The sequence below is a fragment of the Pleurodeles waltl genome, chromosome 1_1 (assembly GCF_031143425.1).
Source record: "Pleurodeles waltl isolate 20211129_DDA chromosome 1_1, aPleWal1.hap1.20221129, whole genome shotgun sequence".
Taxonomy (NCBI): domain Eukaryota; kingdom Metazoa; phylum Chordata; class Amphibia; order Caudata; family Salamandridae; genus Pleurodeles; species Pleurodeles waltl.
Window position 1 is genome coordinate 234013846 of NC_090436.1, and position 72089 is coordinate 234085934.

A 72089-nucleotide genomic window follows, 5' to 3' on the forward strand; every position below is an offset into this window, starting at 1 on the left:
GGGCCATAGCTCAGCCACCCCTAAGAAAGTCTGCACATTTTCGAAAACTAGACAATCAGGGAAGCTGAAGGGTGCATGACTTGTGTAGCTCTTACTAGGCCAAGCCCATACTGTGCGGCCGTGTGCAGCGTGTAGTTGGGTGTCTGTGTGGGGTTGGTTTTACTTATGGTAATAGAATAATATTTTATGTTAAAAAGGAATTGTAGATTATATCCTATTTTACATTAAAAGACCTTTGAAATTCACAGAAAAAACAAAGCATAAAGGGCCATTATAGTTAGGTGAAAATGTCAGATAACCCCTTTGATGCATGTCGCCAAATGGCTGACACTCGCACCCCCTCCTCACTGTGTCTTGCACTGAAGGATTCCTTTTAAAAAAAATAAAGGGCAGGGGAGACGCCCATGTATGATGTCAGAGTATTCATCGGGCATGGAGTAACAAGGAAGCAAGAGCTCTCTTCCATTCTGGGGACAAAATGCCTGAAACAGCCTCCCCGTCTTCCAAGGTAGCCTTGTTGGAAAGGGGAGAGTCTTTCCTTACCAAAGAGGCCTTCCTAAAACTGTTTACTGGTTGTGGAATCCACTAGGCCACCACGGACCAGTGATTAGGGTGGTCAGTTCTCATGGTAAACGGGCAAGCCTCTCGTTAGGGTATACAAAAAAAGTGTTCTTAGCCCTGGGGGTGAGATTGCACCCCTAGGGAGAAGTAAAAAAATATATATTTTTGCCAAAAAATAGAAAGTGAAATTGTCAATTCAGGTTGAACCCTACTTGGACCCAAATTTTGGGGGGGAATTGTGTGTTTTCCCGGTAGAAGAGGGGCAATCATGGCCCCCAGGGAAAACACGCATTTAAAAAAAAACATATTTAAAAAATGTAGGTCTGGGTTGGCCCTGAGGAAATGGGTAGACCGCCAACGGGGCTAATTTTTTTTCTTTAATGTGTGATTTCATCTGGTGGGGCGATTGTGTCCTGCGTGGAAAAGCACACATTGATAAAAAAAATAACAGCCACACTATACACACGTGGGAACATTTAATTGGCATGCAGTGAAAGGCCCTGCACAAAGCTGACTGGTCATATTTTAGTTGCTTATTTCTGTATTTGGTTGCTATACTGGTGATAGAATGAGGTGAACTCTTTGCCGAGGCCGTATTATCATGTTCTGAAATCACAAAATAATGAAGTAATACTATCAAAGTTCCACATTATGCTGCAAAATTTGTATTGTTTCTTGTTGCATAAAAAACAACCCCACCCTGTCAATCTGTCGCATAATTAGGTGATCTCCAGTGACCCTGATATTAGCACTATCTGTTTTCACAAGGCGCATGCCTGCACATAAAGTTGCAGGGGCTACTATGTGAATGTTTGCTTCTTGAGACCAAAGGTCTGAGTTTGGCGGAGGGGTTACTCCATCACAAATGTAATGGAGATTCCATCTGCCGTATTACAACTTCTATAGGCTATAATGGAATTGTAATACTTCGGATGGGATATCGTTCACATTTGTGATGGAGTAACCCCCTTCACAAAACTCTAAATCAGGCCCTAAGTGTGGTCTAAACAATATTTCTCCCTTCCAACATTGAAAGTGCAAAATATATTTTAGACCAAAAGTAGCCTGCATTCAGGGTTTTAAGGGTGAAAGATTCACTAGATATCCCCTGAAAACCCAGAACGCAGACTTCGGGCCTCATTATGAATTTGGCGGTCTTTTGGCAATACCGCTGAGGTGGCGGCCTCCAAAAGACCACCATGTTGGCGATGATTCGACTGATGTATTAAGAGTCACATAGCTCAGTCTACCAAAAAACAGCGACTTTTCTGAAAGTGGAGGACAGAATCGCCCACCGCCCATGTATTCAATGTCTAAATACCCCTCTCTGGCATGCCAAATGTCAACTAAACCCACCTGGGACCACAGTGTTTGTGTATGGCATGTGAAGTACAGGTACTGACAGCACTACAACCCCAGCAGGCACTGTTCCACATGTAAGAAAACTAGAACAGTGTACTACATTTCAACATTTTTTTCATGTGAAACTAACAATCAATGGAACCTCTCCTGAATACATCACAGTCTTACAGTCCATGGCAATGACAGCAATTCTTTGATCAACTGCCAGTACTATCACAAGCAAAACACAGCTACAACTGTGTCCCCTACCAAACCTTGAGAAAACCTTCCTAACAATGTCATATACTCACCTGGGGGGGAACACTATGGCCCTCATTCTGACCTTGGCGGTCTTTTCGCAAGACCGCCGAGTTACCGCCGCGGTGAAGACCGCCGACCGCGGCGGTATGCCGCTGTGCGCATTCTGACCGCTGGGAGCGTTCCGCCGGAAAACCGCCAGCAGCCACACTGGCGGTCGGCGGGAAAGTGGAGACTGGTCAACCTCCACCGCCACGCCAGCAGAACACCGCCCACAGAATTACGACCCACATTTCTGTGTGGCGGTCTTCTGTTGGCGGTCTTCTGTTGGCGGTCACCTCCCCATGGCTCCTGTCACCTCCCAGAGGACCAACGCACAAGGTAAGTTGATCGTCCGTGAGGGGAGGGGGTGGGGGGGTGTTGTGTGATGTGTGCGTGCATGGGGGTGTGCGTGTGAGTGTGTAGAGGGGGTGTGTGAGTGCGTGCATGCGGGCGGGGAGTGCTGCTGTGCCTATGGGCAATGTGTTTAGTTCGGCGGGTGCGCATGTCGGCATGTATGTGTGCGGGTATGTGTCCCCGTTGTGTATGTGTGTGTGTAGGGGGTGTGTATATGTGCATGTTGGGGGTGTGTGCATGTCGGGGTGCGTGTATGTGCATGTCGGGGTGGGGAGGGGGTTCGTACCACCTCTGGGGGGTGGCAGGGGGGTGGAGGGTGTGGGGGGAGGACTCGGGGGGGCAGTGGGGGGTGGGGGAGACCCCTATCAGTGCCAGGGAAGGAATTCCCTGGCCCCGATAGTGCCTACCGCCATGGTTCGCATGGCGGTTCCCGGACGCCAGAAACCGCGGCGGTAAGCAGGGTCATGATACCGTTGGCGGTCTTGGGTCGACCGCCGGACCGGAGTGCGCAGACTCCAGCCCGTCGGTCATGACCGCCGTGGCTGTCGGAGTGGGGAAGTGGCGGTCGGTCGCGGCGGTGACCGCCGCGGTCAGAATGCCATTTTTAATACCGCCGGTCTGTTCGCAGTCCGACCGCCGCCTCTCCGCCGACCGCCAAGGTCAGAATGAGGGCCTATATGTGTAACTGGATGTACTTGCACTACATCCCTACAGAGGCCCAGGTCAAAGGCTAATAATGTTTAATAGGGGTGGGCAGTGAACTCCGCTTCGCTCGCAGAGTTTGTAGAGTTTTTCCCACTCCGCGCAGAGAGCGGAGTTCTGAAAATCTCTGCATAGTGGAGCGGAATTTTTTCCTCGTTCGCGCTCATCAATAATGAGTTGACGAGTGCAAGCAAGGACAATATTCCTGAAGACCACCTACCAGTGAGATTTCTCAACGCAAGCGGTCGCAGTATGGTTGCGAGACCGCTAGCATTGAGAAAACTCCAGTTCGCATTGAGGTGCTCCCACTTGTGTAGAAAATCAACTCGAGCGTTACACTCATATGACTTGGACAATGGGAGGTACGCTATTGGGAATATGAATGGGATGCATCAACTTTGGCTCCAGCTGATGACAGAAATCCATGATTGTCTGCCTATCCAGGTGGTATATCTGGATGACATGTTGCTCCTCCATTGTGTGCAGGTCTGCTAGTGGACAGTACACTGGAAGTTGTCTTGCTCTTCTCACACCAGGGTAACTATGTGGGACAACACCAGAATGTATGTGTATAACTCAATCTACACATCATAAGTATGATCATACCAACGTCACAGATACAGCTACATTATGTCACATTAAACAGTGAAAAAGTTGCACTCAACACACGCCTAGGCAACATTTGCCTAAATACTATAATCAGATCCCCTAACCCCCAGTATGTTCTTTAAATGGAGAAACATGTCACTGACACTGACAGACATCAACTTAATTAACATGTGAAACATATTTGGAACACCTACACTATGTTCAGATCGTCATTACTTTGCTGACAATACAGTTTCATTTACATAACTCAGGATACATAATTCCCACATCCTCTACATATTGCATGCATATTGCTACATGTTTGCATAAAGCAAACACATTATCATAAATACGATTTTTAGTCAATGACGTACCTTTCATAACCTTAACGTACATATATGAGCCTTAAAATGGCAGCTGCCTGACCTCTTCTAGTGGACATCAGGAATTGACCTAACTCAGCAAGCGGATGTCATCATGGTGGTAGGCGGTCACAACCGCAGTGTACTTTGCCATCGGAACACATTGCTGCCTTGGGCGGACATGGGCCAATGGCGATGTCCTCTGGCAGTGATGGTCAAGTATGTGGCGGATATGACCGCCAACTCATACTTCATCCCTCACTAACTCCTGACACTGCTGCCAGCATGACCTCTACGACCTGAGCTGCTGTGTACTACCTCTGGGAGCAATCATGCCACGTCCTACAGGTGATAGGGCCTCTGCCTTCTTGCCTGAGGAGCTGGACAAGCTTGTGGAGGAGGTCCTACCCATGAATAGACAGCTCTATGGTGCACCAGAGGAGCAGGTAAGTGCTATGCAATACCAATGTTTGAAATGTAGAGTGTATGATGATGTTGATGAAATGCTGTGGAACTGATGATTGGGTAGATGGACACACGCACATGTGCTTAGATATTTTTGAACTCTGATACATACATAGTAGGGAGTGTGTGATGTATATACCCTGACCACCGAAAAACTGTATAAAATTATAATGGCAGGTGGTGTTAGAAATAGTGGTATACTTATACCATGTTTAAAGACATGCCTGTGGTCTGGTCATATGTTTCTAGCCAACACCTGGTACTGGATATGCATGTTGTATGCCTAACTCCACTTCACACATGGCCTGACTGCAGATGGTCATTTCGCATAGAAGGGGATGTTGGAGGAAGTGTATATATGGCAACTTGCACTAACATTTGTTTCACCCTTCTTGATTTGGCATGGTGCATGTGGACATGACTTTCTCCTCTTGTCTGTGTTATCCCTGCAGGTCAACACCCATCAGAAAAAGGGGAACTGGTGTGCAGTCGATGGAGAAAGTGCAGACCTTGTGGGTCCACAGCCGGCAGAGCACCCACTGTGGGAAGCGGTGTGAGGACCTGAGATGCTGGGCCTGGAAGACCACAGAGGCCCCAGCTGGTGATGTCCTCCCAAGGAGAAAGGGATGCCCATTGGATCTTGACCCCCCTAATGGCCAGCACATTGGCAGCGGCCTACCCTGAGTTGGATGGGCTTTTGAGGGCAGCACAGAAGCCATAAGGGGGTAAGTACTGGCTTAACACATTTTCCTCCCTATGCCAGGTCAGTGTATGAAGCGATAGAATCTAAGCTGTGACAATATGGTGAGTGCAATGGATCAAAGATCTCCAAGGAACACATAGATTTACAGTCCTCAACATTGGTACACAGGTGAGCACAATCCAATGTGTATAGGGACATATTATTCTCCTATGTTATCCCTCTTGTACAAAAGCATATGATGATGCACATATGACTGCTTTATATACACTCCTGGTTGTTCCTTGACACCTATTGATCCATACTCCCAATATCATGATGGTAAGTTGTTCAGGTCTTTGCCCTCTGTCCATTCCAATGCCCCTTGATCCATGTCTATGTGCAGTATAGAGTCTGACAAGTTTAGGTCATTTCTACTTTTCATGAGAGACAACTTCATCTGAGGCTGTGATGTCCATCTGACATTTCACGTGCCATACTTGAGAAACTTACTCAGAGCTGCTAGGAGGTGCACCCATTTGGTAAGTGAGGGTTGTACATTGGCCCTTGTAATGTCTCATCTGAGTGGACATCCAACATGTTGAAAACTATGAAGGTATTGCAAAATTACTATTGCAACACATACATCGATATCAAAGCTCTGAATGTTAGTACCATTTACATGTTCTTTGGATAGTAAGTGACTACACAGCTATTTCCTCAGCCATTGTGTTGTAGGCATTCTAAATAGGCCAATACATCTTATCAACAGTTATATTCTTCACTGGTTTTTGCCAACATCATGTGTACATTCTAAGGTTTTGTCATAAATAAACATTGTAATGTATCATGAACACACTTGCTTTTGCTATTTTGGATATGTTTTGAATGCTTTTAGTATGGAAACCTATTGTTTGCACTGACTACATGGTGGTGCAGGTGTGGTAGTTTAGATTCACATGTGGGTGGATTGGCATGTGTAGTCAGTCATGCGGCTTGCCTCAAGGTGTATGTCTCTATCATGGCATCTTCAGAAGTGGTTTGTGTCATTGACATTTTCCTATGGACTACTCATGTCTGAAGTGTGTGTAGTGATGTTGCAGCTCAAACATTTGGCTATTGCTGATGCTACTCAGCATGATACGTTGAACTGCATGTAGCCTTCAAGCACATGACATGTGTCCATTGTATTTAAGGAGTAGTTATGCTACCTGTGGTTGTCTGTGGGTAAATTATAGGGGCTACGTAGCCCCCTATGAGCATGCAATACTTTGTTTACAGGTGGGGGAATGACTAAGATGAGTAGATCAACAAAGTATGTATCATCCTTTCCTATGTCACTATTGGTACATATGTTGGTGACTCCAAATGTATTAGGTGTATATTTGCAAATTTCGATTATGAAGGTTGTGACATGAAATGGTTTAGGCTTGTATGCAACATGCTGTCTTGTGTTTAGCATATGATAAGGTTCTTTTCTTGGTTCATGTCATCAGGTAATATTATAAGTCTGTATAGATTTTGAGTATATGGTATGTGGAAATGTATGTTACCACTATTTCCCATAGTTTGAATATGTTGCTGTGGATAGGGACCCAGATTCATGTTGCCAAGTCAGCTTGTCATGGAATGGTTAGTGTGATAGCTCTACTGATATGATGGTATTGTAGATGTGAGATAGGTGGCTTAGCTGGTGTGTGACATTGTTGTTATATAGGGGTGTAGATTGCATCTTGCTGTGTGACATGATGTTGGCATTCACCTCATTCCAACTGGGAGTGTAGTACAACTAGATGTAATATAAATGATGTGCACAGTGTGATGTCAGTGTATTAAAAGAATGTGATGACCGTACCTCTCTTTCTGTTTTCCAGCATCAGCAAGTAAAAGAGACAAAGGAGACGGGCACAGCCGAGTGGGGAAGCTCCTGGCTATTGGACCTCAAGTCAAGATATCACCGACACTGAGGGACCCAGTGGCCCGAAAGGCGAGGGTAGTGCCACCTCATCATTTTCAGAATCCTCCTCCAGTGAACACTCCCTGGCAGTGGCAGACTCTCTGGGACCACCCCAGCACCATTGCTTTACACCCTCCCCTTTCTACCACTGCCCTGAAGCTCCCCACCCAGTTCACTGTGCCAGCTTACACAAGAGAGTAGGCATCTCCTTTGCCGCAGGCACTTTTGCCCCAGCCGCTGTTAATCGTGCCACCCTCAGTAAGGAGGCTATTGACCTCCTGAGGTCCATCTCTGTGGGTCAGTCGACCATCGTGAATGCCATCTAGGGACTGGCAAATCAAATCCACCTGAGTAATGCTTTCATAGAGGGCATTCACAGTGCACTGGCTGGCCTACAGAGATACTTTCAGGCTCTGGCCTCCACACTGACGGCAGCCAGTCACCCTTTTGTCTTCTGTCCTCACTTCACCTTCCTCTTCCCAATCCTAAACCCCTCTTCCCGACCCAGCCAAAGCACACAAACAGACAGGCATGCATTCACCTCAACATTGAAGGGTACTGCAGACAAACATGAGCACCACAGGACACACCACTGGCATACACACAAGCAACATTCAGATGCACACACAGCAAACCTGACACACCTGCAGACACCACACCAACATTCACAGATCCAGCCACTACACCTATCCTACCCACAGACAGCATCACAGCAGACCCTCAGACATCTACCTCAGTCACCACACCTGCAGACACCACAACCACTGACACTCCTACATGCACAACATCCACCATTTCTCCAGTCACCAGTCCCTAAGACAGCCATGCAGCCACCACTGCATCTCCCAGCACCTCTACCCCCCTCAGCCCAAAACACATAAATTCCCTCACTCAACCACCCAACAGACACCCACAAGCATACCTCCTACAAGCACGCACCCAAGACATCCACTCCATCACCTCATACAACCACTCCCTCTCCCACCACACCAAAACCCTTTTGCAATGACTGTCCCTTTGTGTGTAAAGAAATCTTTCCTTTCTGAGTTTGCCCTTTTCCCTACTCCTCTCTCGCCATGAGACCTCTAAATGTTCTGTATCCCTCTCCAAGCCCATCCCTTCCACCTCCAAGGCTTCCCCTGGCCCCGCAAGTACCCATGCCCCACCCCTGCCTAGACGTCTAACCCTCCCCAGAAGACCTAACCCTCCCCAAGCCTAAACCTAAACTTCCCCTCCCAAGCCAAATCCCAAAGCCACCCCTCCCAAGCCTAAACGCAAATCCCCCCTTCCGCCAACCACCCTCAGATAATCCCTGAGGTGCCTGCCAGCCCCCTTGATGCCCCTACCTGTGGAGGTTACATGGCAGTGAGGATTCAAGTGTGGGGCACCAATATGTGCCCTGGGTACAGATTCCTTGAACAAGGAACCGGCCTATGGCCTTTGACTTTAGTCTTATTTCTCCAGGAAATATATTCAGACCAACCAGCTACTGGTTTCCTGATTACATCTTTGTCCTGCATTTCGTTTACTAGGTTAGGGTTGCTCCTGTCTGACACTGGTTGTGCATCAGTGTTTGTGTGGGTGTGGTGCTTGTGCTTCCTGTATTCGATGACCAGTATATATGGGTGTGTACAGTGCTTTTGTTACCCAGGGATATGGTGTGTGGTTTTGCGATGGGCATGTGTATGTAGAAGAAATGTTGTTGTCATGGTTTTGTGGGGTGTTTGTGTTGACATGTTTGCTGCTGTTTTGTGCGGCTTTGTGTGCTTTGACTAAGTGAGTGTTTTGTGCATGGTATGATAGTTAAGATGTGCTGTGTGTGTCGATTGGTAAGTTGTATGATTGTGTAATTGTGTGTGTTCATTCCCTAATGGTTGTATGTTGTGCTGCATGTGTGATGTGTCCTTGGGTAGTGTCTATTGTGAGTGCTTGCCAATGTGTTGATGGTGTGGTTGTGGTGTTGTGGGGATGTGTTGTGGTGTTGTGTGGTATTGTGTGAGACTGGGCCTGTGCTGTGTTTCCGTGTGGAAGTGTGTGTATTTGATGTATCGTGGCTGTAGTGTGTGTACTGTGTATGTGCAGTTTTGTGTAGCTGTATGTGAGTGTGTGTGTCAATGTACAGTTATGTGTGAGTGTCACTCTCGCATCCCATTCCCAATTGTATGTTGTGTAAGTGTAGAAAAACTAACATCATATAACAGTAACAGGTAAGTGTGTATTTACAGTTGCTGTGGGCGGCTAAGATTTCAAAGTCTTTTGGTGAGCAGGAGCAGCAGGATGATGTCTAGTTCTGGCTACATGGCGGCTCCAGGCGAGTATGGCTTCCTGAAGGTGAGTGTCTCCTTTTATACAGTTTTTTCCGCCTGGGTTTCCGTGGTGGTGTGACCCCGGCTTAAATCTTGGCAGTGTGCAGCCTCGTAATATGTCCAGCGGAAAAACATGGGCCCATATTTATACTTTTTGACGCTAAACTGCGCTAACGCAGTTTAGCGTCAACAAATTTAGCGCCGTCTAACGCCATTCTGAAGCGCCATGCGGGCGCCGTATTTATGGAATGGCGTTAGCCGGCGCTAGCAGACCGGCGCTGCCTGGTGTGCGTGAAAAAAAACCACGTAGACCAGGCAGCGCCGGCGTAGGGGGAAAATGGCGTTAGGGCGTCTTAAAATGGGGCAAGTCAGGTTGAGGCAAAAAAATCGCCTCAACCCGATTTGCGCCATTTTTTTCGACGCCCAGACACCATTTAAATGACTCCTGTCTTAGTAAAGACAGGAGTCATGCCCCCTTGCCCAATGGCCATGCCCAGGGGACTTATGTCCCCTGGGCATGGTCATTGGGCATAGTGGCATGTAGGGGGGCACAAATAAGGCCCCCCTATGCCACCAAAAAAAATTAAAAAATATAAAAAATTATACTTACCTGAACTTACCTGAATGTCCCTGGGATGGGTCCCTCCATCCTTCGGTGTCCTCCTGGGGTGGGCAAGGGTGGCAGGGGGGGTCCCTGGGGGCACGGGAGGGCACCTGTGGGCTCATTTTGAGCCCACAGGCCCCTTAACGCCTACCCTGACCATTAGACGGGAACGCCTTCCTTGCATCTCATTAACGCAAGGAAGGCGTTCACGCAAAAAAATGACGCTATTTGCCCATACTTTGGCGCTAGACGTGTCTAACGCCAAAGTATAAATATGGCGTTAGTTTTGCGCCTAATTTGCGTCGAAAAAAACTACGCTAATTCGGCGCAAACGGAGTATAAATACGGGCCATGGTCTCCACTGGCCTGCAGGTGTCTTCAAACGTCCATGGCGGTCTGACAGCAGTGGCGGTGCGGGCGGTGCTTTGGCTGTATTCCTTAGGGAATACCGCCATGGTCATAATTTGGCAGTCTTCTCCGCAAGCCTGTTGGCGGTATGACCGCCACCGCCAACATGGTGGTCCTGGGAATGCTAAGCTCATAATGACCCCCTAAGTGTAAAATGTTTTAAAGAATTAAGGTGGTCATTACAACCCTGGCAGACGGTGTTAAAGCGGCGGTAAGACCGCCAACAGGCCGGCAGTAAAAAAAATTGAATTACGACTGTGGCGGAAACCGCCAACAAAGACAGCCACTTTAACACTCCGACCACCACGGCGGTACAAACAAACAGCGTGGCGGTCACCGCAAACAGACAGGCGGGAGACAATGTACCGCCCACAGTATCACAACCTACCAATCCGCCACCTTTTCCAGGGCAGATTCACAGCGGACAAAAACACGGCAGAAACAGGACTTCAAAGGGAAAACGCTCACCTCCACACACCCCATGAGGAATCCGGACGCCATGGAACCAGAGCTGCAGATCCTGCCAGACCTTATCTTCTTGCTCCTCTACCAGGAGCACGAACGCCGGGGTCGAAGACCACGGTGAGTACTGCACCTACGACACAGGGGAGGGGGTGGGAAAAAACAGGGACACACACATGCAACACCCCCACCCCCACCCCCACCCTCACCCACCACAACACACACAGTAATACAACATGATACATTACAGTTACACCCCCCAACCCCCCAGAAGAATGCAAAGACAAAAGGAAATGAGTGTAACCATTGTAATATATGAAAATCCAGCACGCAAAAATATACATATATACACTATAAACAAAATATACACCAAGAATAGTAGTCCAGGTAGTGCTCCATTGAAGTCCATGGAACACTGGACCCACACGGTATGGGCGAGGCCCACACAAGTTCCCCGACCATGACGGAGAGAACACTGCTGGGGCATCAGATAGCAATAAAACAGGCACCTCAGGGGGAGGGAAAGGGGAGCACCTCAGCCGGTTGAGTGCACAATGCCAAATCCACGAGGGGCCACATGCCCACTGTTCAGTCCTGGGGAGTGCAAAGCCACAGTCTCTCAAGTCTCACAAGTGGGTGGGTTGCCCACTGTTCCATCCTGGGGAGTGCAAAGCCACAGTCTCTCAAGTCTCACAAGTGGGTGGGTTGCCCACTGTTCCATCCTGGGGAGTGCAAAGCCACAGTCTCTCAAGTGGATAACAGTCTCCACTGGTTCTAGAGGGGGCTTTGTGCCCAGAGTGCTTCATCCTGCCAAGGACAGAGGCAGTGGATGTCTTTCTCCACTGGTTCTGGAGGGGGCTTTGTGCCCAGAGTGCATCATCCTGCCAAGGACTGAGGTAGTGTATGTAAAACTCCACTGGTTCTGTGAGGGGGCTTGGTGCCCAGAGTGCTTCATCCTGCCAAGGACAGAGGCAGTGGATGCCTTTCTCCACTGGTTCTGGAGGGGGCTTGGTGCCCAGAGTGCTTCATCCTGCCAAGGACTGAGGTAGTGGATGTAAAACTCCACTGGTTCTGGAGGGGGCTTGGTGCCCGAAGTGCTTCATCCTGCTCGTGGTGGCCTCAGTAGCGTCAGAGCTTTTGGCGCTCATGGGCCTGCGGTGCTTGTTGCGGCGGTGCCCTGTTCAGCGGTGCTTGTGGTGGAGGTGCCCTGTTCAGCGGTGCTTGTGGCGGCGGTGCCCTGTTCAGTGGTGCTTATGGTTGCGGTGCCCTGTTCAGCAGTGCTTGTAGCGGTGGGCTCCTTTGCAGTGATTCAGCTACTGGCGTTCCTTCATGGCCCAGCGGGGCTGGTGCTGGCGGTCCTCTCTGGCCCAGCGGGGCTGGTGCTGGCGGTCCTCTCAGGCCCAGCGGGGCCGGTGCTGGCGGTCCTCTCTGGCCCGGCGGGGCTGGTGCTGGTGGTCCTCTCTGGCCCGGCAGGGCTGGTGCTGGCAGTCCTCTCTGGCCCAGAGGGGCTGGTGCTGGCGGACGTGTCTGGCCCAGCGGGGCTGGTGCTGGCGGTCCTCTCTGGCCCAGCGGGGCTGGCAGTCCTCTCTGGCCCAACGGGGCTGGTGCTGGCAGTCCTCTCTGGCCCAGCGGGGCTGGTGCTGTTGGTCGTCTCTGGCCTAGCGGGGCTGGTGCTGGCGGTCCTCTCTGGCCCAGTGGGGATGATGGTGGTGGCCTCTTTGGCAGTAGGGCAGGTACTGGCGGTGGCCTCCTGGGCAGTGGGGATGATGGCGGCGGCCTCCTGGGCAGTAGGGCAGGTGCTGGCAGTGGCCTCCTCGACAGTAGGGCAGGTGCTGGTGGTGGCCTCCTGGGCAGCGGGGTGATGGCGGTCTTCTCCGCCGTGCTGCTCTTCCCAGATCTGCTGACTTTCTTGTGGCCCTTCCCCACCTTGGAAGGTGTCGCAGCTGACTCCACACTCCCACCTGGACCCCTGGTAGCAGCTTTGGTGGCTGGAGACTTCCCCCTCTCCCGCCGGGCACTGGCCAACTTTTGATGCTTCACAGGTGGGGGACTGTCCGTGCTGTGGTTCCGTGCCACACTGGCTGCTCTGGTGGCCGGTGCACTCCATATTCCACTGACTACAGGCACCACTGGTCCCGGAGATGTTGTGGCTGAGGTGCTAGGTTGGGACCTGGAGAGTCGGGCCCTAGGAGACAGACGGGGTGGGGGAGGTGTGGGAAAGAGGTCAAGGTTGGACAGGAAAAGTTTTTGGGAGACACTGGGACGGGTAGCTGGAGGGGGTTTGGGAGTGGAGGAAGAGGTTGTGGTTGTAGGAGGTGTTCGTTTGGTGACTTTGGGTGACGGTGCATGCGCTGGAGGCTGTCGTGAGGTGGATGGTTGTTGGGTGGGTGTGTGCCTACATTTGTGTATCTTGGGAGGTGGCGTCACAGACACACTGGGAGAGGACACAGGGGACATGTGAATGGTAGTGGGGGTGGTGAGTGCACGTGAGCGGGTGTGGTGGTGTGTGTGCTGGTGATGGCAGTAGTGGCTGTAGATGTAGTGCATGCAGGTGTGAGTGTAGATGACACTGGGAGGGAGGAGGGAGATGAGGAGGAGGGGGACACAGTGGAGGCAGTGGATGTTGGTGTGTCTGCAAGTGTCTGATGCTTGCGTGAGTGCCTGTGGGATGTGTGGTGCTTATGTTTGCCTGAGCTTCCCTTGTGTGTTGACGTGTGTGCATGCTGGTCTGAAGGTGTGCTTGGGATAGGCTGAGGTAGAGGGGATTGGGTCTGGGTGGAGGAAGTTGGAGGGGGGAGGCTAGACACAGGGACAATGGATGCCATCAGTGCTGAGGCCAGAGTCTGAAAAGCTCGCTGAAGGGCCGCCTGACCAGAATGAATGCCCTCCAGGAATGCATTTGTTTGTTGCAACTGCCTCTCATCCCTGGATGGCATTCAAAATGGTAGACTGCCCAACAGTGAGGGACCTGAGGAGGTCAATGGCCTCCTCACTGAGGGCAGCAGGGGTGACTGGGGCAGGGCCTGAGGTGCCTGGGGTGAAGCTGATACCCACCCTCCTGGGTGAGCGTGCACGGGGCAAAGGCTGAGGGGCTGCTGGGAGGGCGGTGCTGGTGGGGGGGTGGCGGCTGTACCTGTAGATGCGGGGGGCACAGATGTTGCTGCCGCCACAAGGGAGCTCCCATCAGAGGACAAGTCCGTTTCACTGGTGTCAGCTCCTGTCCCCGCCGTGGAGCTCCCCTCACACTCCGTCCCACTGGTGAAATCCGACTCTGTAGTGTCGCCCTCCAGGGCCATGTGGGATGCAGCTCCCTCCTGCTCTGGTGCCACTGCTCCTCCGCAGCTAATGCACACAAGAACAGGGAGACCACAAAAAGTGGGGGGACGACAGAAGAAAGGCATGTTGAGTGCAAGCATTACCGCTACCGTTGGCGGACACAACAGACACAGAAGCCCCCTGCACTACGCCGCGCTCTTGGGCTCCACTGTTCAATCCCTGGGTCATGGCCTACAAGGCTATCGACAACATCTGCACACACGGATGACACAGGAGCATGACTAGGTGTACTTGGCACTGTCCACAGGTGGGATGGGGTACCACATGGCCTGCCTTACGGAGGGACCTTGCCTACTAAACTCGCCCTGGCCTAGGGAAACCCACAGCCCACCTCCCCCACCCAGACACCTCCACTGCACACAAAATCAGCAGGATGAGAGTGTACTCACCCCCTTGTTGCTGCTGTGATGCTCTTAAGCGCCAATCCAACTCCGGGTACGCCACCGCCAGGATCCTGAACATCAGGGGGGCCTTGGTGTGATGGGCACCCCTCCCACGTTGGGAAGCCATCCCCAGCTGAGCCTCCGCCGTCTTCTTGCTCCAGCGGCGAATGTCCTCTAATCATTTCCGGCAGTGGGTGCTCCGTCTGTGGTAGACCCCCAGGGTCCGGACGTCCCTGGCGATCGCACGCCAAACATCTTTTTTCTGGTGGGCGCTGACCTACATGAATTGTACAGGGGGAAAAGAAATGTTATTACCAAATGCACCATCACAGTCATTGGGCCCCATCCCTACCCTTGCCATGTGGCACATGCACTCATTGTTGTTTCATGCACGCCTCAATCTCCCCCCCCCATCTTTCATCCGCTCCCTCACCCCACACAGGCATATCCCATGCAGCATGCTCCCAGTGTACTTACCTGTTTGTCTGGAGGACCGTAGAGTAGCATGTACTGGGGGAGGACCCCATCCACGAGTTTCTCCAACTCCTCCAATGTGAAGGCAGCGGCCCTTTCCCCAGACCCTCGAGCCATTGTCTCTTCCAGACTGAGGTCACAGCAGCACTTGCAGTGTAGATCCTCTCCTGTCGAAGATCAGGTATTGAGTGATTGAACAGATAGAAAATGGCGGTCACGTCCGCGGCGGTGCGTACCGTCACCGCCAGCGTACATCGTCATTGGCTCCTGGGACCCATAGGGTCCGATGTTAACCAATGCAGCATTGCACCGCGGTCTTCGACCGCCTACCGCAACGGTGTACAATGCCAGCGCAGTTACCTCACATCCCACTGTCCCACTTTACAGGTCAGGCAGCTGCCATTTCAGGGGCCCACATTGCTTAATTTTTAACTGCGTCACACATACCTAGGCCTAGCCTCAACACACATACAGGCAACTTTTGGGATTCTGATTCGTGTTCTGTGTAAGATGTGGGTATGTACCTCTGAGTTGGTTGACTCTGTGCTCGCTGTTGTCCTTCATAGGCACCGTCCGCTGGGACATGTGAGGAGATGGCGGCATCCTCTGGTGTACAGACCGCTGGTGGACCTGTCGACAATGGAGGAAAGACATGTGATCATCACCTACAGGCTTGACCGTGCCACAATCCAGGAACTGTGTACCCAGCTGGAGCCAGACCTGATGTCAGCTATCCGCCATCCCACAGGAATCCCCCCTCAAGTGCAGGTGCTGTCAGTACTCCATTTCCTTGCAAGTGGGTCATTTCAAACAACAGTGGCCATAGCATCAGGGATGTCCCAGCCTATGTTTTCAAACGTGTTGTCCAGAGTGTTGTCTGCCCTGCTGAAACACATGCACAGCTACATCGTTTTCCCTCAGGTGGAGGATTTGCCTACAGTGAAAGGTGATTTCTATGCCCTGGGACATATCCCCAACATCATAGGTGCCATTGATAGGACACATGTGGCTTTGGTACCTCCCCGCAGAAGCGAACAGGTGTACAGAAACCGGAAGAGTTATCATTCAATGAATGTGCAGATGGTGTGTTTGGCAGACCAGTACATCTCCCATGTTAATGCCAAGTTCCCTGGCTCAGTGCATGATGCCTACATCCTGCGGAATAGCAGCATCCCTTATGTGATGGGGCAACTCCAGAGGCACCGTGTGTGGCTAATAGGTGAGCACCTGGAAGCAAGACAGTGGGAATGGTTGTCTGGGTCTGGGGATATCCCTACAGGTTAGTATGTGTCTAACACTTGTCCCTCGCCATTTGCAGGTGACTCTGGTTACCCCAACCTGTCATGACTACTGACCCCAGTGAGGAATCCCAGGACAAGGACAGAGGAACGCTACAATGAGGCCCATGGGCGTACTCGGCGGATTATAGAGCGGACCTTCGGCCTCCTGAAGGCCAGGTTCAGGTGCCTCCATATGACAGGTGGATCCCTATTGTACTCACCAAAGAAGGTGTGCCAGATCATCGTGGCCTGCTGTATGCTTCACAACTTAGCTTTGCAACGACAGGTGCCTTTTCTGCAGGAGGATGGTCCAGATGGCGGTGTTTGTTGCAGCTGTGGAGCCTGTGGACTGTGAAGACGAGGAAGCAGAAGAAGAGGACATGGACAACAGGAACTCAGTGATCCTGCAATATTTCCAGTGAGACACAGGTAAGAATACAGACCTGCCTACTACATGTACTTTAACAATACTACCTCTCTACTGTCTGTCGTTTTCACCCAGTGTATGGTCAATGAGTTGTCACTTTCCCTTACGATTTCACAGATGTGGGTCTCACTGTGTGACATCTGCTTTGTTTCCTCATGGACTAGAGCTGTGTGACATAGGTATGTTGACATTACAATTGAAAGAGCATTTTGTCACTGTAATTGCTAATACACTAATTCGAAATCACAGACTGACTCCAGATTGTTTTGTGCTTCAAGGGTGTTTATTTAAGTGCTCAATATTGGAGGGGGTTGTAAAATGGTGAGGGGGGATGGTGGAGGAATGTCCATGGCAGAGTCCAGTCTATTAGTCTCAGAGGTGCATTGCCCACATGTGTATAGGAAGTGGACCTGGGGCAGTTTGAGGATGGACAGGGTGACAAAGTGGGACAAAAGGATGACATTAAGGTTGGTCTCATTTCTTGGTGTGGGTCTTGGCATCATTCTCTGTCTTTGTCCTGGATCTCAGGGACCGCTTGCGGGGTGGTTCTCCCTCTGCGGGGGTGGGGTGCTGGTGTGGTGGTCCTGTGGTGGGGCGTCTTGTCCACTAGCGCCGGCGGAGGTGGTGGGCAGTTCATCATCCATGCTAGTGTCAGGGGCACCTTGTTGTGCCACAGTGTCCCTCCTGGTGTTGAGTACTTCCTTCAGCACCCCTACGATGGTGGCCAGGGTGGAATTGATGGTTCTGAGTTCCTCCCTAAAGCCCAAATACTGTTCCTCCTGCAGGCGCTGGGTCTCCTGAAACTTGGCCAGTACCGTTGAAAATCATTTCCTGGGAGTGGTGGTAGGCTCCCATGATGGAGGAGAGGGCCTTGTGGAGAGTGGGTTCTCTTGGCCTGTCCTCCTCCTGTCGCACAGCAGCCCTCCCAGTTCCCCTCTTTCTCTGGGCCTATGTCCCCAGAACTGTGTGCCAACTACCACTGCCCCCAGGTCCCTGTTGTTGTTGGGGTGGTGGGTTAGCCTGGGTTCCCTGTAGTGGTGGACACACTGCTGCTTGACGTGTCCTAGGGACAGAGGTATGGGCCCGCTGGGGGGGTGCTGTGCTGGTGTTTCCAGAGGGGCGAAGCTCTGTAGTGGCCTTGTGACTGTGTTTGGGGAACCGACTGTCCCAATGTCCCCAGTGGGCCAGGCTGGTCATCTAGATCCAGTTGGACAGAGCTGCTGTCATCACTGTGGGCCTCTCCTGTTGGTGGTGTGGACATGTGTGGACCCTCCTGTCCGGTGACGTTGGGTAGGGGTCCTGCAGGGGTATAAAAGGATGTTTATTACATCTGTGTGTGCCATGGTGTGCAATAAGTGGGTGACCGTGTACCCCAGTGCTTGCATTCCTGTGTGGGACCTTGTGTGATGGTGGTTTAGGGGGGTGTTTGGGTATGTGCAGGGGCCATGCTTTAGTGATGGGTGTCCATGCTTTGTTGTTGCATGCAGGGCTTGGTGTTGGGATGGGTGGGTTGTGATCTTGGGACATTTGTGAGGAGTTGGAGTGATGGGGGTGAGGGTGAGTGTGGGGGTAGGTGATGGCATGCAGGTAGGGTGGGGGATGTAATAGTTAAGATTTGACTTACCAGAGTCCATTCCTCCATCTACTCCTATGAGGCCCTCAGGACGCAGAATCGCCAAGACTTGCTCCTCCCATGTTGTTAGTTGTGGGGGAGGAGGTGGGGGTCCGACGCCAGTCCGCTGAACTGCAAGGTGGTGTCTTGAGACCACGGAATGCACCTTCCCCCGTAGGTCGTTCCACCTCTTCTGATGTCATCCCGATTTCTTGGGTGCTGTCCCACTGCGTTGACCGTGTCCACTATTCTTCGCCATAGCTCCATCTTCCTAGCTATGGAGGTGTGCTGCACCTGTGCTCCGAATAGCTGTGGCTCTACCGGGACGATTTCCTCCACCATGACCCTGAGCTCCTCCTCAGAGAACCTGGGGTGTCTTTGTCGTGCCACGGGGTGGTGTGGGTGATGTGTGGGGTGGTGTGTGTAGTGATAAGTGGGGTGATATTTAATGGTGTGTTGTGTGAGGTGCGTGGATGTTCTGTGGGTGATGGTATTGTGTGCCTGTGGATGCTTGGTAGTAGTTTGTAGTGTCTCTCCCTGGCCTTCTCTTGGTAATTGTGATCGTAGGCATTTGTGGGTAATGTGGGTGGGTGTTTTATATTGTATTGGGTGTGTGGGAGTGGTATGTGTATGTGTATCAGGTGTGTGTATTTCAAATTGTCCAATGTGGCTGTGTTTTGTAAGAGTGTGTGTGTATTTTGAGCACGGCGGTGTGTACCGCCAATGAAATACCGCGGTTGAAAGACCACCGTGTGGATTTGTGTGTAGTGATAGTGTGGGCGTATTTCTGTTGGCGTGATGGTGGAGGATTTGTTTTTGCCAGTTTATCACGGACCTTTGGTATGGCGGACTTGTGTGGGTGTCTGAATTTTTGCGGATTCCGTGCTGTGGGTCATAATAGCTGTGGCGGATTTCCACAGCGGCGGCGGTGTGTTGGTGGTCTTCTGCACGGCGGTAAGCGGTTTTTACCGACATCGTTGTTATGACCGCCTAAGTATGTAAAAAATGTAAAAAGCACTGCACTTCCATACATTTCCCCTTACAAATTATGTAATTGTGTTTTTCTTTTTTTTACATATTACACTTTTTACAATTTTCTTTAAGTATCACCATACTTTCGAGATAGTACCACAGTACTCCGTTACATTTTCTTAAATATAAAGAAAAAATATAAATACTTTTCCCTATCAATTACCGCGGTAAAGTAGAAACTTTTCTATATCTAAGGTCCTAACCCAGAACACAGCCAAAGTGTATTGAAAATAACATGGCTGCCCTTTACGTTTGTAAAGCCAGCCATTAGCTCATATACAGCCTTGTCATAGGCATGTATCGCAATATATCACAAAATGATTGCTACTTTTCATTGCCTTATAACTTTAAAACTACTTTTGAAGACTTAGTAATAACACTCCCCTTTAATAAGTAATTCCTTAAAAACTGTTATTTTCTGTGATGTGTACATTTTAATCCATGAACTGTGTATTATGTTCAAAAACATTTGGCTTTAGGAGTGTATGTGCAATACTAATTCCAATACAAAAACAATCCTTTCTGTGTACCATGGGCCAGAACTAGAGTTTGGGGATTGGTTTATTCCTTCACAAGTGGGACGGATGTCCCATGCACTTGCAATAAGGTGGACAGATCTTGGGTACCATTTTATGAGGGAGTTACTCGTCCATCAAAATCTACATGAGGCCCACATTTTTATTCCTAGAAAGTGTTTCCTCTGTTGATGCTAAAAATCTAGGAGATTAGCTTGGGAAGCAGCAACAAAAACGTAATGCCAACAAGTTAAACCTTAAGGACCTATCGGGAAAATCATACTTGTAAAATTAATAGTGGATGTAAAGCTTTATTTAGACCATGGAGGACACCATCCATCATGGTGGTGGAGGACTTAAAGTCCTCTACTCAATAGGACAGTAGTCTTTCCTATTTGGCTGCCATCAGCGTGCAATGAAGGGAACCAACATCATGACTATTCCATTCAAGGTATAAAATGTTTAGTGAATGTCCACTATTAGCTCTTATGGCAGCATACCTAAATCATCCTCTTTTTCCAAATAGAAACTCCTAAATGGGAAGTTTACTATTAGAAAGATAAAAACTAATGCCCACCACAACCTAGAGGTTTTCTCCCCTGGTGTGGGGGTCATTTTTATCAGTCTATCACTACCAGGTTTTTCATGGAAGTGACAGGCACAAGAAATCTTTACCTGGCTTTTCTTCAATGACCCCCTACTCTGACAGGACATCCGAGATAGCTTTCCGATGAAGGATGCAACTGGGACTATGCCAAAAGAAGGCTAATAGGGTAACTGTCACTAAGGCAGGAATCTATTTATAGTGTAATCTAAAGGGTGATTCAGATTCAGTGCTGCAGGCCCACTAGTAACATTTAATTTACAGGCCTTGGGTATATGGTATACCACATTACAAGTGACCTAGAGTAAATTAAATATAGCAATTGTCGATAGACCAATGTTACCATGTTGAGGGGCGAAGTGCATGCACTTTAGCATTGGTCTGTGGTAATAGAGTGCTCAGAATCCTAAATCCAACAAAAAGATTCAACAAAAAGTGGAGGGTAAAAAGACTAAAGGTTTGGAGGTGACCCTGAAGAAAGGGACTGTGATCGGGCAGTCCCGATCACGTCCTCGGCGCTGGGGGTCACTGACGTGTCGGATGGTTCCGACACGTCATTTCCGCGTCCCCGCGTTGCCGAGGGAACGCGCTCTGACGACGGAGCACGTCACCCGGTCGCCGGGGAAACCCCGGAGGACTTCCGGGCCGCGGAGGTGAAAAAGGCGTGTGCCCTGACGATCGGGGAAAGAGAGGAAGAAGCCGTGAGGAGAGAGACGGGAGAAAACAGAGCAGAACCGGAGGAAGAGTGGAGAAACATCGCGACACCGACCAACGACGAGGCGCTGGAGAAGGAGGCTACCGCCAGGGAACCCCAGCTGACGGGACACCCAGGAGCCAGCCACGATCCAGGAGGGTCGTAGCTTTCTAAGGTACAGTCATTTTGGGACACCAAAAGAAATATAGAGATTAAGAGGGCACTGGGGAAGGGACCTGGGAAGGAGTGAAGGGAGGGCTGGGAGGGATCATAGAGAGCACGTATTACGGCACAATTAAGTCACTTTTAAAGCTGGTATTTCACCTTGTCCTACCTCACTACCAGCACAACCCCACCCTTTTCCCCCTTCCCCTTTAGTATAAAAACCCTACGTCCAGATTTAAACGCCGCACTTACCATAGCGTTTTCCTCCTTTTCCGGTCCATCCTCGCTGGAGCCCACCGAGAGACAGAGGGAACGCCAAACTGAGAAACAGAGAAGAAAGGAGAGGAAAAACCCAATAAGAAGAATAGAAGACGACCACCAGAGACTTTAAACACCCTGTAAACCTAAGGAAAATAATCAAACAACCCGCCCCTCTTAAAAATAAACCACTTACCTGATCACCACAATCTCTCTCCGTTGTATTTATACCGTTCAACCTGCCACAGGGACATTTCCAACACACCTGCATTGTTTTGTTGTTATTGGTTTCTCCTATGGCTTGTCATTGTTAAATAAATGGCACCTGCAGCACATGCCAGGCTCTTGGAGTTGCCAATCTCTCTATAGTCTCTCTATAGTCTCTATTCGTGCTGAGTCACAGTCCCAACTCAGGACTCAGGAGTCACATTGAGGTATAGCCATCCTTTGTACTAACCTTCAGTTCACCTACCAACATTGGTGTGACATTCTCAAAGATAACTTTGTCTCCAGATTTTTTGCCCTTCATCACTCATGTTGTCCCCATCAGCTCTCCATTGCTGGGGCTACTCGCCCCAGGTACTTTTACCTGTAAGGTGACTTCCTCTGCTATCCATCTTCCAGCCTTCATAGTGGACCCCTCAAAGACCTAGCAAGCTGGAGAATGCTGCAAGATGGAGCAGAATAGATCTGCATGCAAATAATTCAAAGGTGTGCCTGAGCAAAGCTCGTGCCTCGTCCTCAGAGAGCCTGTGATGTCACTTCTAACATGCTCATTCTAAATCAATAATTCAAACTATCAAACAAATTTGTCTTGCAACTTGAATCCATGCTCTAGAGCCCTCTGGCAAAGATGGAAATCATATCTCAAGATCAGCAATAAAACCTACCATTACCTCAGACAAGCTGTCTACTTGTGGTCATTGTTGTGGCACCCTCCACTACACAGAGGAATTCCTAGCATTCAGCAAGAAGTGCATGGTGCACAAAGATGCACTCTAATGTGAATGTCTATTGCAGTTTTTTTCATTACAAGCTGCCACTGCAACTTAGAAGGTCTAAGCCGTCATTCTTACACTTTCACCGCCAAAATGATGAGAGAAAGTATTGTATATGTGATTGCATTTATGAAACTCATTGAAGAACCAAACCAAATTGCCACGTAAAAATTTGCAGCCTTCCTGCCACAACCCTAATCAATATTGCAACCTCCATCAATGTGATATTGAAGGTACAATACATGCAGTTAAAATGACTACCAAATCTGCATCCAACCACAGTTCATGTTTTGCATATACAAATACGACACAATGTTCTTGGTGTCAAGGCACTCTTTTAGAGCCTCATGTTTTTCATGGACAAAACCAAGCAACTACACATTCATCAAGCTGTAGCATGCTGTCATCAATGTGTCAAAGCATATGCAGTACTGCCTGACCTCAAAACAGCTGACATCATTAAAAAGCTGAAGAGCCCACACCATGGATTGCCCCAATTTCAATGGCCGGAACATCTGATACAGGGCATTGTTGTGTGGATGGTGTCTACCTAGTAGTACGATAAAGAGTTCATTTGTGAATGCCACTTAAGAAATACAATTGATGAACTAATATGGAGGTCAACGAGGATTACTGGTTGTCCAAAATGGACCACAGACTTCTCCACCTTGATAGCCTATATTTGACTTCTTATCCTATATTTGACTTCAAAGGTACAGAGGACTGAATTTTGACGTTTCCAGTTAGCTTGCAATTCTTCAAAACTGCATCAGAGAGGTCCTATTAGGGCTATGTGGTGTCCTTGTGATAGCCTTGTTCATGCCATGATTATTGAGTAACATACTTTTTGCCTGAGAGCCACCTACAGCACATCCAGGACCTACATAAGGTAGATGAAAATAGCATTTGGTGACATTCTGAAACCACATTTGATCCTCACTGGGTCATGACTCCCAAAATCACAGTACTCCCCTCCCCTTATACCAGATGGTACACCGCAACATTTACCAATTTACCAATTTAAAGCAAGCAGGTATATTGGCTTTGTCAAGGGGTCATCATATTAAAATATCAATAACCACATGTTAAAAATCACTATCTTATCATTAGAATCAGTAATCATGTTTAAACACGATCATTACTGCCAATAAAGCATTGCAATGTTTATTAAAAATCATGGCCATTAATATGTTTTCAATAAAGCATGCCATTAACGTTTTCAATAAAGCATTTAAAATCAACAGAACATGTGCCTTAGTATTTCCTGTACCATGGTAAGCTACTTAAAATGCAGCCATAGGACGACCCAATTGAGATCTCTGTACTCCCAAGCTATAGAATAATTTGTCCATGTTTAGAAGGGAGAGCTCAAGCACTTTGCCATTAGTTAGTAGGAGTGGAGTGCGCTGAGTCCTAAAAGCTAACAACAACGGGTTCAATAAAGTAAGGCAAAAACTGAGGTGAACCTGCTAGATGGCCAGGAAAAAGAACAAGCCTTTCAAATCCATGTCAACTATGAGTAGATTGGCAAGCATTGATAGGCAATTTAGGCAACCAAAAAAAGTCTCCCAGGGAATACCATTCTTTTTCACTATGAACTTAACAAGTAATCCAAACTGTCAATGAAGGCTAGTTCCAGGAGACTACATTTTGTCCTCCTTCTGAGGCAAATGTGTTGAGAATTGTCCCTATTAGGCCACGGCAGCTGAAGTGCTCACATCTACAGTGAAAACATACTCATAAATTGAGAAGCCAGCAATCAACCTACACTGGGGATGCAGGCACTGTCACTTATTCCTACATACTATCAACGTTCAAGCACCGACTGACCTCAAACTATTGGTACCCATATTCCTGTGAATATCATGTAAATCTTCATCATGAAATGAAAAGTGTATTAATTTATCACCTACCGATCAAGATTCTAAAAGTAAGTAGATTGTCAGTCCCACCTCATTTAGCCTGTTACTCACACTGAGGCTAAAACTGTAGAACAAGCAGATGAGTGTCAGTTTGGTGGTGTTAGGGTCCTAACATTTGCCAAAATCACTGTCTGGCATCCAGTCATCTACTGAAGCAGTTATCATGAAACACTTTCATCCACAAACACCATAAAAGCTTGTCAGGTTTACCAAGACCAGCATCACTTTGGAATGAATTGGCAATTGTTCAATAAGGACTACTTGTAAGAGATAATAGGCTCATCGTCCTGTTGAAGCTGTCTAATCAGGTCTTCTCTAACTCATACAAGTCACTTTGGAGTGGTAATAACCACAGTGAGACTGAGAAGCAAGATCTGGTTTTCAAAGCTGGATGACATAGACAAGGATTTAATCAGAGAGTGTGTGACTTACAAACGTCTGCGCAACCTGATCCACTAGCCCTTGTCATTACAGAAGATATTATTTTCCGTCCATGGATCTGAGCCAATGCAGGTTTTGTCTGTCTGTCCAATATAGGAGACTTTTACTTGTTATGGTTTACTAAATATATTTTAGCATTTTTGTACCTTAGAAAATTATACATATTATACAAAACTATTAAGCTTTCACATGATTAACTGAAATATGAATCATACAATCTTTCTACATTATTTAAGTATATTTTTAGTTAATTATTCATTATCATGCAATCACACCCTTTTCAGAAATACACTTCATGTACAGTCTTTCCATGATGTCTTTGCCCGGCAGACATTGAGGGGTTCACCTGCATGCTCTCATTTTGACAGATCAGGTAAGAAAAAATGAATTTTATATGTATTTGAACTACATACGTTGTCTAGGTTTTGTTTTACACAGTTACAGTGTGATTCTGTTTTTGAAGATATATAACTTAGCCTTTATTAGTAGTAGGTTAGTGAATGTTTGGTATATTCATGTAGGACATACATACAGTGAGTATTTACTAATTAACGTGTGTTTTGGTTAGGTTTTCTTGAAGTGAAACCTATGTTTGTAGTGATAGTATTTGTAAGATTTCAAGTTGAATTTGTATTGCATTGGTCGATTGTTGTCCTGTTTTTATGTTGTAAGTTTTCCTTTGTGGAGTTTAATTTATTCCAATTTTGAATTTGCTGAAGGCGCATGAGTTGGAATTTAAAATATCCAGCTATTTTTCACATTTTGCTTAATTTTACTGTTTACTAGACTTTTTTAAAAAGTGTTTTTCGTGTTTTGTCGGTTATCAATCGATTTGATATGAAATCTTAGTTTTGGACCTTTAATTAGTAATATAATAATGCTGTTGTTGTTTTGAATGTACATTTTGGAACCTTCTATGGAGGAATCACCTGCTTGGAATTTCAGTGAGTGTTTTCATTTAGGGTCCTTAAATTTTAAACTCCTGTTGGTGTAGTTTTTAAAATGTGTTATTGCAATATTTCCTCTGCTTATGTGTGTTATGTTTAGATCAATATACTAAATATGTGTTGCATAAGTTTTATATAATTTATAGGAGATGTGTTATTTTTTATAGCCTATTGAAAAAACATTATTTACAGACATGGTAATTTATTTTTGATAATTTTAATAACGTTTAACATTTACTATATGTTTTTATGGTGTATACTAAGTTTTGAAATTGGGCTGTAGAGTGTTGTAGTTTTGTTTCTGGATTTGTAGGTGATTTATCTATAAGTGTTATTCTTTTGCATTCTGGGAAATTAATTTCTATTTTTGTGATAAATTAGCAGGAGTGTAAAACCGAGAATGGAAAGATAAACCTTGCATGGGTTACTTAAAGAATACTTATTTTTTTACATATAATACAGTTCTGGGTTTACGAATATATTTTTATGGCGCCTGGATAGATATATTGGGGAGAGAGGTTTTTGACACTTGACCTCTCAAAGCTAGGGCATGGCCCCACTATATTAATTAGTTTACTGTTATTTAGTAACTGATTTTGTTGATTAGTTAATAATAAGGTGCAGGCTAGTGATTCTAGGCAAAGTACATCTTATATTGCTTTGAGTAAGGGGACTTTGTAAGACTGCATTTCACATATCTGGTTAGTCACATAAATCAGGATATACAGTTTGGGCTATGGATTGCTTTTGACATAGTTTTTGACAGCTATGCTTGTTATTCAGGCAGCAATGAATTGGAAAAGGATGGAGACGTCTCACTAGGATTCCTGGGAAAGAGTTGTGCAATTTGCTTTTGGCTTGTAATTGTAGTGCTTTCATGTACATTCCTCCTTGAGATGTTGAATCTGACTGTTCATCGTGTCTAGCCTACTCTACTGAAACTTTCCTAGTGAACCTTTTAAATGGTAAAAGTTGGACATGGCTCTGCTGAGGGAATTTTCCTTAAACTTTTGCTGTTTTTCTCTCAGTCTTCTCTGAATCTCTGTGCATGACCTTAGGACTCTGGGCAGATCCCCACTCTCTGGCAGTGGGAAACTGACTTCACCCATCCTACCTATGGTAGGAAGGGGAGGGTAAGGACATGGTTGAGGAGCTGTACCCAGAACGGCCCTGTGACACAGGTATACCAAAAAACCCAGGGCGAGTATGGCCCTTGTTACTAGGGAGACATGCGCTGGGTGTGCAACCCCCTACCATGTCTTAACCATGTCCTAAGCCTATGGAAGAGGCCTGTAGGAGTGTTGGCGCGCTTGCACTCGGGGTGGCAGTCCAGATGCGGGAGACAACTTTGAGCTGCCTTACACATTCACTGCACGGCCCGACAGTGGGGCTGGTGGTAGGCAGAGGGAAGGGCCGGGATACAAAGGTGTACCCTGTCTGGGTGGGGAGCATCCCCATGTGGTTGTCCCCTTCCTAAAGCGGGTGGGGTCAGACACATCCAAAAAGGTGGGCTGGTCCTCTACTAGTGGCCGTGGACCATGGGCACTGATGCCCTGTATGGGGGAAGTGCATGTGCATGTCTTCCCCTAGAAGGGAGGTGGTGCTGACCAACGTGGGTGGGTCCCACTTTGGCAGGACCCAAGGTGTGCACATAGGATATGGGGCCTTCAGAGGCATTAATCTTGACATACCAGGCCAGTGCATGCACACTTACATGTTGCACCTGGCACAGCTTTCCAATAGAGGCACCATTGTCCAGGCGAGCCAAATCATGTAGTGAGCCAGGCCCAGGGGGCCTCTCCATGCCCATGTGCACGCGGGAGTTCACATATATGAGGAGTTTGGCATTGCTGGCTTCCAGGTGCCCACATGTACCATATGCTTAAATGAGACTGGCACAACTTACCAGTGTGCACACAAGTGTTCCAATGTATCAGAGGCGACTAGTAAAACTCATCTGGTTTTGCAACTGGCACCTTGGTGAGTTTCCTATATAGGTACTGGAGCTGGCATTAATGGCCAGGGTGTGCGTATTTGCACATTGGAAGTCTAAGATAGGACCTGAGCCTGACAGAACAGGCCACTATTGGCGCACTTGCACCTTTGTGGTGGCTTTAACATAAGAGTCACACATGCCTCAACAGGCATGGGTGTGCTCCAGGGCATATGTGCCCTAAGGAGCGCTGAATACCAATGTGTGTTTGCACTACCAATGGGTGCTGCTCTGCCCATAAAGTAACATAGGAGGAAAAGTCTATTTAGGTCTGGCTGCAATAGTGGATTACAGGGGAGCAGCCTCATTATGTTCAGTATCATTGAATTCAGAATGACGAACCCCTTCTGATAGTAAAGGTGGTCTTGTCATCGATGTCTTAGAAATGCCATTTCTAGAAAGTGGGCATTTCTAGGTGCTGAAGTGGCTCTGGTGCCTGTTAATTAGGCTTCATTCGCGGGATAGAGCACATCTGGGCATTCCCCAGGTGACTGCTATACAGCCTGGGCATCCAGAGCAACATATCCATGCCATTTGGTGCCTGGATAGATATATTGGGGAGAGGGGTTTTTGACACTTGGACTCTCAAAGCCAGGGCATGACCCCAATAAAGATAAAAAAATTGCATCCAGAACCTAAGGGCAGACAGGGAGGAAATTTAGGGGAGACATCTGTGGTTCAAAGAGGAGCCCTTTGAACCACCCTCAACCTCAAAGGAACCATTGAGTATAGCTAGGGATACTCAAGTTCTGTAAGGCAGAGTAACCTGTACAGCGACGAGGGACTGGTGCTGTTGGACCACGTTGGCACAGTGCTAGAGGAATCTGCTGTGCCAAGGAGGATAACTGTCCGAGGAGGGGATCCGTGCTCCCCTTCCTTCTTTGAGTCTGGTCTGGGGCTGATTGCCTGCTGCTGTGTAGCATCATTGGAGAAGGGTAACTATCCAAGGCGAGGTTCGCTTGCCCCCTTTTCTCTGAGGAGGTCTGAGGGACATTAGAGAGAAACTTGCATCGACAACCGGTAATATCTGGAGAGGGGTGCCTACATTGCATGCTGGACTTCATGTGGCAGCAGCGGCATTAGTATGGCCTAAGTATTGTGTCTGGAGACTGAATTTGCCTGGCACAGAGCTTTCCAAGGACTGCCAGCACGTCAGGTGAGTGGCCCTTCATTGTGGGGACCACTGCACACCAAAATGTTTTGTTGGTGTGAACAGGATCACCTAGTGTGGGACCCCGTGGGGCTCGCTTTTGTAGAGTGTGTCACATTTTGCTTGTGTGAGCCTCAGCTGCATGCTCATTTTGTGTGGTGCCCTGTTCATTGGTTGCAACCCTTGGAAGTGAGGGTGCAACCTGAGTTAGCTGTACTTGGTCTTGTTTGACATGACTGAACTTGTGTTAAAGTGTGTGACGGGGGAGTATAGTGTGAGTACAATTCTGAATTTAGTACAAAAACTGAAGAAAAATATATTGAATAATAAACATACTGGTTGTAATTCTTCTTGGATCAATACTCTTTTCATTTTCTTTTACAGTGTAAGTAATTGGGTTATTTATTGGCTGAATGGGGCTGATAATCCTATTCAAGCAACAACCACAAGCCTCTAAAACTCATTAAATGATCTTGTGCTCAACCCTCTGGTAGCTTGGCACAAAAGCAATCAGGCTTACGTTGGAGGCAAAGTGTAAAATATGTATAGAGCACACAAGCAATAATAAAGGGAAACAAGACTATTCTAAATGAATTTAGGAAAATAGAATACATTTTACTAAATAAAATGAAACCAAAGTGACAAAATTCCAACCAGTGCAACTACAGAAATGCAATTTCAAATGTTCAGGTCACTATAAGCACCTGGAAGCACAAAACACCACTTAAAGTCATCTGATCGAGCTAGACCCGGGAAAAGTCACAAATTCAGGCTGACAGCAATGAAGTGAAGGCCAGAGACAGAGGCCAGATTAGCCCAGCTTAATAAGCTATCTTCTCAACCTCTGGTGCAAAACGTTCAACTCACGGTGGAGGAGGACACAAGGAGCTGAGACAGCCTCACAGATAGTCTTGTTGTGGCTGTATAGCAGGCTGGGCGGTGTGGGCTGTCTTCACTTGAGGCACCAGTAGAGCGCCATGGACTGTCATCCACATTGGCAGTCACCCCAGGCTGTTGTTGCTATACCATGAAGTGCAGATCTCACATTGCCAGTCATTGCTGGCGGTCGCTGTAGTATGAAGAGTCGGGTTCAATTAAACTTCACTCTGGCGGTTGTTGCGGGTAGCAGAATTTTGGTGCAAACATAGCTGTTTGCATTTGTGAAGAGCCAAAACTTCAGATTTCTCCTGTTCTTGAAGAGGGGTGTATTATGATGACAGTCAAGTGTCATGGACCTAAGGAGGCAATTCTTACGGATCTGGGCCTCATTCTAGAAGAGGCCAGCATGGGTTAGGCAGGTCCAGTTGTAGGTCCAGACACGTCCAGTTGCAGCAGGTCAGCTGAGCAGTTGTAGGGAGGCCTCTGGATCTTGGTGTGTCAATGTAGGTCAGAAGAGGAGGTCAGCCAACTGATCAACCGACCCTTGGGGTCACTCAAGTCAGCCTAGGATTAAGGGAAAAGGTTCAATCTTCCCTATCAGAGACCAAGGCAGGTCTCAAGGAGCAGAGCAGTCCATTGGTAGTGAGCATCAGGGCAGTGCTCTTGAGGGCAAGGCAGTCCTTTTTCTTTAATGTCCATAGGTCCAGGAATGTACCGATGGGTAGCTCTGGAGGTCCACTATTTATACCTGGAGTCAGCATGTTTGTGGGGAGGAATCCTATGTCCTACTCCCACATCTGGCTCTGGAATGAACAACCTTTCCCCTGTCAAGGACCCAATAAGTCTGGGGTAACAAACGACTGGTGTCATGGTCCTTAGTGTGTGCTGGAGGCAAGCCCCTTGAAGTGTAAGTGGGACAGGGTGCAGCTATACCCACAGCTATCCTGGTGGAAGGGCCCACCCAGCCCATACCAAGTAACTTTTGTGTCAGCTGAACCCTTTTTTGTCAGGTGCATAAGTGTCTGTCTGGGAAGAATACAGAAACCCCAACAAAAGAACTATTCATAGTCACGCAACCCAGGACACTGGCAGAAGGCACAAAAAGATTGGATAAAAAATGCTGACATTTTAAAAGTGCCATTTTCACATGGTAACTTAAAATCTGACTTCTTCATTAAAGAGGGTTTTAAATTCCAATTCATTTGAATGTAAACAGCCTATTTCTATCTGCTCTCAGTCAAAATGGTTGTTTAAAACTGCACTGCAGGCTGCAGTGGCAGGCCTGAGACATGTTTGGAAAGGCTAATTTAGTGGATGGAACAATGAGTGCTGCCACCTACTAGTAGTGTTTAATTTTTACAGGCCCTGGGTACCCATAGTACCATGTACTAGGGATTGACAAGGAAAATAAAAGTACCAATCAGGTGTAGGTCAATTTTACAATGTTTAGGGAGACAGCACAATCCCTTTAGCACTGGTTAGCAGTGGTAAATGCACAGAGTCCTAAAAGCCAACAAAATTAGGTATAGCAGTGGAAGAGAGTGAAAGTAGAATGTTTCAGTGAGCCTGCAGAGAAGGGCAGGTTACATTACAGCTGATAAATCTGTTATGGGAATATAAATACAGTACAATTACAAATACATGTTTTAACTTAAGTTTAATATTTTGATAGGATGTGTTATATATATATATATATATATATATATATATATATATATATATATATATATATATATATATATATATATTCACACAAAAAAACTAAACAAAGGTTACAGGGAAGTTACAGTTAGGATCAGAATTTACACGCACCACAAAACCATTGACTTTCAGCTGTTATAGTTTTTTTTTTTTGTGAATTTGTAAGGTTTAAAAAAAATGATATTTCCTAACTATAAAGTCCTTGTTTTTTCCGTGAATTTCCAGGGTTTTTCTTTTGTTGGTCAGATGCATGAAGAGAGGGAGGTTGAACAGATGGCCTGGCTTGGCATTGTGCTGCCCCCACCCAAGCCTGCCCCTCTCCTCGTTGCCATCCATTTTCCAAGTCCATGGCCCTGCTCCCTTATTACAGGCCTGTGTAGCTATTGTTCTGCCATTGCCCATCCTGCCTGCCCTGAACAGTTAGCTTGCTGCCCCATCCACCTCCTTCCAACCCTCTGTTGTCCGAGGCCATGCACTTGCCCCCTTCTTCCTGCCCTGCATGGTCCGATGTGCTTCCACTGCCCCTCCATTTAGCTTGTTGTCCCTGCCCACTCTTCATGCCCTCTGTTGCCCAATTCTATGCCCCATCACTGCCCTCCTGTTCAGCCTCTGTGCTTAGCTTTCTTCCCCTGCCCTCTGATGGCTGTGTGCATGCCCCCGCTCCCTCCTTTGTGCCCACCATGTTCCATGGACCTGCCACTGCCTCTCCTATCTACTCTGAGTGTTCTGTTGAGCTGCCACTGCCCAACCCACCTGTCCAGCATGGTCACATGGCTGCCATATGTCCCTGCCACCTCCACCCTGCCTGCCAGAGATCCATGCCCCAATCCCCCCTCTCTCCTGTCCTCCATGGTCCATTTTGCTATCACTCCCTTCTGCCCTCCATACTCTGTAACTGCTCCCTTGCCTGCCCTGCGTGGCCTGTTGTGAAGCCCCACCCCCTATTCTCTCTTATCTGTGTCCAGCCCTTACTCTCCCTCCTGTCCTCCATGGTCCCTTGTGCATGCCCCTGTCCCTCCTCTCTTGCCCACCATGGCCTTTGTGCTGCCACTAACCCTCCTGCTTTCCATGCATGGGCTTCTGTGCTGTCAAAGACCTTCCCCCTGTCCTGTGTGGTCAGCATGCTGCCCCCTACCCCTCCCACATTCTCTTTGTTGTCTATGTGTATGCCATTATGGTTTCACTGTTGCCCTCCATGGTGTGTTGTGCTTCCAGTGCCCACCCCGCCTGCCCTCCATAGTCAGCTTGCTGCTTCTGCCCTGCCCCCTGCCATCTGTTTTCCATGAGGAGGACCCTATCCCCTCAACCTTGCCTTGTCTGGTCCATTGCTGCGCCCCTGCCCCCTTCCTCCTGCCCTTCATGGTCCATTATGCTGAAACTGTGCCTTCTGTCTGTCTGTCTGGTATGGTCAGCTTGCTGCCTTTGTCTTTTTCTCCTCTGCTCTTTGTTGTCCATGTGCATGGCTCCGTCCCCTCACTATTGCTTTCCATGGTCCGTTGTGCTGCACTGCCATCCTGCTGGCCCTGTGTGTGATGTATTGTGCTGCTGCAACCCCTGACGCCTGCCCTGTAAGGTTAGTTTAGTGTCCTGCCCTCTGTTATCCGATTCCTTGTCCCTACCCCATTACTCCAGCCCTCCGTGATCCAATCTCCATATTTGCCTACATTTTAAACCTGGTAAGAGGGAGATTTTTTTTTTAAAAAGCCTGGGGAATTGATTTTCCCCATTGACTTATTTGAAAAAGAGGAGATTTTAGGCAGGAGAAAGATAAGAGAACACCTTTTTGGCTGTAAAAACATTGGGAGTCGCCTGCCTGAATTTGGCCTGTTGGCATGTACGGCTGTATTTTCACTGCTTCTTCCTTCTGCCCTCCATGGTCTGTTATATTGCCACTACCTCTTTTGCCTGTTCTACATGGTGGTTTCTTGCTCCCGCCTCCCCTCCCCTGCTCTTCATGGGATTTTGTACTGCCCCTCCAGTTTGCCCAGTGTGCTTAACTTGTTGCCTCGTCACCCTCCTTCCTGCCCTCAATTATCTGAGTCCGTGCCCCTGACCTACGCCTCCCCATAGTATTCTAATGAACAACTAAATAGCTAACATTCTATATTTAGTACAAAAGTGTGGCATGCCTGACGTCATCTTGATGTAATCAAAAATGTTATATCTAAAGCATTTCCTTTAGAAACAATAAAAATGAAAGGGTCGTGTTCCCATGGAAATTATGGTTAGTGCTCTAAAAAACTACAATGAGGACATATTTTCTAAGTTCTCAAATAGCTGCAGATTTGCTATCTTTATTTTTTTATCCAGATTATCATTTGATCATTTGTTAAATTTAGGGGAGAGAATATGGTGTTGTGGCAAGAGCTGCAGACTTTGCAACTGTGGAGCTGGGTTCGATTTTCGGCATCACCTCAACATCCTGTGATTCTGGGCAAATCACTTAGTAGCCTTATTTAGATCTTGGCGGTAAACGGTCCTACCGCCTGTTTTCCATCTGAAAACCTGTCCGCCTCCATGGTGGTTCATCTGCCAGATTTAGATGTTGGAGGTCTTATAGACTTGAACTCATCCACGTTCCGTTGACTCCGCCAAAGATTTCAATCCGCCTCAACAACGCCATAGGAAAGTGTGGCTAACAGTGGGACTCCAGCCACACATTCTATCAAGCAGATTTGGATGCCCAGTGTGGTTAACTTGGATTTGAATGTGCCTTACTGTCAAGCAGAAATTGATGGTCAGGCCTCCACTTCTCACTTGGACGATTGGTGGGGAATGGGAAAACTCACCTTTTCTCCGGATTCAGCTTCTTTTCTGGTTGGGCATGATTGGACAGGACCCTCTGTCGCTGCTGCCATGGGACCCCAGAGAAAACACAATCCCCCCAACGAAGGTAGGGAACCCACATAGGCTGTGTACATTGGGGGGGACACTGCACTGTACATGTCACAGAATTTTTTTAATTACTGTGACATGCATGTCTGGATCACGAGCGGGTCAGACACAGATGGGGATACACTGGTACACAACACATATTGAACACATTTACAACTTTCATTATGGTGCCAGTATTCATTGCCAAATGAATGCTGGCACCTCAATAACAGTATGAATAAACTTGTTAACTGTGTCCATGCATGCACATTCCAAGGGGACCAGTACCTCTCAGTTGTATGTGTGAGTCAGTATGTGTATGTGTGTGCGCGATGCGATTGGCTGGGTGAGGTGGAGGGAGATGTAGTTGGTGATGTGGTTGTGTCAGTATGTGTGCCACTTGCATATGGTGTGGATGTTGTTGTGCATTTTGTGTTGTGTGTTGTGTTGCTGCATGCACACTTCAGATGCATGTGGTTGTGTGGAAGTCATTGTTGTGATGTGTGTAGTTGTGCTTGTGTGTGCATGTATAGATGAGTGTATAGTTGCTGTGGTTGTGTCATGTGTGGGTGCAGTGTCATAAGTGTGAGTATATTGTGTCATGGATGTACATCAATGTGTGTTTGTAGCATGTGCGTGTTGTGTTGGAATGGGAAAGGATAATGGTGTGTATGTTGTGTTGTGTGTGATGCAGGGGACACATATGTCAAGGATGGAGTGTGTGTGACTTACCTCTATTCTGCAGCAACTGCCATTGTCCGACGTCCATTGGGCCCAGAAATGTCCTCCCTCAGGCAGCAAACCGCCAGCAGTACACCATCTGTAGCATCTAAATACGCCCATCGGGAACCCGACTGCCGGATGGCTAGGAAGAGCACTCCATCATGGTATCAGTGGTTCAGCTGCAATATATCGTAATACAGCAGATTGGTGGTAACACCGTCACAATCCAAATCAGACCCTTAGTCTCCCCATGCCTAAACATAACTGATGCTCATGTAAAGCACTCCAATACCTTCGGGTCAAGTCTGCGCTACATAAAACTACACAAAAAAAAATAATAAGTATTGTGCACACGTCTGTCATTGTGCTACATTTGGGCTCTTCTTTTTATGGTTGCCATCTTGGGAGACTAATTTGTTATGAAGCTCCCTAATTCCCTCATTTACTGCAGTATCCTTAGTAGAAAATGCTTTTAGTTTTCCACTTCCGTTCCATCAAGATGGAATTCAGATATGTCACACTTTTGGCATAAATTCAGAAAGTTAACATTCTAGATGCTCATTAGAACACTATAGTAAAGCTGCTGATCACCAGGGAGTTAACTGGCAGTCTGCAAAATGCATGTTTCAGTCTGCATGTCAGAATATTTTAATGAAATAGAAGAGGAAGATATTTGAAAGCTCACTTAAAATGTGACCTAATTTTTCTTCCTACAGCACTAACTATAATGTTGATGGCAAAATGAACCTCCTCATTTTATTACTTTCTAAATTCAATATTTTAAGTTTTACCAGTTTGAGTCAATCAAGATGAGGTCAGGTGTACCACACCTTTGTCATAAGTAAGACTGTTAGCACTCTAGTTGTTCTTTAGAACATTGTTAAGTTGCAGTAGAACACAAAAGCATAAACCGACAGAGAATTTTTAACAGAGAATATCAGACTTTTACTGAGAATATAAAACTTTATTCTCACATGTATCAGAAAGATAGTGTGAATTTACAGAAAATATGCTCTCATTTTAGCTTCTGGAGCACCCTCTATAACCTCTATGAGAAAATAATGAGAAAACAGTTTTCTCTCAAACATAATTCAGGAAATCCCAGCAGAAGGCTTTTTCACAGGGTAAAATCACCTTAGAATATGCCACATTCCTAAAATTAGTGTGGTACCATCAGCAAATGTATATTGTAACTCAGATGTGTTTGTTATCACCCTTTATACAAGCCTTATATTCACTACAATGCATTCCAATGGGGTCCATGTCCTAGAGTCGTGTAACGACGACCACGGTATGATATATATATATATATATTCCAGCGTAATCAATTTTTCCCGACATTTAAGCTTTAGTTCTCATTTTCATTTCTTCTCTGTAGGTCATTTATAAAGTGCTATCATATATATTAGTCCCATGATGGCTGCCAGCACTTCCTGGTTGAAGGGCTGGTAGCCAATTAGATCTCACCATGAGATTTGTGCTTACGCTCCACCCATACAACTATATTTCTTTGTTCACTTATTACTCGAAAACAACCAAATTAATTTACACCAAATCACAAAAAGCACACTTTCTGGACCAAGTGCCACCTTTCTGAGAAATTTGGTGTAATTTCGTCCAGGGATTCGGGTTGTAGTCATGTCTAAAATATCTATGGGAAATTGCATGCCAAAAACATGTTTGTGGAAACCCCCTTTCTTTCGGGCCCCACTTCACAAATCCTCCGGAAACTTTCAAGACACCATCTGAAGTGAGTGAAGTACTAGTTTTCAAAATTTTGTCAAGATTTGTCAAACAGAGCCAAAGTTTTTACTTTGGAAACTAGGTCCTAACTACAGCTTCCTACTGATGACTGCAAGTAGGTAATATATACAGGGAGTGCAGAATTATTAGGCAAGTTGTATTTTTGAGGATTAATTTTATTATTGAACAACAACCATGTTCTCAATGAACCCAAAAAACTAATTAATATCAAAACTGAATATTTTTGGAAGTAGTTTTTAGTTTGTTTTTAGTTTTAGCTATGTTAGGGGGATATCTGTGTGTGCAGGTGACTATCACTGTGCATAATTATTAGGCAACTTAACAAAAAAAAATATATACCCATTTCAATTATTTATCATTACCAGTGAAACCAATATAACATCTCAACATTCACAAATATACATTTCTGACATTCAAAAACAAAACAAAAACAAATCAGTGACCAATATAGCCACCTTTCTTTGCAAGGACACTCAAAAGCCTGCCATCCATGGATTCTGTCAGTGTTTTGATCTGTTCACCATCAACATTGCGTGCAGCAGCAACCACAGCCTCCCAGACACTGTTCAGAGAGGTGTACTGTTTTCCCTCCTTGTAAATCTCACATTTGATGATGGACCACAGGTTCTCAATGGGGTTCAGATCAGGTGAACAAGGAGGCCATGTCATTAGATTTCCTTCTTTTATACCCTTTCTTGCCAGCCACGCTGTGGAGTACTTGGACGCGTGTGATGGAGCATTGTCCTGCATGAAAATCATGTTTTTCTTGAAGGATGCAGACTTCTTCCTGTACCACTGCTTGAAGAAGGTGTCTTCCAGGAACTGGCAGTAGGACTGGGAGTTGAGCTTGACTCCATCCTCAACCCGAAAAGGCCCCACAAGCTCATCTTTGATGATACCAGCCCAAACCAGTACTCCACCTCCACCTTGCTGGCGTCTGAGTCGGACTGGAGCTCTCTGCCCTTTACCAATCCAGCCACGGGCCCATCCATCTGGCCCATCAAGACTCACTCTCATTTCATCAGTCCATAAAACCTTAGAAAAATCAGTCTTGAGATATTTCTTGGCCCAGTCTTGACGTTTCAGCTTGTGTGTCTTGTTCAGTGGTGGTCGTCTTTCAGCCTTTCTTACCTTGGCCATGTCTCTGAGTATTGCACACCTTGTGCTTTTGGGCACTCCAGTGATGTTGCAGCTCTGAAATATGGCCAAACTGGTGGCAAGTGGCATCGTGGCAGCTGCACGCTTGACTTTTCTCAGTTCATGGGCAGTTATTTTGCGCCTTGGTTTTTCCACACGCTTCTTGCGACCCTGTTGACTATTTTGAATGAAACGCTTGATTGTTCGATGATCACGCTTCAGAAGCTTTGCAATTTTAAGAGTGCTGCATCCCTCTGCAAGATATCTCACTATTTTTGACTTTTCTGAGCCTGTCAAGTCCTTCTTTTGACCCATTTTGCCAAAGGAAAGGAAGTTGCCTAATAATTATGCACACCTGATATAGGGTGTTGATGTCATTAGACCACACCCCTTCTCATTACAGAGATGCACATCACCTAATATGCTTAATTGGTAGTAGGCTTTCGAGCCTATACAGCTTGGAGTAAGACAACATGCATAAAGAGGATGATGTGGTCAAAATACTCATTTGCCTAATAATTCTGCACTCCCTGTAATGGTATATAATATATTTCTTATAGTTAAATTAATATATTAAGATAACAACACTTTAGTTATTTCTGTCATGCGGAGTAACATTCCATTCGTGTTCTTGTTCCTCCTCAGACAAGTTTGGCAGAAGCCATGACTGTTTGTGATGTGTTCCATTGATGCCTCTTAATTAATATTGAGGTTGTGTAGCTGTTAAACTGCAGGATGCAAACTTATTGATTACATAATAAATGTGTTTTTTTTAGTCTTGAGTAAGTATATAGACATTACTTACCAATTAATAAATATATTTAGGTTGACTTTTTACAGTTTATATTGAACTTTTATATTTTGGGGTTATTGATTTATTAGTGTATTTTAAAACGTGTTGTCGAAATTTTTGTTTATGATATTTGCTGTTCCAATATTTTGCTTAATTACATTGTTTTGTTCGGAAAACAACTTTTCTTATTTCTTCAATTTTGTCATCATTATTGTTGAATTCACAATATTTTTGTTGTCGTTTATGGTCTCTTACAGATTGGGCATTAAACGTAGTTGTAGTTGTAGTCGCTATTTAGTTAATGACATTTTTGTGGTCGATATTGTCACATATATTTGCACTGAAGCAAAAGGTAAAGTAGAAACCGCCATTGCTAAAATGCCAAAGTAACTAACCACCTGTGACCCTGTAAAGGAACAAAATAAAAATGTGTAGGGACACAAATGGTGCTAACTATTGAAAGCGAGAGTAGCCCTACAAAAACTGTTGCAAAGTGCAGTACACTGGAAGGTGTCCTGTCTTACACTCCTACTGCTTATGGATGCCAGATGTATATGTGCATGTTTTTCTCTCACTGGCTCATACCTTGAACTGTTTCTTCTTGCTATAGACTAGCTCCACGCGACTTGCTAACTCAACCTCCAATACCCTATGTACCACACCCAACACTAATGCTTCTGTGCTGATCCATGCTTCGACAAACGCCTAGTATATTGTCTAACAGTTGTCACAGGTGAGTGTAACATGTGTCAGTCCTGCTGATCCTGACAGTAACGCCTCTGATGGAACTCCCAACCTTGCACCTGTCCTAGTTCCCTACCAAAGCTATGAGGAAAAGGTTTTGTCAAAGAGTATGCGTAAAACGAACAGGTTCAAAGAATAGCTCCAGATATTATATCCTTTCCAATCCAATGGGCATTGCAACTTCCCTCTATGAATATAGAAGTGAAAGCTGGTTTTAACCTCGTACTCTAGATTGCTATCTAGCATAACTGGTGAGGGGGAGCACATCCGGCTTTTTATGCTTTCTTAACCCAGGAGATATGCAACATTCTGTGAATTATCTAACTGTCTGATAGAGCTAGGTGAACTACTGCAGAAGGATGATAGCAAAAGGACCAATAGACTGGGGAGTGGATTTAGGATATGAGTCAGTGATGGCCACCCATCCCGTTTGATCACCAGTTTGCGGATGATACTGGTTGACATAAAGTATATGGTATCAATGTTTCATATACTGTCCTGCTAATTAGATATGAAATTGACCTGTGGTCTGTTGTGATAAACTCAGGGAGACCATCCAAACACAAAGGGCGTCATTATGACATTGCCGGTATGTACCACCTACCACCGCGGTGATGGCAGCCAAAAGATCATTGCTGTGGCTAACAGCTGTCTGCCGAATAATGACCACAGCCGGATGGCGTTAAGGTGGCGCTGCTACCACCAGCAGTGCCACGCCAGAAGACAGCCACCAGCCAGATTATGAAAAATAATAATATGGCCTGGCAGTGTTCTACTGGCGGGCGCTGCTGGCGGTGTCAGTGCCCCATCCCGTTTGCTGCTGGAAGACCCCCTGGATCCAGGTAAGTCGGGTTTCTGACAGGGGAGGGGTGTGGGAGTGTTGTGTGTGTGTGCAGGGATATGTGCATGAGGGTGCACATGAATGTAAATGTATGTGTAGTGTTGTTTGCGTGTGTGCATGCATGTGTGAGAATGCATGTAAGTATGGATATGTGAATGCGGGTCTGCATGTCTGTGGAATATGGTGCAGATGTTTGCATGAATGAATGGATGCATGCGTGTATGTATGCATGTATGCCTGTTTGAGTTAGTGTGTGTATGTGTTGCACTTGTCTGTGTGTGTGTATGTGTAGGGGAGGTGGGAGATTGGAAGGGGGGTAGTATGGATGGAGGGGGGCATCAGGGTAGTTGTTGGGGGGAGGGGGCCTCCTATCAGTGACAGGGAAGGAATTCCCAGTAGGCAGGGTCAAAATACCTCAGTCGGTACAATACCGGCTGCCAGGCTGGAGATTCTTATCTCCCGCCCAGAGGCTGCTACCGCCATGGCGGCCGGAGTGGTACAATTGCGGTCTGGCCTGCCAATGTCATAATGTGGCGGTCTGTACCGCCACCCTGTTGGTGGTACCACCGCTACATCACCACTGACCGCTGGGGTCATAAAGACCCCCAGAATGTCTTTCAAGAATATTTAAGACTAATTCAGGTACAGTCAGGCATTTTGTCAGGAGAGTAAAATGGGAAGTCCGCCAGCACCCGAATTGTAATGTGTTCATTTTGTTAACACTGAAATTTTACTAATGAATATTCATGTATTCTAAATATTGAATCTGCATAGAAAATGAGTTAACGTAGAAAATTAATACACATGTTTGATAATGTGTCTACTTGAGTGACCATCAATAATCATGAAGTATACTTATTAACAGCTTATTAATGTAAAATGTTGAGCTTATATTTGGATTAATGTAGTAGTATGTCATATTAATGGTTATGTATTATGTGTTTGCTTTATTAATCATAGGCCTTAATTTAGTGAGGTCTTGGTTCTAGTTGCATGGCCTCATGTCAAGTTGCATTGCTTAGACGAATTATAAAATGGCTGATTAAGAATTAAATTGTGATTTTCCACTACGTTGACCAAATGCTCCTGCTGAAATTCTTTCCCATGAGAACTGCTTGCTAGAAAATGTTGTACAAGCTACAAGATACTTTGTATGATTTAGTGTGTGTAAAGGCAAGTTTCCCAGCAGTGGAAAATGGCTCCAGCACTGACTGGCGTATAAGCCGATACAATAATGATACCTGACAAGCACATCAACGGGAACAGGAGAAGAGGAGCCAATTATCAACATGGGAACACTGGATTTAGTAAATTCTTAGACTTGGGGGTTCTATTTTTATTGGACTAAATGTAAACGTATGATTATTTGACTAATAGCAATGTGGGAAGTAGATTTAGGGAATCTAACTTAGCCAGACTGCACAGAGAGAAGATATGCCATTTCATCAATATTTTCTTGACTGTCCCGAGAGGAGACATGCTTAACTTTCCTTAACATTGTTGCCTAGAATTCTGTTATGTGTATTCTTGAGACATTTCTATCTTGAACTTTAATGTTGAATTCCGATGCTTTGCTGACCGAACAAGATGTCAGATTGCCGAAGACTGTTACTGCTTGCTGAACCATACTGAGGCAAGGTATAAGACGATGTTCCTGATCATTATGTCTATTTGATTTTGTTCTTAGGTACCAACCGCTACTTTTGATAGAGCCATAGTTAGATGTTTTCCAAATTTGTGTTGACTAAATTGCTTTGCATGAAGCTCAAATATGCTAGGATACTCACTGATGATCCTTGCTAAATATCAATAACAGTTGTTGTCTTTTCTTTACTGAATCTAAATGTAGGCCATTTCTTGCTATTGATTTGTAATGTATTTTTGGAATGTGTAGTGGTTCAACTTTTGATTAAATTGCGGTTCTTTAGGAGATTTGGTCAACCAGTATTGTTTCTGTATGTTAATCATTTGATTTTGAGACTTAGTTACGTCATATTAGCATTAACATGGAAATAAACATTCTAACTTTTACATAAAGGTGTGGTGATTGGCCAAGGGGTCGTGGTGCGTGGAAATTATTTGCTCCCAAGAGTATTCGATGTTATTGATTAGTATTGATATTGATTTGTGTTAGGATTGGGTCTTGTTGTGGGAACTACTCTAAACTCAGTCAAAAGATCTATTGAACCTCTAACGCGTCCCCTTATGATCTAACGATAAGAAACCAAATAAGGTCAGACATGATAAAAGTGATGGTAGGAGAGTATGATGGTTAGTCTCCTTAAGAGACCATCATAAAGGCTTCATACAAGGTTAGTCTCCTAAAGTGAAAACAATTCGAAGAGAGTTTGGATTTTTAGATTTGATGATACGGAGTGGAGAGAAAATATATCCCTAAGAACCAAGACTGACTTTGTTTAGGGAGATTGCGTACTCCAAATGAAGTTGTTGAAGGAGTTTGTGCATTACGAAGCATGAGAGTAGGGAAGTTGTCGGACTTCACATGTGTATAGCACTTTGTGCTCAAAAATTGCCCACATGGTTGTTGGTATTCAGACCCTACATGGTCTCAGACTCAGGAGTATATTGACATTTGGTTTTTGTTGTAAATTGTCGAGTTCAGTAGGTCGATCGGCGTGGTCGACAATTCAGAGTGTGAGTTGGAGAGAGTGAAAGAATTTCTCGACTGAAATCTGGCGAGTCCTTTGTGCACCAGGACAGGCCCACTGATCAGTCGAGAGTAAAATTAGCGGGTCAAGTTTTGCTTGCGAATCAAGGAAACTGAGAAAGAAGGAGTAGCTGGTAGAGCAAGACACCATCAGTGAAAAATCCATAAGGTTTCTGAAGTTATTATGTTACCCTTCCTGTTGTAAAGGGACAAATTGGGTTTTGATTTTGTTTAGTGCTCGCTATAATTTTGCTTTAGTTGAGTGTGAATCTGAGTTTCGGAGGACAAGCTGCAAGACTTTGTCAGCCGATGTACGTATGAGTGTGACGTCATTGGAGCCGCACTGGTATAGGTTGGTTAGTAAGAAGGGTCGCGAACGGATTGGCAGCCAAGCATGCAGCGCAATTGGCAGAGAAGAGTGGTGAAAAGGATTCCGGGATTAAAAGTCACTTCCTGATTTGATTTAGAATAAAATAAAGGTCGCAGAAATTACATTTTTCAAAGCTCTAAAAAGTGCCTTATGGGGAGATACCTATATTACAACAAGCATAGGGGATATTGCACCACCAGAAGGTGCACCAGATTACATTTTAGTTGAAGAAAAGGGTGCTGCGCCATGTCTTTGGCTGAAAAAATGGTGCAATGTGACATAGAAAGATGAGAGTGTAGTGTTTCCTGTCCATGGAACATTTAATTTGAGGAGCTTAGAGAATTTGAGGTGGGTGATATATGACTTGAACCCTCCGCCGAGACTAGCACAATTCGAGGCATTAGCAATCTGAGAATTAGTAGCCAGACAGCAACAGCAACATACATTTGAGAGGAGAATGAGAAAGGCAGAAAAAGTACCAGGGGAGGCTAGATGGGACAGCGATTAGATATTTTGGAGAACCGAGACTTTACAGGGAATTAAGTTGTTTCCTGAGTTTACCCAGGACAGTGATAGAGAAGAAAGGAAAGCTACTTGAAAGACGAACAGAAGGCCCTCCGAGAGTAGGGAGTGGAGATCAAAAGAGTCTAGGAGATCTTTAACACTTGAGGAAGAATCAGATGATGATGAGTTAATTTTACAGTTACTGGGAAATCGTCCCCACCGTATGTAGCATAAGAGAGTGGTCCGAGCACCAGTATAAACCCTTCTGCACCGGCTCTGGTTAACCTGACGACGAGTCCATGTGCAGATTAATCCTAGTCTGACCCAGAGCCCAATTCAGAGCAGTCTTAGCCTATATACTACTTCGGCAGGTCAAAATTCAATGCCACAGCTCAATGTCCAGAGAATTTACCCTGATGTACCCATTGTGGAAACTGACACAAACTTATTAGTTCACCAAAACCGACATTTGTTCAGACAGAGCCAACTCCACTCTTACTGCCCCAAGTGCAGCCACAAGTAATGCCAAAGTACACTCCTATAACAGGGACACAGACAGACATGTCCATGCTGATGAGTCAGAATACATGAATCATGCACCCACAGAGCCCGAATGTTAGACCAAGTCCAGATGCCCTGTCTGCACCCATCACCATTGGTCCAGTCATACCCTTGTTTGCCCATGGAAGTAACAGTACAAGTGGACTGGGAGTCCTGAGCCAGAATTCAATGAGGAGAGGACTCAATGAGTATACTCAAATGGTCTCTCCTGTGGGACAGACCTTTGACAGAATGGGATCATTGTTAGACCTTAGTCCTTTCGGAGTTCTTCTGAATACTGGAACCATGTCAAACATCAGGCATAGCCTGAGGTTACTGACACCGCAGTCTCCAAACTTAGCTGTATAGACATTTCCAAATATTCAGCTGAACAACGTTTCACTGTAAGGTTTGACTGCCCAACAATTGACTGAGTGGTTAGATAAGCTGAATACCCTGTAGAGTGCTCCTAGGGGAGAGGAGTACTCGAACCATACTAGACTAAGGATGGAAGCAGGTAAACTTATTGAAGGAAGTATGGGAATGAACAGAGCAGACTTGAATCCTATACCGAAGCAGAATTGAGATACTTGTGCCTGAAAATTGCAAGGGAAGCGAACGATGTACATCAAAAGCTAGCAGACTTAGCAGAGAGATATGGCATAGAAATAGAGAAAACAAAACACTTGAAGCCGAGTTACAGGTTAGATTTTGACCCAAAACACTTTGAACAAATGAGATCTGCAGGGATGAAGGCACACCTTAGGGAGTTACTTCAAAGTGTCCAGACATGGTAAGCATTAGAAAAGTGGGAAGGCAGATGGGTAAAGAAGAGAGATTCTGGGTATCTTACTCCGAATGTGCAGCAGGTCGAGGATCTGGTAAAAATTTTACCAATGAGAGAAATTCCAGGAGGGAATTTTGTTCATGTTTCTTGGAGCAGAAATAACATTCCGTCACTTACTAATGATTATCCCAGTGTGACGGGCTGCTGTCGTCAAGTCCGTCCGGGAAGGCGACTGGTGCTGACTCTGCCGCCTCTATTCCGGAAAAAGACCAGACATGCTCCAATCCCGGAGCACTTCTGGGGAGAAGTCGGCAGACAAGAGGAGTTTGCGGTGCAAAAGAAAAAAGGACGACGGAGAAGGAACCGGAAGAAGAAATGCGACAACTGGAGCCAGCGGTGGAGGAATATTCCCTCGGCCACCGGGAATCAGCTGACCAAACCTGCCTGGAGATCCCCGAAGCAACAGCGGCCCGGGAGGCATTTTGTGACTCTTCCAGCCATGCTTCTGGAGAAGCGTGGCAAAACCAGGTGCGTGGCACTTAAGGGCAGGGGAAATTAAGGGTGGAGGAAGGGGGAAGCTGGGAAAGATAAGAAGGGAAAGGTGGGTCTCAGAGGGACAAGACAGGAAAGGAAAGAGAGGGTAGGGGTCGAGAACCAACCCATAACCCACTAATAGATGACTAGAAGAACATGACATTAAGAGGACAGAGGAGTACACACCAAGAAAAAAGAGTAGCAAACAAGAAACTAGAAGAAAAAAGAACCGCTGAGACACACAAGAGTGAAAAGGAGAAAAAAGGTAGAGAAGAAATATAAACTAGGAAGTAAATACCATAAAGATAAAGAAACCGACTAAGAAGGGTTGAAAAGTGAGAGAGACAGATAGACAGGAGTATCTAAGAGAAGAAAAAGAACAGAAACAAGAGAGAACAGAACACAGAGAAAAAAGTACCTGAAACCCACCAGAAAGTTAGGGTAGAAGAAAGGGAAAGGACGAAACAGAGAAAAGGAAAGACACTTAGAGACAAGAAAAGCAACTTACCGATACTTTGTCTTGTCTTTCTTCACATACACTTCCTGGAGCCCTGTAAGAAGGAGGGAACAAAAAGGAAAGAGCATTGAAGACCAGTCGTTATCAGAAGAAACCGGACCAATAAGGATTCTGTGTTATGTTCACAACTACACCTAAACAAGTAGTAAATAAAAGACGCTTGAAAACCTATTCATTGTTCGAGTGTCATCACTGACGCACTCTGTAACACCCAGGTTGAGAGAGAAACCAGTAGAATGGCACCAGCAGACAGACAGGTTTGTGAAACTTGCAAAATGCTTGTGCGAAGATTTGAACACTCTACTAGAGATAGTAGTTCCAGCAGACTTATGGATTTAGTGCAAAAGGAGCATAGATTGGCTAACAAAGGAACCAGAGAGAGATCCAATTACAGGTGCACCATCTCCCGAGGTAATGAAGTATTACTATAAAGTGATTGCATTTTTTAAAACAAGAATTTCACCTAAAAATATGCGTGTTGAGGAATCGGACATTGGAAGCGGGAGTGTCTGATGATGGTACAGGAAAGTTTTGTTGAGCCACCAAGTGACATTGATTCATCCCAAAACATGAGAGGATCAAGAATGAGGGGTCATAATCTGAATTGCCAAAGTAATAGGAATCAAATGCAAACTTTCCAACCCATGCAGCAGGTGCAAATACAACGTGTGCAGATGACACAGTCACAGCCAATGCAACAACAGGTTCAAATGGTATCTAGACAGCAAATAAAACTACCTCAAACCCCAATGGAGAAGCAGCAGGTAATGCTTCCTGAACAGATCACATATCAAAGGTTTAACCAGAGTAATAACTTAGTACACCAATTCCAGTTACACAGTGAGAATGGAATAAACAATCATTGGATGAGCGAAAGTTCAGGTGAAGAGGAATGTGTGCTTGCAGCTTCCTTAGAAATAGATCAGAAAGGTCCATTTGTGAAGGGAAAAGTAATGGGTCACAAAGTTTCAATCTTGGTTGACACAAAAGATACACACTCTACAGTGAGAACTGCAGAAGTTCCAAATCTTCCCCTTTCGGGGAAAACAGTTCAGATTGTGGGAGTTGCGAATCAGTATCTGACCAACCCAGTTCAGGTTCAAATAGGTAACTTTAAAAGATTACACAAGTTCGTAGTCTGTGATACAAGTCCGGCATCCCTTCTGGGAAGAGACTTGCTATTTTACAAGATACTCGGTTACTTGCTCGAATGACGGAATCGAGATACAGACAAAGAGTGATGATGAGGATGACCCAGCTCCAGAGACAGAGTGTGAGATAATAAATGAAGAGTACCCTCTGATTAGTTTCTTTCCCATTTTTACAGTGAAGAATATTCCTTCTGAAGTACAGGGAACAGTAAAAGAGAAAGTGTTAGATTTGACAGGGTAGGACATTGGCCATGTAGAAGGAGTTGAGCCAGTTAAGGTTCCAGTGAAGCCGAACACGATTTTTTCCCAGATTCCCCAGTACCACATGACACAGGACATTACTGAAAAGATTGCTCCCATAATTGCAGAATTTGTGAACCAAGGGGTTTTGAAAGAAATGCTGAGCAGCCCATGTTATCAACTGATAATGGGGTTCAGAAAGCCCTGTGGGAAAGTTTGGATTGCCGAGGATTTGAGAAAAATAAATGGCATTGTGATTAAATGTTATCCTGTAGTGCCAAATCCAGCCGTGATTCTGTGTCCGATTCCATGTGATGCTAAATGGTTCACTGTCATAGATTTGTCACAAGCATTCTTTTCTCTGCCTCTTCATGAGGATAGTCAATTTCTCTTCTGTTTCAAAATTTTAGATCGAGTTTACTGTTGGTGTAGAATTTCTCAAGGGTTTTCAGAATCACCTTCCATATTCAACCAGATCTTGAAAAAGAACCTGGAGTCATTGGAAATGTCTTTCCAATCGACATTGATAGAGTACATTAATGATTTGTTGATTGCATCCAAGACAAGGGAAGAGTGCAAGTATGACACGATTGCCTTTCTGAACCATTTGGGAAAGAATGGTCATAAAGTGTCTCCAACTAAATTACAATACTATCACAAAGAGGTGAAATATTTGGGTCACCAGACTGAGAAGGGAATTAGAAAAATATCCAGAGAAAGGGTCACAGCCATATTGAAGAGGAGTCCCCACCACCGAGAGAGATGTCAGGATGTTTTGGGGAATGGTAGGCTACTGTCGCCAGTGGATTCCCAACTTTTCAGTCATATCGAAGCCATTGCAGAAGCTGACTCACAGAAAAGTCCCTGGTCCCCTAATGTTAGATCAGGCGTGTATGAAAGCATTTTCTGATTTGAGATTTTGTGCAAAGCCCCGGCTTTTAGAATGCCTGACTAGGCAAAACCCATCATGTTGTTCTGTCATGAGCGTGATGCATGTTCTTTGTCTGTCTTGACTCAGGTCCATGGAGGTGTAAACCAACCAGTAGCATATTTTTCAGCTACTTTAAACCCAGTTGTAGCAGCTTTACCAGGCTGTTTGCGTTCAGTCATTGTGGTTGGACAGAGCCTCGCACAGTGTGAAAGCATTGTGATGGGACATTCCCTGACTATAATGGTCCCTCACTCCATTGAGGTTTTACTTACACGAACAAAGACACAGTACCTGACAAGTGCCACGCTGACTTGTTATGAAACAAGCATCCTGTGATCTCCTAATGTATCACTGAAAAGATGTACAGTGCTTAACCCGGCAACCTTACTCCCCAATTAAAATGGTGAAATTGAAAAAGTGGAATCTACTTAGCATGATTGTCTCAAAGTTAATGATCTGTGCACAAAACCAAGACCTGATATTACAGACACCCAATTAGAAGAAAATGATCAAATTATCTTTGTTGATGGTTCCTGTTTGATGGTTCCTGTTTAAGGGACAATATGGGAATCCTGAGAGCAGGATATGCTGTGTGCATGGTTTCTCATATACTTGAAGCGTCCTGGCTTCGAGGCGTATACTCCGCACAAGTAGCGGGGCTGGTATCTCTTACTAGAACATGCCATGTTTCTGCACAGCTTAACGTTACCATATTTACAGACAGCCAGTATGGATTTGGAATAGTCCATGAATGTGGCCAGTGATTTTGGCCAGTTGTGGTCTCAAAGAGGTTTCCTGACCTCTTTTGGTTCACCAGTAAGAAATGGTGAGAGAACTCAGGAGTTGTTGCAAGCTATCCAAACGCCTGAAAAGATTGCCATGGTGAAATGTAGTGCTCATCTGAAATCACAAGATTTTGGGAGTCATTTTGACCTCAGCGGTCTTTTTTAAAGACCGCCAAGGGACCGCCGTGCTGAAGGCTGCCAGTGGTGGCGGTTTTCCGCTAGGCGTATTATGACTGTTGGCAGCTCTCCGTCCTTTTTTGGATGGAGAGCTGCCAACAGCCATACTGGTGGGCGGTGGGGAAGTGGAGGTTGCTCCACCTCCACCACCACGTCAACAGAACACCGCCCACCGAATCACGTCCTGTGATTCAGCGTGGCGGTGTTCTGTTGACGGTGTGGTGTCGGCGGAGCAGGCCCCATGGCTCCTGTCCCCTCCTGGAGGATCGTCGGACCAGGTAAGTCAATCATCCATGAGGGGGGTGTGGGGGTGTTGTGTGTTGTGTGCATGCATGGGGGTTTGTATGTAGAGGGGGTGTGTGAGTGCGTGTATGCTTGCGGTTGTGTTGTGTGTTTGGGAGTGAGTGCGTGTATGTCTGTGGGTATGTCTGTATGGTTGTGCGCGTGTATGTTTGAATGTGGGTGTGCATGTCTGAGTGTGTGTGTGGATGTTGGCATGTATGTCGGTGTGTGTGCATGTATGTGTGTTGGTGGTGCGTGTCGTGTGTGAATGAGTGCTGTGATGTTGGGGGTCGTGGTGGGGAGGGGGGTCCTGCCACCTTTGGGGGGTGGCAGGGGTGGTGGGGGTGCAGGGGAGGGAGTCGTGGGGGGTGGTGGGGTTGACCCCTATCAGTGCCAGAGAAAGAATTCCCTGGAACTGATAGTGCTTACCTCCATGGATTTCATGGCGGTTTCAAACCACATGAAATCCATGGCAGTCAGCCAGATCCAAATACCGCCGGCGGTATAGTGACGGCCGCCGGTCTCCAGCACGGCGGGCGGAATGGAGAACCGGCGGATGACCATGGCGGTAACCGCCATGGTCATAATTCCAAAAAAAAGACCGCCAGCCTGTTGGCGGTCTTACCGACGCTTCTCCGCCTTCCGCCAGGGTCATAATGACCCCCTTTGTGTCAATAGGGCATGGGTATGCGGATTAAGTCACAAGGTTTTGTGCATTGAACTGTATATCATTTAAAGATAAGTAGGAATTGTTACTTGAGGAAGATGAGACATGTCCAAACTATGCATTACATGTTATAGATACCTTGGAAGAGCTGAGAACATTGCTAAATAATGTTGACAGGAAGGAGAAAAGGTAATGGACCAAAATGAAATGTGCACAACGACAGGATGAATTGTGGATTTCAGAAGAAGGTCAATTAATACTGCTGAACAGTTTTTTTACTCAAATGGCTAGAAATTATCATGGTCAAGGGAATGTTGGGAGGGATGCAATGATTTGATTGTTCAAACAAAGTTGGTTCAATCCAAAGTTTAGACAAGTTGCTGAAGCAGTTTGCCATTGTTGCATCATTTGTCAATAAATGAAAACAGGTAAAGGGACAGTGGTCAATTTGAGCCACATTGGAAGAGCAGGAGGTCCATTCATTGAAATGTCTGTGTGTGGGAGATTGAAATAGGTGTTGGTGATTGTTTGCATTTTTAGTCATTGGATTGAAGCTTACCCTACACGAAGAAATCACAGCCCCACAGTAGAAAAATTATTGCTTAGGAAATTGATACCGCGTTTTGGGTTCACAATCTCTTTAGAATCAGATAGAGGAAGTCATTTCAACAATGAAGTAGTTTAATTACTATGTTCAGCCTTAAACATTGAGCAGAAGTTGCATTGTAGTTACCACCCTGAAGCATCACGACTTGTGGAACAGATGAATGGTACCCTGAAATCAAAAATGGCGAAAATGTGTGCGTCCATGAATCTGAAATGACACACTACCTTTAGTTCTGATGACAATGAGAAACACACCTGACAGGAAGACAGGATTGTCACCGCATGAGATCCTCATGGGCAGAGCAATGAGGCTGCCAGCGGTTCCTGCAAATGCACATGTGAATATAACAGATGATATGGTGTTGGACTGCTGCAAGTCCTGGCTGATGTGGTTCGCTCTTTCTCTCATCAGGTGAAGCCACCCCACTGCAACTGTCGCAAGGTCAAGGACACAAACTGAGAGCTGGTGTCTGGGTTGTGATCAGAAAACCTGTGAAGAAAAGGAGTTTGGAGCCTCGGTGGAAAGGCCTCTTCCAGGTAGTTTTGATCACTACCACACCTGTAAAGTGCGCTAAAGATCCAAACTGGATTCATGCAAGCCATACGAGAAAAGTGGTGTGTCCTATGGACAATGAAGAGGAGTTGTTGAGAGTACCAACAATGACCAGACGCACCTCAGAACAGGAAAGAGGAGAAAGAGAAACTGAAACCGGATCAGAGCAAATTGAGACCAGTTCAGCCACTCCTGTGAGAGACGAAGGAGAAGACCTATAGGAGAGTGAAAGTGAACAAATCTCAATTGAGACGGCAGGAGAGTCTAGTCAGAGGAGGGCTCTACCAGAAGTAGACGATACTGAGAGACAAACAGAGCAAACAGAGCAACTCCTTCCCCCTCGGGGTAGGAGTTGGAGCAGATCAAAGCCACTGTGGTCTGACTCCTCCTGAACCAGTTGCAGGTCAGTCAAGAGAGATTACCTGCAGAGCAAGAAGAAGTTACAAGTTTGATACTGAAATGAGCATTGACAAAAGGACATAAGTGGCCAGAGACACAAGCGAAGAGAAGCAGTTACAGTGACAAATTTTGAGGAGGATGTGGATACGACAAGGAGGGAGGATCTGAGTGAAGGAGAGTTAAACGGAGATCGAAAGTTGAAAAGAAAGAGAATTGCAAGTCGAAGGTACGCTGGTCCTAAATGGATGTATGCAACAAGTAACTGGCAAAGAGAATTTTTTTTTTTTTTTGATCTAGACATTCCAGGTCAATATTTTGGCACTTGAAAGAAACAAATGAACTGAACTGTTGAAACTATTCGCTGAAAGAAGTGCATAGAAAAATAGATTATTGAAAGTAACATGAAAAGGCTTATTGATAACCTGATTGGACAAAATAAACTGATTTGACAAGCTGCTAAACCGATTTTTGCCAAATTTACTGATTTCTGACAAAATATCCTGGAAGTAAGACTGAAAGCTGTAAATAAATGCTGAAAGAAGATTGAAGATTTGTTTTTGCTGCATAGTTATTATTTTTCTCTTCTACTTTCTGATTCTTTACAGATCATGAGTAACATTAGCCAGCAGGGTAGGAAGAATAGATGCTGTAAATACTTGCGTGTTGGTTTGGCGATTGTATGCATGATATTGTGCCTGATATTGATTGTGGGAATGACTTTTCTTGACAAAAGTAAAGACAACCATACTTCAGCTTTAGAGACAACTACTGCGCTCACAGAAATAGAAAAGTTTAGGTTAGATGAGAAGTATCTGCATGTAGATAATGTACAAGGAGAACTTTCTTCTAATGTTTTCTATCGCTTGTTGAGAGAGTATGTTGAGACGATGGATGCAGAAGTTATGTTTGCATGCAGATTCCTTCATCAGTCGAAGAAGGAGTTACTTATCATAGGTTGCCCCTCACTTATGGGATAGGTTGTAGTCTGTTATTAACAAGATTCTATAACCATACCAAGAGTACGTTCAGTATTTCTATTCCAACTTTGACATTGTGTTTTCGTTTGTTCCTATAATTAAGTACCTGAGTAGCGTAGCTAAGCAGAACACTATAGAATTAGTGAGAGGATTCTTTGAACCTACATTAACCTTTGGCGCAGCCTATGCACACAGAAACAATATGACATGCCTGCTTACACCACTAGAAAAGAGCTTTTTAGATCAGACAGATGACAGGAAAAAAGGCGTTATAGGAGTTGGAAAAAGGATTAGAGAAAAGGGCATTTAGAAATGATTATGCATTTAGTGAAATAAAAACACAAGAGAGGTTAGCTTTAGATGTGCAACACATAGGAAAGCTTTGTATATATAGGCCTAAATCTAGTGCTGATACATTGTTTGTGGGAACGAGTGAATGTTTTTGTTTCAGAGTAACCAAGAGTAAATGGGCACTTATGTTGCATGGACAGGATCCAGCACTTCCTGGAATATATTACCTGTGGGCCAAAGGCTTATTACCCTCTTCCAAGAGGATGGTATGACACATGTTTCTTGGAAACAGTTTTCCCAAAGACATTTCAACTTGATGACTTGAAAAGATTACCAAAAATGACAGAGTTACATCACATTCAACACAAGAGAGAGAGTCTCCTTCTAGTACAGTAGGAGATATATTTGGAGCAATGATTCCTTTAGTGGGAGTTGTTCTGAATTCTCTAAAGATTCAAAAGTTGCTACTATTGTGGATAACATGTTCCCTAATTGGATACAGAAATGGCTGTGGTAAGATCAATGACTCTTCAGAACAGCCTTGCGTTAGACATTCTTTTAGCAAAAGATGGCGGACTTTGTAAAAAATGCTGAATTCAACGCATTGCTGTTCCTATATTCCTGATAATAGCAAATAAATTAGAAGCTTGCTTACTAATCTGACTGATGATAGTGCTGATTTAATAGAGCTGAAAGAACCAGGTGTTTGGGATAAAGTTGGCAAGGGATTTACTTCATTGGGAAATTGGCTCAGCAACATTGGGAAAGCAATAATAATGAAAATAATACAAGGAATATTGATTATTGTGATTTGCCTTATTGAAGCATGAGGAATATGTAAATTGTATCATGTGATTACAGTATATCAAAGAAATTGAAAAATGATCTGAGGAGGGAAGAAATGATGAGAACATTTGTTTAGGGAAAATTTAAGGAGGGAATGAAGATTAAAAGGGATAGAGATGACAAATTTGAGCTGAAGCTATAATTTGGGGGAAGATGGGAAGATGTAAGTGTGATAAGATATTCAGTCATCAGAGGAGGGATTGTTAATGCTGAAATTTTACTAACAAATATTCATGTATTTTTAATATTGAGTCTGCATAGAAAATTGATTGACATAGAAAAAAATACACGTGCTTGATAATGTACCTGAGTGACCACCAATAATCAAGAACAATACTTATTAACAGTTTATTAATGTAAAATGTTGAGCTTATATTTGGATTGATGTAGTAGTATGTCATATTAATGGTTATGTATTATGTATTTGCTTTATTAATCATAGGTCTTAATTTAGCAAGGACTTGGGCCTAGTTGCATTGCTTAGACGAATTATAAAGTGGCTGCTTGGAGAATTATTTGTGATTTTCCACTGCGTTGACTAAATGCTCATAGCTGAAATTCTTTCCCATGAGAACTGCTTGCTAGAAAATGTTGTACTAGCTATAAGATACTTTGTATAATTTAATTTGTGTAAAGGGAAGGTTGCAGGAGCATACAATGGAAGAACTGACTGGAGTATAAGCTGATGCAATATTGATACCTGAAAAGCACAACGACGGGAACAGGAGAAGAGGAGCCAGTCATTGACATGGAAACACTGGGTTTAGTAAATTCTTGGATTTTGGGTTCTTTTTTCATTGGACTAAATGCAAATGTACAATTCTTTGACCAATAGCAACGTGGGAAGTAGTTTTTTAGGGAATCTAACTTAGCCAGACTGCACCGAAAGAAGTTGCGCCATTTCGCCATTATTTTCTTGAACGTCCAGAGAGGAGACGTGCTTAACTTTCCTTAACTTTGTTGCCTAGAAGCAACATTCTTTTATGTCTATTCTTGAGACATTTCTATCTTGAACTTTAATGATGAATTCCGATGCTTTGCTGACCGAACAAGTTGTCCAATTGATGAAGACTTACTGATTGATGAACCATACTGAGGCAAGGTATAAGACGATGTTACTGATTGTTATGTCTATTTGCTTTTGTTCTTAGGTACCAACCGCTAATTTTGATAGAGCCATAGTTAGATGTTTTCCAAATTTCTGTTGACTAAATTGTTTTCCATGACCCCCAACATGCTAGGATACTCAATGATGATGCTTGTTAAATCTTAACAACAATTGATGTCTTTTCTTTTATGAATCCTATTGTATGCAGTTTCTTGCTATGGATTTTTATTGTATTTTTAGAATGTGTAGTGGTTCAAGCTTTGATTAAATTGCAGATCTTTAGGAGATTTGGTCAACCAGAATTGTTTCTGTATGTCAATCATTGGATTTTGAGACGTAGTTATGTCATATTAGCATTAACATGGAAATAAACATTCTAACTTTTACATAAAGGTGTGGTTATTGGCCAAGGGATAATGGTGCATGGAAGTTATTGACTTCCAAGAGTATTGATGTTATTGATTGGTATTGATATTGATTTGTTTTAGGATTGGGTCTTGTTGTGGGAACTACTCTAAGTGCAGTCAAAAGATCTATCGAACCTCAAGCGCATCCCTTTATAATCTAACGATAAGAAACCAAATAAGGTCAGATGTGCTAACAATTAAATGTAGAAGGATCTACAATAAGCTCTGTTCAATCAGTAGGTTGGTAGTGGTTCTAGCAATTCTACTGGTTTCCTCTATTTTCGGTTGCACATAGAAACTACATTTAGCAATGTAATAATTTCCATTGTGACTTATCAGGGGCCACCAAAGCATTGTCTTAGAAAATCACAGATTTTCTGTGTTCCTGCATGGCCAGAAAAAGGACATGGTGGCAACAGATCAGAACGTCTTTTGTATGTCTTTTGCATGCTACAAACACTTTCAGGATGACATTAGTTCTGGAGATCACTCTGAATACATTGTGAGTCATTAGTGGGTAGTTGAGATTGACTTTTATCAAGAAAATGGTTGCATAATTTGGAGAATAAGGGCACGAAGCAGGGATCTTTGGTAAATGTGGAGGGGCACTGACTTCGCATGATTGGTTGAAAAACACATCAGTCTTACTATGTCCAGTTTCGCGATGATAGGTGATGTTATAGGGGAAAGACGAAAAAGAAAGGAAGCAACAAGCGTGCTTTGGATTCCTACATTTCATTGATTTCAGATGCCCAAGGTTTTTGTCAACTATCCAAGCAGTCACTTGGTGCGTCTCTCATTCTAACTGATGTTAAGGACGACTTTGAAGGCCAGCAGGTCCCTTTGGACTTACGTGTTTATTTTCTGCTGAGCACTGTGCATGAGACTGATGTTCAATAGGACGGAAATCAGCTGTAGTTTCAATGTGTTGTGATAAAATTATTCTGATAGCAAAAGAGCAGTCTCTTTGCTAACGGTTTGACTGTAAAATGAACGTTTTAAAGCAGGAGCTTTTGCGAATGAATCTCGAAGTGTCGCGAAGATCGTCCTTGGGGAAGTGCCAGAGAGAAAAGAACCGCTTTCTGGTAAACTGAGTTGGAGGAGGTAATGTTGCAAAGAAATATCTAATAAAATACCTCTACACGTTACAGGATCCCTTATGCTTCCTTCATGTTTCAGGACTGGTCCGTTCTCTGATTGCAATCATTTCAGTACCGTTCATATGGATCCCCTGAATGGTGATACAGAATCCGAGGAAAGTCGTCTCTTTCACATGTTTGTAATATCCTTTGGTAGAGAATATTACAGCTTTGAGGGACAGGACTATAAATGGGTCGAGAAGGTCCCTGAAAAGGTCATTAACGAAATGTTGACATTTAGCTGGGGCATTATAAAGCCCCAAATCATAACTCTTTATTCCATTTGTTACACTCATGAACACGAACTAAACTTTTTAAACTTCTTATGTCTGGCTTGGGGAAACTTGTGATGTCCTTCATCTAAACTAGACGGACTGAAAAGAAGGGAAATTCATATCTATTTTGGATTATGATCTGATTCAATTGCCAGTAGTTCATATATGATCAAATTGTCTACCTGGTTTTGATACAAAGAATATATGGTTCCCTGATGGTGACAAAAGATGCCTTTTGGTCATGAAAGTAATTGTTGATGTTTAGTTTTTTTTTCCCACTCAAGTGATAAATTCTTGGAATCCAGGTTCCAGTTCGATGGCACAGTCGTGGGACTGGTGAAGTGGCACATCAAAATAGTTATAGAAAGCATCACGGATGGACTGGGGGAAGGGGCTCCCCTGTTTTAGGGACAGACATCTAAGAGGCTGATAATTGTTAAGCATTTTACAGAGAAAGTAGTGGTCAAGGCAATATTCACTCAAGAACGTACTTTTTGTTGTTGTCCAATTATCATACGGATTGTGGTGTCTGGTTCAGGGAGTTCTGAGCACTAGTGTAAATGTGGGAGCATTAACAAGATGGGAAACCTTCTTGTCCTTGCTGCTGATGTCCTGTGAAAATAGCAAGTGTCAAATGATTGGTGTCCCAACCCTATTCCTGAGGTAAACATTGTACCGTCATCTCCACTTATAGCATCTACATGTACCTTCCTGCAATAGAGAATGCCAGACTGCTCTTGCAACTGCCTGACAAAAAAGCAGTCGTTGCCCTAGAATACCGTAGAGCTTAAACTGAAAAGGTCCAAGAGGCAGGCACAACTTCAAGGCCTGGTAACAATGTTTTTTTCCTCAACCGATATTCATATTTTATGACTAAGCATTGTTATTTCCTAGATGAGAAGAACAGATTCTCAAGTAATGCCGAACTTCGGTATTTCCTGTACCTGCATGCTAGCTCTCTACACATCAGATGTTTCAGGATATGTCCTATCTGAATAGATTCTTTGGAACTTGTTGTGCTCTAATGCTCATCTGGGGTTATCATCATCAATTATGGCTTGGATTTCCCAATCTGTCATGTCAAATCCATGAGGACTGCTGAAAATGTAGGGCAATTAACTACTATTGAAAGAGCGTCCGCCAATTCCTCAGGTAAGCTCTGATAAAAAGCAGAGGTGCCATTGTAACTGCCCCTTTGGCTTCTGCTGTTAATGTATATCATTGGCTAATATAGGTAATTAGAGCTTCAGAACCTAGTCTCAAAGCCAATAGACCAAGCCAGTAGCGTATCCAATTTTGAAGGTCATCTACCAGTGAGAGAACAGAATTGGTTAAAAGAAACTTGTGTAATTTGGTTACCATGAACGTAAAATATTTATCAAGGGTATGGCATAGGCTAATAAATCCTTGGTGAGATAGGAAAGTTATTTAGCATGACCAGAGGTGAATGTTTGATGTTACGCTGTAAAATGTAAATTTCCCTGTACATAAAAGCCTGGATAAAGACAGGATCACCTTTGAATTTCTTGGGCGATGCATTACTCATCTGTAGCAGGGTAAAGTGCTTAGTAAGGTCAGGCATTTCCCCATCCATACAATTTGTGGCAAATCACTGCCCTTTAACATAAAAGAAATTACACTACTACTGTTATGACTGGAGAAAAGATTCAGACTTTGACTAGGTCAATGATTTTTTAGCATGAAAACCCCTTCTTGAAAGCTGTTCCAACCACTTTTTTGGATTTTACTTTTGGCTTGTGCCATGCCTGTGATGTGTTAACTTCAGATTGCACAGTGTCATAAAATAGGTCTGGCAAACCATCAAGATCTCTCTGTTGGTGGAGGTGACACAGAAATCCGAGGTAAAACCCTGCAACTTCCATGTCAAAGCCACATGTAAACCTAATGAGTTAACCAGTCAATGGATGGCTATCTGGTGAAAGAGGTGAAGATACAAGAGAGAAGAGTTTTGCCACAGGTATAACTCTTTCAATAACTGAGATATCATGTTAAACCTATTAGACCTGTAGTTTGCCTCTCTCTTTTCCATTATCCCAGGATTCACTACATGGTGCACCCATGATATTGATACATACTGGGGACACCATGCCTGTGAAGAAGAGTCAGATCTACAGAGTGTCTGATAAGGTAAGAGCCATCATTAAGGAGGAGATCAACTCAATGCTGGAGTTAGGGGTTATTGGGCACTCAAACAACCTTTGGTCCGGACCAGTGGTCCTCAAGGCTCCTTCAGTAGCTGCCACCCCAGAACTTTTGCTCTGTGACGATTACAGGGGGCTCAATGCAGTCCTCAAGCAGGAGCTATTTTCACTAACATCTTTAAAATTGCATATCACTGGTTCTACTGATTGAACTTGTGTTTTTGCGGTCATGTTTTATTTATTAAAGAAGGCCCTATCTTTCTAACTGTGGGATCCTTTTGTGTGGTGTTCAATTACTTGATCACTGTTTGAAGTGCTGCACAATTACTTTACATGCTGCCCTAAATTAAGCTGAGCTGCTCTGTGGCTATCTACCAGAGGATTAAGCACAAGTTAATTTAGAGTGGCGTGTGCCTAACTCTGACAAGCACTGTGGTTGCTGCACTTATGCCCAGTCAACCAACAACCAAATGTCTAATACAATAGATGTATGCAAACACCATATCCCAAGTCTCCCCACCTTCAAGATTGGTATTACAAATTGTAAAGCATTCGCAATGAAATGGCTCTCACATTTGTGAGACTTAGAGTGATTGGTGTTGTAAATGACAATGGCCCTCAAATTCCGGCTGTACGAGGCCGACCGCCAAGGTTGTACCACCAGACGGCTGCCTATGCAGCCGGAAACCCGCCGGCCGCATTTGGACATCCCCGCTGGGCCGGCAGAAACAGAGTTTCCACCCGCCGGCCCAGCGGGGATGTCGGCCGTAACATTGCAGCCGGCTCCATGGAGCCGGTGGCAATGTAGCTGTTCGGCGGGTGCAGCAGCACCCGTCGCGCTTTTCACTGTCTGCCAGGCAGACAGTGAAAATCGTGACGGGGCTGTGCCTGGGGGCCCCCTCGACTCCCCTTCCCGCCAGCCAGTCTCTACCACCATGGACAGGCTGGCGGGAAGGGGATTAAAAATCCCCAGGACAGCGCTGCAAGCAGCGCTGCCCTGGTGGATTCAAACCACCGGGACAACCATGACGGAAAACCACCGGTCCCGGCGGTGTGACCCCATCGCTACCGATGCGGTCAAAATATGGTGAATTGTACCGCCAGCCTGTTGGCTGTACGATCGCCACTTCAACCCTGGCGGTCAGAGACCGCCAGGGTTGTAATGAGAGCCAATGTCTTTTACCCATATGGTTTGTTCTGGAGAGGAGTGGATGTATATGAAAGTAGTGGAATTGTGTGGGTTGGATTGGAATTCTTAGTTGTGGAATTGTTTATGGTGGAATCGTGTGGTTGGACTGGATTTGTGTAATGGAATTATGTGGCATGGTGTGCAGTGGAATTATGTGGATAGTAGTTATGTGGTATTGGGTGTACCTGAATTATGTGAAGTAGGATTGTGTGTCATGGAGTGTCATTATGTGGAATGGTATTTTGTGTTCAGGAGTATTATGTCATGGAGTTTAATTATGTGGTATGCTGTTGAAATTTGTGGCATGGTGAGCAATTCTGTGGTGTGGATGTATGGGGTGTGTTGTGTAATTGTGTTATTCAGATGAATGATATGGTTTGTTGTCAAATTATACGCTGTGAAAGGGAAAAGTGTAAAGCTAAATTGTGTGGTGTGGGAGTGTGTGGCGTTCAGTGCAATTATGCTGTTGGAATTACGTGGCATGGCATGTAGTGCATTTATGTTGGTTGTTGCTATGTAGTATAGAGTAAATTGTTGTGGTATTGAGAAGGGTGTAAATATGGGGAGTTGCATTATCTGGAATTGAGTGGAATTATGTGGTATGTTATTATGATGTGTGGTGTAGAATTCTGTGACACTGAATTGTGTGGTATGCAATTGTGTGGTGTTCTGTGAAATTATGTGGCATGCTTTAGAGTTGTATTATGTGGCATAGTGTGGAGTGGAAATATGTTGCATGGTGAGGATTATTATTATAGGGTGTGGAATTCTGTGGCATGTAGCAAAGTTGAAGTTGAGAACTGAGTGGATGTATGTGGAGTGTAAATATGGGGTGTGGCGTGTAAATGTGTAGGTTGGAGTGTAATTATGTGTAGTGGAATTATCTGGAGTTGAATTATGTTGCATGGAGTATAATTATACGGTTTGGAGTGGAGTAGAATTATGTAGCTGAGTGGAAGGCGTTTGGGCTACAGCATTATCAGTGCAATGAAGGCTTTCTGATCCGTATTGCCCATTCCTCATGCATTGGATGTCTAGGTAGTCCTCTGAACTCAACCATGTTGACTGGGAGGCATGACGATGACTGGGAAGTGAGCCTGAGGCACTGACAAACTCATTCCATGAGCTCAACCATGGAAGCACCACCATTTCTAACAAGATAATATTTTGAGAGCAACGCCCACAAGCAAAAACAAAATAAAACATGAATGAACTGTGGGAAAATTTGACTTGGCAAAATGAAAGAAAGTTGGCTATAAAAAAGAAAACTTTGCAATTTTGTTTGTTCTGTAGGTCACATTTTTGCCAGTCACAAGCCTTCTGTATGCAGGGCAGAAGAAGTTAGAACAACCCCGATAGTACCTCGATCACGCCGGGAGCAGCGGGCAGGCACTGATTAAGTTAAATTAATTAGTACTTGGTCCTTGTGCCACAGAGAGGAACAGAAATTATGCCAGGTCTGAAGTGGATGAATTACAAGGTTAGACAGAACAGTTCCATTAAAGCTACGTAATGTTTTTAAGTAGTAATTTGTTTTGAATGATTTAGAGCTGCAGTGGCTAGAAGGCATGTGGAGCGCAGAAATAACCCTCTTTGATATTTGCCTTTCTGGACCCGATCACCCACCTTCAAATGCAATGGAGTGGAAACAAAGGCACACAGCTTGTTTTCACTTCACAGTTGCTCAAGAGAGGCATGATTTTGACTTTTGTCAGTCCCTGGATATAGGAGTTATACATGCACAGTAAGAATGTTAGATATGCTGGAAATAGCAACATTCCAAAAGAGGGGGAGCAAAAAAAATGAGACAACCATGATCCAATTATTTCCATGTGATTTCGACTCTTTCTTCTCCTGAGCCAGATATGCCGGATCAGGGCACACACTCACCAGACCTGCCATTACGGACTCTTTCAAGGAATGCGTTGTCCGAGAATGTATTTCTCTACTAGAGCAAAAATGGGCAGTTTTTGTGCAGAAGCAAAGGGCATGAGAACTTACAATCGGGTCTTATTAGAAGTAGCAACGAGGGAGTAAATGCATATGCTGGGTCCTTGTACTCTTTCTATTGCTTATCTGATAATTGTAGGATTCTAACCCATATTTGTGTTCTCTTGTAAAGGCCTCTGATGCCCTTGGACCAAGTTAGAGCTAAATAAAATAAGACCACAGAAACCCACAGCAGGCGTCAGAAGATGGGAGTGGAAGGGGGGCTTGTTGGTACTCACATGAGATCAGCTGTTGGAGTGGGTAGGTGGTTTGATGGTCTGTGGCGAGTGGGGGCTGGGTGAAGCTGCGCTCATCCAAACTGGCCAGGCAGAACCATGAAAGGGGGATTTGTGCAAGGGAGTGGATGGACGCTCTCTGGGGCCAGGAAAGGCCTGCTTCTGTTCTCTCTTGTTCCTTCTTCTCCGACCCTGCCCTGGGTGGCAAAGCATGTGGAGGGTGCCCGCTCTGTCTGGCTCAGTGGAGGAAGGGAAGGGGGCTCGGCAGGGCTTCATTCCGACAGGATCTTTCACTTCTCTTCTAGCTCCCCAAGGACGGGAGGGATGGATGGCTGCTGCTGGCTGTGGGGCTTTTATCAACGCGGGGAAGGGAGGACAGGAAAGACAACATGAAGACAGCGAGGGCAGTTTCAAGAGACCGCTTAAAGAGGCAATGCCAGTTATATCCTGGTGGGGCCCAGAGCTGCAGTTGCAGTGTTTTGTGTATGTTTTTGTGCCTGTTTCTTGTATTTAGTTTGTCTAAATAAACTGTGAGTGGCATTTTCACTGTTTTCAAGTGGTGGCTTGAGGGATCATGCTCATACAAACATTGTGCCTGCAGTCACTAAGAAGCAGAGCACTCCTCTTGAAACAGCTCTCATGGGAGCACAACAGCTGGTCTTTTCGGGCAACAGTCAAGGCAACAAGGAAAATAAAGCTCTCTATTCCAAGACAAGGGTGGGAGCTCAAATAGAAAAGAATGTGAGCCACATGGGAGAAACAGGGAAGGACAAATGCTGCATAAAATGCAAGCAGTTACGGGCCTGAGCCCCCACAAAGTAACACAAGCTGGAAAAAAAAGAATAAAATAGTCCTCTCACAAAGAGATAAGCACAACAGAGAGGAATGATACTGTACTTACTCCCTGTTCTGTGGGTGGACCGAAAGTGAAAAGGAAGGACAAAGAGGCATGACTGACCTCTAGCAATGCAAGGACTTTTAAAGGACACTGAAACAAGTAAATGAGAAGGAGGGGAATGGATTTAAGCCCACAGAGGTGTATCCTAAAGTATTCTTGAGGTCAAACGCTTACACTCAACCTAAAAAGAGAGCACTCTAACTAGTTCCCATGCTAGCTGTAAGTAGGGTGACCTATACAGTGCCAAAGTGTAAAGCAGAAACCAGTTTCATTAGGATAATTTACAAATGAGAATGCCAGTAAGGAAATAAAATAAAGGTGCAGAGAAGCTAACAGTGCGAACTATTAAACCTAAGCATATAACTAAACTGCTGCTGCCATGAGTGGTCTATTAGAAAGTGTCTCTTCGTACACTGCTACTGCCTATCTTACTCCAGATGCACATGTTCATGCTCTTCTCTCATTGACTCATACCAGGAAGAGTTTCTTCTTGCAGTGGCCTAGTTCCTCCCACACTCGCTGACCTAACTTTGGGAACGTTACAGTCGCAGCTCGCACTAAACTTAAGGAGCGGGGTGGCACAGGCGGGGGATTAAATTAAATTAAAAATATATTAATAACAAAAACAAATGCTTACCTCCTCCACCGCGCGCCGCTCCTCTCTCTGTCCCTCGTCGACTGCAGGCATAGCCAGACTGCGAGCCCATGCAGGCTCTCTCCAGCCCAGCAACTGTGTTGCTGGGCTGACAAGAGCACCCTCGCACATGTGTGTTTGGCCGGCCTGAGACGGCCGGCCAACTACATGCGCTCTGAGGGGGAATGCTGTGCAATCCCGCTCAGTGCACATCACCCCGTAGCCCAGCCGTTTAACCAAACAATGATCATAAATACAGTTTATGTTTATGAATTTACTGTGGTGCACCTCTTAAATTAGGGGAGGATTTAGTGTTGCATATGCACTATACCAGCAGATAGGGCACACCTACATAATTATTTTTGGTGGATTTTCTTATGTTGTGTTACACTGGTTAAATAAAAGTCTCCACCACATGTCCTGAGCGTTCGGAGAATGTAGACCAATTTGATTATTTGTTTCCCTTTGTTCTCTATTTGCACTGCATTTCAAGCATGAATTCATGAACACAGCAGATACTGACTCTCTGTATCGTTCTACTGGCAGCTCCCAACTACGACATAAAAATCAAGCTTCATTATATGCCTATCCAATGCACCTTCTTGTATTCCGCTATCTCCAGTCACATCACCTGTTGCTCCATTATTTTTATTTTCCACAAATAATTAATGTTGTATCTCTGATGCTAGTACACTGTGGCAACTGCCTTTTCTATGTATCATATCTAAATGTTACTATTTTATACTTTGTAAAGCACATTACGATCCTGCTTGGGATCAAGTACACACAGAAGAAACCCAGACAAATTAAAATAAATTATTTTATTTACATTAAGATTTACATTAACATGACTTTCCCAAGCAGGAAAAATGGGAATTATCCCTGCCACGGAGAGAAAAATTTTGTATTTGGACCCATTCCACATCTTTAGTCACGCAGTGTTATGTTGCATGAGGATTGTAATGGAATGTTCGTGGAAGATCGCTGGTCATTTTTTAGCTTGCTGACAGCTCCCTCCTGGAGTACTAAAACACTTGAAGGAAATAAAGAATAGAATTACTCACCTGAGCCGTGGGAGTATTCTTGTATCACTGGCAACGAGATCCAAATCCGTTCCAGGAGGAGAGCACCTGCTTTGGGGCCACTGGCAATCTACAACCATTACAGTCATTGTGTGACGTGTCTTGTGTGGTCATAAATACAATGGGATGCATGGAGACATCTGTGCAGTGGAGCAAATTCAGTGTGGCAGCTCCTAGACAAGAAGTTTAGGTGTTTTGAGAGCTGTAAAAGATTGTCTGGTGAGGCTTCACTTGTGACCCTCTTTCTTCATTGATTTGAGGGCTGAATCTAGGACATTTTGAAACACATACCGTCTTTCCTGGAGGAAGATGATGATGAGTCAGAATGGGATACTTGCAAAATAGCACTGCTGAAATTATACCCCAACTTTGGGAAAAAAAAGAAATGAAGTTGAGCAGTATTAATTTTTTGAGAAAAGGCAACTTTTAGGTGAATATATTTGAGAAATTTGTGGCAGCACTTAGGGGCATATTTATAAAGCCCTAGCGCCACCTTGCACCACATTAACGTCATTATTTTTTACATTCATATGGCCCAATGAGGCCAAAATAACTGCACCATATTTATGCATGCATTGCGCCACTCTGTATCCCTTTGTGCTACATTATGCCTGCACCAGGCATAATGCATGCATAAGGGGCGTAAGGCAATCTATGAGATTTCCTTGTGCCATTTTTTACGGCACTTTTAATGACTGCTCAAGAGTAGGCATTAAAATGGGGCTTCTAATCTTTAGAATGGGACGTTATGTATTCTGCAGGAATAGTGCCAATATTTTGTTGCTAACCTGCAGAGTACATCAATCACGTCATGAGAAATGCCGAGATTGCCCTCTACCCTGCAACATGGTGTGCCATATTTTAAATACGGCTCACACATGGTGGCGGTGGGGCTTGTAAGGGGCATAGGGAAAGTGGGTCTCCACTTTCCATAAATCTGCCCCTTAGACTCTTAGCATCTACCCACAATTATAAAGGATTTTTGGATCAGATGCTATGTGATCAGATGGTACAGAAGTTGAGAGACAAAAGAGTTCCAGAAAGATTCTCGAGCACAGGAAGTTTAACACTAGAAAAAGCTTTTCATGTAGCTAAAAGGGCGGAGAGCACAGAGGAAGGAGTGAAGGAAATGACAGCAGGCGGTGGGAAGAAAGTGGCAGGAGAACAAGGGGTAGTGTATAAAGCACCTGGAGAAAAGAAGGAAGTTAATGCTAGGATGAATTTCTCAACATCTGCATAGATAGTTGTTTGCTACAAATATGGTTTGAAGGAACATGGTGCTACCAACTGGAGTTGTCCAGCTGTGGGTCAAATATATATGAAGAACAAAATGAAAGGACATTTTGCAAGGTTTGTAAGGGGATGAAGATGCCACAGAGTGGTGCATCATGAGAAAGGAAATGTTTCAATGTGTTGGAGGATGAAAAAGAATTGCAGGAAGAGTTTCTGCTGAAAGTGAGTGAGGTTGGCAGTTAAGGGGATAAAGATCATCCCTTTTGCAACATCATGATTGATGAAGTGGATGTGCAAATGATGCCTGATTCTGGAGCACATTACACATTAATTGAGGAGGAATATATGAAAAGGTTTCCATAGAGGGGGTTATATGCTCCAAGCATCAAATTAGTGGCTTATGGAAACAAGACGATTTAGTTGGTGAGCTGTTGAGTGGATTTGCTGGAATTTCAAGGAGTGAAAACACAGTCCAAAATTTACATTGCCAAGGTTGGTTCTAGCTTGTTGGGATGGCAGCAGCAGACAGAGTTCATGATTAGACTAGATCCTAATCACCCTGACTAAGTGTTGGGCGCACATACAGGTGTGAATGTTGTTTGTGAAACAAAGTTGGAGGAAGAATTCCCTGGAGTTTTTCAATATATTGGGTTTATTAATAGTATTTATGCACAAGATTAAATTAAAGTATGGTGTGTGTCCTAAAGCCCATAAGCCTTATAGGATATTGAGAGAACCGTTGCACATAATTGAGGAGATTGAGGCCTCAGAATGGTTGGCCCCCGTAGGGTAAAGAAGCATAGTGGGAGCTTATGAATGTGTGTGGATCTTTGTGATGTCAAGAAGTGTATCTGGGTAGATTGCCACCCTCTTCCCAACATTGGTGACATGCTGACTACAATCAAGGGAAATAAGTCACCAGATCTCATTACATCCTGAGACTAGACCGCTTACTTTATTTGTCACCATTGAGATGGTGTACCAATTAAAATACATCCCTTTTGGACTGGCATCAGCAGCAGAGGTATTTCAGAGGGCTATGCACCAGCTGCTTAAAAATTAAAGCAATTTGACATATTTCCAGGAAGACATCTTCATTTTCTGAAAAGATATGGAATAACATGATAAAGTGTTGAGGGGGTGTTGAAAACCTTGCAGGATTATGGATTAACCATTAAGCATAGCAAATGCAAGAGTGTGAGAGGTGTGAAATATTTGGGTCACTGGCTGGATGAAAGTAGAATGGCACCCAAATTGAAACTTGTAAAGGCAGTAGAACAAGCACCATCTCTGAAAAATAAGGACCAGTTGCATTTGTTCTTAGAGCTGGCGGAGTAGTATTCCTGTATTGTTCATATGTTTGCAGACAAACCAGAATGCATGAATAAGTTAATGGGGAAAAGTGTCAAATTTGAATATAATTAAGATTGTTATAGGGAATTTGAGCACATCAAGAAGTGTATTGCTCTGGCCTCAGCTTTGAAGCCATTGGACCGAGAGATAAATGCACCATTCGCACGGATGTGAGTAATGTGGGATTGGGGGCAATATTGGTGCAATACATGGATGGAAAAGATGTAGCTATTGCATTTGGTTCGAGACCTTTGAGGGCGTGAAATTGTCATATTTCACTATTGAGAGGGAATGTTTGGAGTGTGTTTGGAATGTGTGTCATTTCTGCAAATTTGTTTGGGTTGTGGATTTTATGATTTGTATGGATCATCATCCTTTGGTGGATGTGTTTGCAAAGAAAGCTACGGTTCAGGTTTCATCAATGATTACCAGGTGGGTGTTGAAAATTAATGGAGTTTACATTTGTAATGGACTATGTAACTGGAAAGAAAAAGGCGGTTGCCAGTTGTTTGTCACCCTTACCTGTGAACAGTGTGGATAAGGTATTTTAAGGTGCGGAAAAGTGGTTGATAGTGAATGCGTGTACCCTCAATTAGGGTCACATATCTCATGAGGAATTAATCCAATCAGTAAACGAGGATGCTATATTGCAAGAAGTGAAGGAGTATTTAACAAAGGGTTGGCTAGAAAAGAGTAAAGCCTCTGAGGGAGCATAGTCATTCATGTATGTCAATGCTGAATTGTCAATTGTTTCTAAGGTGATACTCAAAGATGAATTATTGGTAGTACTGAAAGTGTTGAGGAGTCACGTTTTGAGGTTAGAACATGAAGAGCATACCAGGGTGAGTGCGACCAAGTGCAGGGTGAGGTTGGATAGATAAAGATGTTGAGAGGGCAATAACAGAGTGTGTGCCATGCACTTGGAGTGACAAGTCACTGAAAACGGTGGAGTATTCACTAGTTGAAGTTGATAAGATAGAAGCTACCCGTAGGAAAATTGGCCTTAACATTTCTGGTCCATACAGAGTGGTGGGTTCATGTTCCTTATTCGTTTTGCTATCCACAGATTATTTCTCAAGGTGGCCATAGGTAAAATTTACAGATCATGTGTCACGATTTAATCTTTTGCTCTATGTGCAGTGAGAATTACTCGTCGGTCTCAAGTAATTTCTTCCCCTGTGGTGCCTTTCTGTCTTGAGTACTCCATGGCTTCCTCCTCCCTATAGGCCTGAACTATTGGCCCTTCAATTCCATTGCCATGCAAGTTTAGGCAAGTTAGCACCTACAGATACCACGTGCCCTTTAGGATAGTATCGTCTCCACTGTAAACCATTGGGTTGTGATCATCATGCACTTGGGATTCATTGTACTTGTTGTTGTCAATCAACATTTGCACATGCAGCCTGTTAATTCCTATTTGTTTGTATGTAACACATGACTTTCTCCAGGTTCCGTTGGAAGCCTCCGCGGGAGACATGTATCCTTCTGGAACACTCTTGACTTCCTGTATAAATAGGCCCTCTGAACTTGCATTGGGCCTCATATCTGTATCTGGACCCGCACCAGCACCTGTTAAGTTCTGCATGAGCAGCTTCCCTGCACTCACCTCTTGAGTTGCCCAGATCATCCTGTGTTCCTCTCCAGCGCAAGCTTCATCCCTGCAATCATCTCCTGAGTCACCTGGTCCTTCATCAAGTCAATCCTACACAACCTTTTCCATGTACCATCTTCCTGATTCATCCGGAAACCTTCCAGCCCTCTAGTCTTCCAAGTCCCTTCTGATGACTCTGAGATCCTGATTTCTAGAACAATGCCTCCAGTGTCTTCCTCAGTGACCTATGATTCTGCCTCTTTTCGAACTTCTTGCAACAAGCTGCCTGCTTACTTCAAACTTCAACTGAAGTGCAAGTCCAGGCTAAGTACTAGCCCTAGTTTAGTACACACTTGTAAGTATTTACAGGTGTATCTGTTATCTCCTTGCTTGTTTAGCTCTGGACCCTCTCTCCAAGTCTTGGCTTCTGAACTGTTTTGCTCATAGGTTAGAGAATGTCTCCTGAACCAGTTTCATACCTCAAACTTATGTACTGAGAATAATGGTGTTTTCTGGCATACTTTGAGAGTTCACCCGACTCCAACCTGGTCCCAAGTATAACCGCGTTTCTTAGCATATCTCGGGAGTGCCCTCGACTCCAAGTTATATAGCGAGTGCAACATTTTTTAGCATACCTTGAGAGTGTCTCTAACTACGATCCATGTTTCAAGCACAACCTTGGAAGTGTCAATAACTCCAACCTTCTGTTGAGAAGTAACCTTGTTTCATGTAGTGCCTTGTTTCCAAATTCAGTCAATGTACATAGTACAACCTTGGGAGTGCCCATAATTCAAACCTTGTGCACAGAATAATCTTGTTTTGTGTGTAGTCTTGTTTCCGAGTTTAGCCACTGTATCAAGTACACCTTGAGAGTGTCAGTAACATCAACCTTCTGCCACTTATAGTCTTGTTCTATGTTTACTTAATTCTGAGTGTAATCTATTTCCCAAAGTAACCTGGTTGCTAACCTACCTTGTGAGTTTGTGTAAATTCCAACTTATGGGCCTAGAACAACCGGTTTTCCTATTTTCTGTGAATCTTTCTGATTCCAACCTCAGTGCCCAGTGCAATTGTGGGAGAGTCATTAACTCAAACCTATGTTTTGAGTTTACTCGAGGAGTCCCTTAAACTCTACCCAATACTTCAAGTTCTTCTTCAAGAGTTCCAGAAGACTCCATTTGAGTATCTGGTTTATCAGCTCTAATGTTAGGATTATTAAGAAATCTGTTAAAGATTGAAGCATTGTATTGTAACCTGTATAGAGGATTTAATGCATTTATGGTAGCTGCCTCTTCTTCTTGTTTCCAGTGTATTTCATTTTCACAATACCCAGAGGTTCTGTCTTGTAAACATCACCTTAACCTAAACCAGAAGGTCCCTGAAGTGACGATCCCATTGAGCAGAGTAGCACTGTCACTGAGCAGAACGAGTGCTGCAAGTGTTCTTTAATTATTTTGTTCCTCCCCCCCTTCCCTCTCTGGAAGTGGCCTTGAACTAGAAGTACAATCCCTGGTTCCAGCTTCTTCTTGATAGGGATTTGGGGTCCAGCATCGGCTCCAGTTTTTCCCCGCGGTTTGGAACCAGGTGAGTGCATGACATATGTGACCAACCAAGATTTCATAAACTTTTTCAAAGAAAGCACATTGAGTCACCTGTTTATTATCCCCAGAGTAATTGGCTTATTGTCAGGTTGAAAAGAGCTTTGAAGGGAGGTCTACTATTAGCTTTGAGTCAAGGCAACCAGTGGAGAGTTGAGGTAAAAAGGATTATGTGGACATAATGCACTATACCTAGCAATGTCACAGGAAAAGTGCATTTTGAAGTTATGCGAGGAAGGAAGGCGAGAGGTCTGATTTCCAAAGGAGTGGAAAAGAAAAATTGCATGGAAAAGGTTACTGGACTCAAGAATGAGTTTAGATACAGAGAATGGGTGTCTGTGAGGAAAGGGCAAAGGAAGGACAAAGGTTTGACAAAGTTTTCAGAACCCTTGCAAGTTAAAAAGGTGTATCCTTATACGGTGTTGTTGAGCGATGACAATGTGTGGAACTACAAAAAAGTGGCAAAAATAGCTGACTATTTGTTGAAGGAAGAGGTTGACGCCAGATTGGAGATGGGTGAAGGAAAGATAGAAAGAGATTGTGAAGCAGAAATACAAGTGGATTATGAAGAGAGAATACAAGGTGATTATTATC